This window comes from Lithobates pipiens, unplaced genomic scaffold (assembly GCF_037356315.1).
Source record: "Lithobates pipiens isolate NorthernLeopardFrog02 unplaced genomic scaffold, aLitPip1_a1.2 Scaffold_8, whole genome shotgun sequence".
Taxonomy (NCBI): Eukaryota; Metazoa; Chordata; class Amphibia; order Anura; family Ranidae; genus Lithobates; species Lithobates pipiens.
The window spans coordinates 439,596,231-439,668,319 of NW_027507903.1; positions in this window are offsets into that span (position 1 = coordinate 439,596,231).

The following is a 72,089-nucleotide window of genomic DNA, read 5'->3' on the forward strand; positions in this document are numbered from 1 at the left end:
CCGCGCCAGTGGCTGCTCATGCGCGACACATGCAGACTTCTGCGGCCATTTGAGGAGATCACCAAACTGGTCAGTCGCAGCCATGGCGCCATCAGTGACATGGTACCTTATGCCTTCTTTCTGGAGCGTGCATTGCGTCGTGTCATTGATCAGGCTGTGGAGGAGCAGGAGCGGGAAGATGAGGAAGTCGCAATGCTGGATGAATTCCCAGGGGGGGCTACTCTATCTGAGACAAGTCAACAACAGGAGTCTGATGAGGAGTCAGAGGAGGATGGTGCCGGGGCGGATGAGCAGGAGCAAGAAGAGCATGCTTTAAACCTTTCTGGGATCCCTGTTGTGCGAGGATGGGGAGAGGAGAATGAAGAGGACGACATTATCCTGGATGATGAGCAGGAGCCAGGCCACCACACCGCTTCCACTTTAGTGCAAATGGGGGCCTTCATGCTCCAGTGTTTTAATAGGGACCCCCGTATAAAAAGCATGAGGGTCAAGGACCAGTACTGGGTGGCAACGTACTTAGACCCCCGGTACAAACACAAAATGGCGGAAATGTTACCGCCGTCGCAGAGGGCTGTCAGAATGCAGCACTTCCAGGCCTTGCTTCGAGAAATGCTGCATTCTGCTTTTGCGTGCGCTGGCAGAGGAGCAATTCCCACTCCCAGAGAAGGATTTGCGGGTACCAATCCAACAGCGCCTGCAAGAAGAGGCCGGTTTGAAGATGTGTTGGTGACTTCGGATATGAGGTCATTCTTTCAGCCGACCCATCGACAGGTGTCATCCGGATCCAGCATCAGGGAACGCCTAGACCGTCAGGTGTCCGACTACATTGGGTTAACGGCCGATGTGGACGCTCTGAGGAGTGATGAACCCCTAGACTACTGGGTGGGCAGGCTTGACCTCTGGCCAGAGCTTGCCCAATTTGCAATCGAACTGTTGGCTTGCCCCTCATCCAGTGTCCTGTCCGAAAGGACGTTCAGCGCAGCAGGGGGGATTGTGACCGATAAGCGTACTCGCCTAGCTCACCACAGTGTTAACTACCTCACATTTCTAAAAATGAATGAGGCATGGATCTCGGAGGAATTCAACACATGTGATCAGTAGACCATGTATATGTCTATAAACAATTTTTGGAATCAAGCACACAGACCTTCTTAATTCATTTGGCTCACTTCCCTGACCCAAAAAAGCACACCGTACTATATGCCCCTACCCTCCTCTTTGAAGAGGTTGAGCGGTGTCATATTTCTACTGGGGCTGCTTATTATGAGGGGTTCCCACCATCCCTGTGCTGTGCTGACTTCCTCCTGGGTGTTCTTATTATGAGGGGCTCCCACCATCCCTGTGCTGTGCTGACTTCCTCCTGGGGGTTCTTATTATGAGGGGATCACACCATCCCTGTGCTGTGCTGACTTCCTCCTGGGGCTGCTTACGGTGCTGCTGTCAGCGCTGTATGTCACGGAGCTGCTGTCAGCGCTGTATGTCACGGAGCTGCTGTCAGCGCTGTATGTCACGGAGCTGCTGTCAGCGCTGTATGTCACGGAGCTGCTGTCAGCCCTGTATGTCACGGAGCTGCTGTCAGCGCTGTATGTCACGGAGCTGCTGTCAGCGCTGTATGTCACGGAGCTGCTGTCAGCGCTGTATGTCACGGAGCTGCTGTCAGCGCTGTATGTCACGGAGCTGCTGTCAGCGCTGTATGTCACGGAGCTGCTGTCAGCGCTGTATGTCACGGAGCTGCTGTCAGCGCTGTATGTCACGGTGCTGCTGTCAGCGCTGTATGTCACGGAGCTGCTGTCAGCGCTGTATGTCACGGAGCTGCTGTCAGCGCTGTATGTCACGGAGCTGCTGTCAGCGCTGTATGTCACGGAGCTGCTGTCAGCGCTGTATGTCACGGAGCTGCTGTCAGCGCTGTATGTCACGGTGCTGCTGTCAGCGCTGTATGTCACGGAGCTGCTGTCAGCGCTGTATGTCACGGAGCTGCTGTCAGCGCTGTATGTCACGGAGCTGCTGTCAGCGCTGTATGTCACGGAGCTGCTGTCAGCGCTGTATGTCACGGAGCTGCTGTCAGCGCTGTATGTCACGGTGCTGATGTCAGTGCTCTGTATTACGGTGCTGCTGTCAGTGCTCTGTATCTCCTGCACCCTCTTGTTTGCCTACCCTGGTCCCTGACCTTCCCTCTCCTCCATTGCCTTCATTAGCTCCATAGTCCTGAATTGTCAGAACAATTTCCCAAATAAAAAAAAAATGCTTGTAGTTATCGATCCCAAATTCACCTCATACATGTATTATGCTATTGTCCAGGTGGTGGGACTACGTGCTACCCCCTAATAATTACCCCGTGGCCGCAAATTCGACCTAAAGGTTTGCGAAATTCGCCTCCCATTGAAGTCAATGGAGCCCGCGGCGAACGGTCGTTTTCGCGAACGTTTGTGTCCGTTCGCGTTTCGCGTTCGCGAAACGTCCCGTCGGAAGTTCGTCCATCACTAATCCAGACTGGCCCTCCTGACATCGAGACTGCACCCCGACATCCAGACTGGCCCCCGACATCCAGACTACCCCCTCTGACATCCAGACTAGCCCCCCTCTGACATCCAGACTGGCCTCCGACATCCAGACTGGCCTCCGACATCCAGACTGCCCCCTCTGACATCCAGACTGGCCCCCCTCTGACATCCAGACTGGCCCCCCTCTGACATCCAGACTGGCCCCCGACATCCAGACTGGCCCCCCCTCTGACATCCAGACTGACCCCCGACATCCAGACTGGCCCCCAACATCCAGACTGCCCCCTCTGGCATCCAGACTGGCCCCCCACATCTAGACTGCCCCCCAACATCCATACTAGCCCCCCTCTGACTTTTAGACCACCGTTGCCACATGGAAATAGATTGAGCTGTGGCGCCGCCCACATTCCGCCCCTTTTTATTACAGTGCACAGACACTGGCAGCGGGGCGGGGGTGGGCAGCGCCGCAGCATCTCTATTGTAATCCAGCTTCTGGTCTTCTTTAAAATGGCGGCAGGCGGAGACATTCTCTCCGCCAGCCGCGTACCTCTAACGGCTAGCGGCGAAAAAACGTGAAAACCGAATTTCCCGGGACATTTCCCTGGACAAAATTTCATCAGGCAAAGGGTCCTAATCCCGGGAATGTCTCGGGAAATTCGGGGCAGTTGGCAACTATGTTCATAGGGTAGACTACATAGGGCAGAGCTAATGGGATTGGCAGTAGGAGGAGATGGAGGATAGTAAAACCCACTCAGACATTTTATAGCTTTACTTAAGGACATGTAGACCAGGACCACACCTCCATCCAGGTCTACCAACTGAGAGCCACATCTTAAGAGTGGATCTGTTCCAGCAGGTTTACCCTAAAGTGATATTAAAGTGGTTGTAAAGTCAGAAGGTTTTTCCTCCAGTTTGTTTGAGGTCATGTCCCTGTGTTCTTGATACTGGTAAGAAAAAAACAAATTGAAAAAACTGCCCTCCTGAACCTCATTCATCCACTTGAGGTATTGAAAGGTTTTAATCATGTCTCCCCCTTTTTTTTTTCTTTCCTCTATACTGTACCTATTGACATCCTGAAGTTGCTCTCAATATGTTTTAACCCCCAGACCTTTCATCATTTTTGTTACCCATCTCCGGGCTCGTTCTATCTTATCAATATCTTTTTGTAAGTGAGGTCTCCAGAACTGGACACAGTATTCTAAATGAGGTCTCACTAAAGATCTTTATAGGGGATTCAGGACCTCCTTCCTCCTGCTGGTAATCCTTCTAGTGATGTATCCTAGAATTGTAATTGCTTTTACCCACTGCCTGGTCACACTGTTTGTTCATTTTGCAATCTTCTGAAATAACTTGCTAACACTGTACCCCCAATGTTGTACTCTCTCAGTGGATAATTTTTCTTTTAAGTGGATCTGTCGTCAGTATCTGCAGTTTTTGGGCCATCTACCTCGAGAAACCCTTAGACGCATAGAAGATGAAGAAGGTAACGGTAAGCCCAATAAATTCAGCCGCTCCTTCGGGGGTCAGTGCTACATGTGGGGGCTCGTAGTCCGAGATTTGCCGTTACCCCTCGCAACGAAAAGAACTGTACACCTGGTGAATATAAGGGCGGAGGGTTATTTTTTTGTGGACTGCGCCATTTTGTGAAAAATTATAGGCATCCACTGTTGGCCCGTAAGCGTGGGAGGAGCCTGGAAAAAGCCCACGAGTTGCGTAGCCGGAGAAACAAGTGGGAGGAATCTCATCTGTTTAGTTTCCCTGCACGAGGCACCGTGTGAGTGTGTCACGGAAGAGGAAGAAGCAGGTTGTGAGTTTTGGATAGAGAAAGAAAAAACGAAAAACTCAGAGATGTGTCGAGTTCCAGGAATGTCGCCCGCCATGGGACCTATGGGTGTGAGACTCCCTGGAGCCGTGCTGACCGATACAGGGATTCGTCTGGCCCCTCAAGGGCGTTTCATCCTGTATGCATCAGGTGACGTCGAAGCCCTGGGGATGCTCTGTGCAAAATGTGAAGGACTGATTGTAAATCCTCGACCGTTTGTTCGCTGTACTGGCTGTGGGGAATACTTCTTCAAAGTGGAACAGTCTATCTACCACGTAGACCTGGCCACGGGCGTGGCTACCGAGGAGTCTGCTACCTATACTCCTTTGGTGAAGCCTTCCACAGCAGCAATGCCTGATGCCGCTAGTATCCCTGAGGGAGATGCCACCACTTCTACTACCGCTACTGTTGGAGAAACCACTCCAGAGCTGATGGACATAAATTCTTCCACCATCATCGATGTCACCATACCCGCTTTGGAGAAAGTGGAACGTGCAAAAACTTTCCGCAACCGCAGCGGAAGACCACTCCCAAGTGGAAGAAGGTTGCCCCGGAAAAGTCTAACAAAACAGTGAGTAAGACTGTGACTAATTACTTGCTGGCGGAAGATTTACGGGACTCCGAGTTAGACTCCCTGTCCGACACAGGGGATGACAATCTTTTTGAGACGTTGTCCCAGGAGTTGCTATGGGCTGGTGGGGTTGATGTGGCCGCTACCTTTACAGACATTTTGGGATGGCTAGCTCTTAATTCAGGGAGTGGAATGCCACGTGCGGAAACCCCGATCACCGTTAATGTGACTTTACCAAAACCCGTAAACCTGCCCACACTCCAGAGAAACTCTGCAACACTGGTGCATAGGTCCCTGAATTCATGTATACCCCCGGGGAGGGAAGTGCCCGAGCTTTACCCAGACTTGCTAGGTCTCTGCGGCTCTTAAACAAACGAGTAGCAACTGAATATGGGTTGGAGTTCCCACATGTGCCCAGAGAGATTATAGATGTGATGGAAGAGAATCGTGAAGCATGGTACGCAGATGACGTGTGGAGCTATCTGAAGGTTCCGAAGCCACTTCACAAGAAAGCGTTTTCCCCTGAGCTGTACGAAAGATTTGTTGGTTGTCTGTAGCACTGGAGCTACAGCCAACATATCTATGGGGACATATCTATGTCATCTGCAGACCAAATAAAGACAGTGCAGTTTACTTTGTTACAACTGTGGACGCGCAAGGAAAAGACCTGACTCTGCCGGATCCAAGGTTTTATTGGTGAAGAGAAATGACCTGAACTGTGTACTCCTCCTTTGGATTCTAAAGAGTTTTTTTTTTCTTTTTTTCAAAAAAAAAAAAAAAGCAAGGACTGTGGGGTATCTAGATAGGGTCAGCTCAAAAGAAGCGCCGTGTCAAGACTACCTAATTGGTCACAGTACCTGCTTTTAGGGGAAAAAGGACTTGCACTTCATTGACTCTGACCACTAGGTGGTGTGGGTTGGCACAAAAGTTTCCTGCTACTGCTTGCTAAAAAAAAATATAATAAGGAAAGTTTTAACAGTTTAGAAGAGAGGGTCTCATTGAGAATGGGATGAGCTCCTGCCTTCTAACAAGTTTAGAGTGTATTTTATTTTGTTTGTGTGTTTTCTCTTTTAGGATTCACCAAGACCGTCTATCAAAACTGCCAGAGAATGGGTGGTGTAGATAGGCAGGAATTGGGTGGTGTATGTGTACTGTACTTGTGTCAACGGTTTTATATAATGTAATGTTTAAACATGTTTTACATTCCTTTTCCCTTTCCCATTCCTAACCCTAAAGTTCAGGAACTCAAATGTTTCTAGCTTTAGGTGTTTTTTTAAAATATAGCTAGACAATGAGGACATCGTCTAAATCACCAGGGGAAGTATGTAGTGCTGGCTCCTGAAGAGCACACGCTATATGTTTTACAATTTAATGTTACCCTCAAAACCGCAGTTTGGTTTGGGTCTATTTGTTCTAAATTTTGACCTCAGCATCAGTCTGATTGGACTACAGGGAGTTCTGCCTGGCCATAGATGACGCTGTCACTTTTGGCAGGCATTGAAACACAGTCTAGTTGGGTGCATTAGGGTTACTTTCTTTCGGAGGCAGCCCAGTGGGATTGTCGCTCTTGCTGTGCTTTCTGGGAGGGGGTACTGAAGGTGCGGATGTCACGTGCTTCAGGATTCCAGTCCAGAAGTATGTTCTGACTGTATGGTCCTGGTCCTCCTGACCAGCCCCCAGGACATCCATGGCCTGGGGTGCGGATCCACCCATCTCGGTTAGTGGAGAGGTCCAGGAACTGTAAAGTTATCCAGGGGAGGACTCTTCAGGCGAAGGCCACGCAAGGGTTGGCTTCTCAACAAGAGCCTGGACAAGCTGAAGGACCAAAGTGAATCCAATCTCATGCGTTATCGCCGGACTGGCTGCAAGATACTGGTACCACATGAGTGTTCTACAAGCTTTCAAGTTTCCCTCATGTTTTCTATAACAAAGTCTGTGGCAGAGACTTATTCCTGACTCAAGAACCCTGTTGGCTGCTAGGCCTGGTGAGAGAAGGACTATCCAATTAGGGTGAGGATCCAGTTGTGAATGGCTGTTCTCTGGATTTATTCAAAGTGAGAGACTGTTTCATACTGAATTTGTCCATGAGAGTACCTGGACTTTTCACCTAAACCCACCGATCCTATGTTGAGAGAATGTGCTGTTAACTGTTTTTTTTCGCAAATAAAAATCCCTTTAAGTGGATCTGTCGTTAGTCTCTGCAGTTTTTGGGCCATCTACCTCAGGAAACCCCTAGAAGCATATGAGGTGAAGAAGGTAACGGTAAGCCCAATAAATTCAGCTGCTCCTTCGGGGGTCAGTGCTACACACACCTTTGTATCATTAGCAAAAAAGACATACTTTGCCCAACAAACCTTTAGTTATATCACTTACATAAAGGTTAAATAGAACAGGACCTAATACAGAGCCTTGTGGTACACCACTAGTGCCTGGTCTCTCTTCGGATTGAACCCCACTTACAAACACCCTCTGGGATCTATCTTTTAGCTAACTGCATATCCACTGAACCCGCCCAGGGTTAAATCATAGCTTGTACAACATTTGTATTAGATCATTATGTGGAACTGTATCAAATGCCTTGCTGAAATCGAGATATGTTATGTGCACAGTCCCACCCTGGTCCAAAACATTGGTAATATAGTCAGTTTTTTCTCACACTGGTGCAATTGAAATACAGCAATGTCTTAATAAAGAACTGAACAGGTAGACTGTGCACCCTGTTTGACTTTGGAGTAATAGTCACTCTTGGCTAGAGTCCTTCCTCGAACGTAGGGGGTATGGTCTCTATTATGAACTTCTACCAACTCTATGTTCATTGTACTGAATATCAACTTCCCCAGACAGCTCCAAATGCATAGCTGCTTGCTAGGACCCAAACTCACAACCCCCTATCCACCAATAGCCCATTCAAAAGGGGTCCAATCCACACAAATACCGTCAAATAAAAAGCATTTTACATTTAAAGATACAAACCTTCTCTCTTCTAACAACTTGATATATTATATTTAGTATACACTATTTTAATTACTATACTTGAAACACAAAACTACTTTTATTGATTGGGTTTGAAAATCATGCAGGTTTATTTAAAGAAATATGTGGAAGGCACATTAAGGAAATATTCATATATTTAGAAGTTATGTATGGCCACTCAGCATGTCATGAACAGTTCTTGCTTTACAAACTACAAAAAACTTTGTTTAGACTAAAGATCACTTGATAGGGGCATTAAACATTGATCACACATTTTTCATTAACAGGATTATTTACAAGCAGAACTGAAGTAGAACAAAATGCTTTAGGTTGCCTCTGATTTGTGCCTTTGCCACACACAGCATACCATCAGCTGCAGTTGAAAGCAGTGAAAAGGGGTGAAGCAGCATGGTGGTAAAGCCACTATAATACCTTACCAGAGAGAAAAAAGGGGGGCAGGGGGGTGGGACTTTACATGAAACATGTAGTAGCAATTGAATAAATAGGTGAATATGTAGAAAAGGTATTTATTAGTACATAACACAGATACACACACATAATATATATAAAGGTTGGATTTTGACTTCCACATGGTAAAGCATTATAATAATATGAATATCAAATTGCATTACATAATAAAATTCCAGAATCCACCAAAATTTTTATATAGACAAATAGTTGATTACAAGGTAATGCCTGCATGGCCTAAGGTCTCACTGTTCCCTGTCATATTTGATATAGGTATAAACATAAATACATAAAAATCTGATAACCACATGATTAGTACAAACCATGGCATCCGGTATGTCTACATGTTTCGTGGCTTGCGGCCCACGACAAACAACCCAAAAAAAGTCACATGACTGTGATTGCCCTGATTGCCAGATGGTCTTGGTGAATCCTAAAAGAGAAAACACGCCTCCATTCCTTCCCCATTGTGCATGCGTACGTGACATTGGTGGGTTGTCCTTTGTTGGCCCCTACATAGACAGCCTCCCTGGGTGGGCTAGGCACTCAGGACTTCTCATACCGCCGGACCCCATGCATCACCTTGGACTCAGGTCCTCTTCTCTTATCGGCACAAGGTACTTTGATTTCCAGCAGGGATGAGCTTGATGTTCGGGCCGAACATAAGTTCGACTCGAACATCGGGTGTTCATCCATTCCCCGAAGAGCTGTATGATGATTGATCAAAGCATGCACCTAACCTGCATTCTTTGGCCAATCCCAGCTCCCTCTGCTAAGAGAACCATAATTGGCCAAAGGCAGGGTTTTTTCAGCCAATCATGGTTTAGGGGGACTAAGTCCATGCCCCACACTATATAAGGCTGCCTACACGGTGGCCCTGTGTAGTATTGTTTGTGTGGACCAAGAGATAGCTTGATTTAGATTAAGCAGGAGGCAGGTTATTCAGTTAGTGGCAGTGTATTTGAAATATATATATTTAGCATAGACGATAAATTCAGTGTTTTTGTTCTATATCTCATGTGTGTATATATATATATATATACACACTCTACATCCAGTGTATCCTATATCTATAGTGCATTCTGTGGTACAATACAGTGCAGCCTTGTAAAGTTGCTACAGTGCAGGCGGTGTACACAGTATTTAATACAGTGTGTACAGTTTCTACTACACTTCTGGTGGTGTACACAGTATAAAATACAGTGCAGCCATAGTGAAGTTGCTAATACAGTGCAGGCCATGTACACAGTATCTAATACAGTGTGTGCAGTGTCTACTACACTTCTGGTGGTGTACTCAGTATAAAATACAGTGCTGGCGTAGTATAGTTGCTAATAGACATGTGCAGAGTGAAATATTTTGTTTCTGAATTTCGTTTTCGTCCGAAAAATAAATTTATTTAGTTACTCCTGAAATTCGTTTTTATTTATTTTGTTTTTCGTTCAAAAATTGCATTAGTCCGAAAATCCACAAGAATTACGGTCAAATCTGTCTTTGAAGACTTATGGTGTCTGTCAAATGTATAAAGAAGATTCAATGGAGCTGCTAAACTCTATATAGCCTATAGGCGGAGCATTTGACTCCAGAAACGTACGATTGCAGTGTCGTACAGTTTCAAAGCTCCGTCAAATATTATTATAAACGTGTGTGTTTTTCGTTGCTTTGTCGAATCTCCGTCATTCATGTTGAATGAATGGTCTAAGTCTCCCAGTGTCAAGTGTAAGATAGTGAGTGACTGATAATAACGAATATGGCGGCAACCCATTGTGAGAGCATCATGGAGGCATTGGAGGACGCTCCTGGGCCATCTACAAGTGTTTCTGTATATATATTATATACTTGTTCAAACAGAAACTAGTGGACTGGTGATAGCGATCACTGATCAGACAGGTAACAAGATTCTATAATAATAAATCCCCCCCACAACACAGGCAGCCTCTGAGGCTATTACAACAACACTAGCAGCAACACTACCCTGTTTCCCCTAAAATAAGACCTAGCATGATTGTCTGTGTTGGCTGCAATATAAACCCTACCACCCAAATAAGCCCTACTCTGTTTCCTCAAAAATAAGCCCTACCCTGAAAAGAAGACCTACAAGGACTTTAACTAGGGCTTATTTGGGGGGTAGGGCTTTTATTGCAGCTATCACCGACAATCACACTAGGTCTTATTTTAGGGGAAACAGGGTAGTATCATATAAGGAAAAAGCTAAGTTGAACTGTAGCTTGCTTCACTATTGTTCTGCTGCTGTGCTTATGCTTAATAAAAATTCGGGTTCTCTGACAAGTGACAATTCAAACGGACCAGCTAAGGCCGCGTACACACGAGAGGATTGTCCGTCCAACTAAGTCTGTCAGACAATCCGACAGACAGTCCGTCCTACTTTTGAATGAACGGACTTGACCACACACGATGAACAGACAGTCCGCTGAAAGCTTGCGCGATGACGTGTACAGCACGTACGACGGGACTAGAAATACGACGTCCAATACACTGCAATGCAACCTTCAGCCGTGTAAATCCTTTCTGAGCATGCGCCATACTTAGTCCGTCCAACTAGCCTACTCACGAGCGGACTGTCCGCTGAAAACAAAGTTGGACGGACTGTATTACGGAAATTCCGAAAGACTTAGTCCGCCAGACTATCCGCTGAAAAAGTCAGCTGAAGCCAACACACGAGCGGACTGTCCGCTGAAACACGTTTCAGCGGACTAAGTTGGACGGACAATCCTCTCGTGTGTACGCGGCCTAAGATTGACTGTCTTCTGAAATTATTCAGTGTGTGTGTCTCTCTCTGCTAGCAATCGTAAGTGAAAGTAAGTTGGCTGTACGAGTGTACTTAGTTCTAGCTATTTTACTGCTCCTCCTCTTTGGTTACAATCAGCCAATAACATTCATCATCATCATTATTTTTATTTTACTTCCCCCACCCAGTTCCAGAATCTTTTCTCTCTGTCTAATCTTTTCTCTCTATGTCGAATATTTTCTCTCTGTTGAATCCTTTCTCTATATAATCCTGGACTAATAGAGTTAAGGTTACCGTATATACTCGAGTATAAGCCGAGATTTTCAGCCTCTTTTTTGAGGCTGAAAGTGCCCCCCTCGGCTTATACTCGAGTCATCGCCGTCTGCCTGCCCGATCAGCGTGTCGAGCAGACAGACGGCGGCCATTCTACTATTCAAAAGCCGCGCCTCCCTGTCTGTGATAGGCGGAACACTCAATTTCCCAGCAGTCAGTGGTCCGCCTATCACGGACATCCGCTCATCCTCATACTACGGACAAGGATGAGAGGATGTCCGTGATAGGCGGAACACAGACTGCTGGGAAATTGAGTGTTCCGCCTATCACAGATGGAGGCGCGGCTTTTGAACAGTGGAATGGCCGCCGAGGCGCCGACGCCGTCTGTCAGACGAGAAGAGCGGCGATCCTGGCATGGCAGAAGCACACAGGCTCGGGACGCAGGCGGGACGCAGGCTCGGGACGCAGGCTCGGGACGCAGGTAGGCTGGACACACAAGGCTGCACACACAGGGATGGACGGACACACAGGGATGGACGGACACACAGGGATGGACGGACACACAGGGATGGACAGGCATGTCTCACCCTCGGCTTATACACGAGTCAATAAGTTTCCCAGTTTTTTTGTGGTAAATTGGGGGCCTCGGCTTATATTCGGGTCGGCCTATACTCGAGTATATACGGTAGGCACATTCGACCACAGGTTCAATAGACACAGATTGTTATTGTCAGAGTCACGTTGAATCTCCTATTCTATATCGAACTGTTGTAACAACGAAAATGAAAATAAAGCATTTATTTATGTCGGATCTTTCGTTTTTCCGATTCTGCACTTTAGTTATCGTTTGTCAAAACGAAAACGAAAATACCTGAAATTCGGACGAAAATGCATTCGGATGAAAACAAATGCACATGTCTAGTTGCTAATACAGTGCAGGCGTTGTTCACACTATCTAGTACAGTTTATAGAGTTTCTACTACACTTCTGGTGGTATACACAGTATCTAATACAGTGTAGTGCGCTGTTGCAAAACAAAATCTACATCATGTCTGGAAGCCCACTAAGGAGAGGCAGATGCTCACAGGCCACTAAAAGAGGGCAAGCAGCTTCTGTGTCTACAGTGAACAGTGCATGGTACATCCTCTGCTGGTGGCCGTGGGGCACGCTTGTCCTTTTTTTCTGCTGCTGGCGGTGTTATTGAGCCAGAACACGCAGAAGAGTTGGTGAAGTGGATAACAAAGTCGTCCTCATCCTCCTTATCCTCCTCATCCTCTGTCACCCAGGCTCAGAGTAGTTTGCCTTCCAATGCAGCTGCCAAAGCAGCCTATTCCACCGGCTCCTTGTCCCTAGTCACTCCTTCTGTAGCCCCACCATCATGCAGGGAGGAGTCCCCAGAACTATTCGACCACAGTGTTGAGTACATGTTGCTGGAGGATGCACAGCAATTTGCTGGCTCCAATGTTGGTTCCCAGGTTGAGGAAGAGAGTAACGTGAGCCTAGAGAGAGGGGGTGCCCAAGAAGGACAAGAAACTGGCATGTTCCCCCTGCTACAGCCGTCTGCCAAGTTTGCTCCAGTGATGAAGAGGGAGGGGATCATGAGGCCACTGACTCTACTTGGGGGCCTGAGAGGAGGAGGAAGCACAACTCCAACGAGGCAGCCTGGCCTCTAAGGGGCAGCTGAAGGGCAGCCACCCTATTGCATCACACCGCAGAGCTCTGCAGGTTCAGGTCGCTGCTGACCCACTGACTTTTAAAAGGTCCTTGGTGTGGGCATTTTTCAGCACATGTGCAGCAGATCGCACAGTTGCTGTTTGCAATCTGTGTCTGAAGCGGATCAAGCATGGCCAGAATAGCAGCCGCTTGGGCGCCACATGCTTGACCAGACATATGATGACCTGCCATGCAGTCCATTGGCTACAGCACTTGAAAGACCCACATCAAAGAAAAAGGCGGACTTCTCCTTGCTCCTCATCTGGGATCTCCAACCCCACTATAACTCCAGTCCTCTGAAAAACCTGCACTAAGAGGAATGAAGGTATAGCAATAGGTTCCCCAAGTACTTGCAGCCAATCTGCTAGCAGTACACCACCATCTGATTTTAGCAGGCAAATTTCCCTACCCCAGTTGCTGAACCGTAAAAAGAATTTCGGTCTAAGATATCCACAAGCTCAGCGTCTGAATGCTAGCTTGGCCAAATTGCTAGCACTTCTGCCTTTTCAGCTGATAGACTCTGCCCCTTTTCATGAATTTGTGGTATGTGCTGTACCTCAGTGGCAGGTTCCAAAATGCCATTTCTTTTCACGGAAGGCCATGTTTTGCCGTCGTTGGACAGGGTGGTCAGCAGTAAGGTGCATATTACCGCTGACTCATGGTCAAGCAGGCATGGGCAGGGATGTTACCTTTCCTTCACGGTGCACTGGGTAACTCTGCTAGCAGCTGAGAAGGATGCAGGACAGGGTTCAGTATTGTTGGAGCTTGATTCGTCACCACACCTCTAAAATGCTAGTGGTGAGTCTGCCACAGCTCTCTCCTCCACTCCCTCTTCTTCTTCCTCTTTGGCCTCTTCTGGAGATTTGTCCTCTGAACCAGCAGTGCTCCGTAAGCATACAAGGGGCTACGCAAGCAGTCAAGCAAAAAGATGCCATGCAGTGCTTGAGTTGGTCTGCTTAGGGGACAGGAGCCACACTGGGGCAGAGATTCTGTCAGCTCTGCAGGGGCAGGCTCAGAGGTGGTTGATGCCACGCCAGCTTCAGCCAGGAAGGGTTGTAATGGCACCAACCTTCTCTCTGCCCTTCGACAGGGGCACTTGGCCTATGTTCCATGTTTGCCACACGTCCTGAATTTGGTGGGGCGGCAGTTTTTGAGCAGGAACCCAGGCTTACAGGATCTCCCGAGGCAGGCCAGAAAGATCTGTGGTCATTTCTGCTGGTCATAAAATGCCAGTGCTCGCCTAGCTGATATTCAAAAAGAATGCAACCTGCCCACCAACCTCCTCATTAGTGACATGCCTACCAGGTGGAACTCAACGTTGGCAATGCTGCAGTGGCTGCACATGAATGAGTACCTGTGTGAGTATGGCACCAGGACAGGGTCTAGGGAGCTTGGCTTCTTTTCACCATGCTAGTGGCTACTGTTCAAGGATGCATGGACTATCCTGTCGCCATTTGAAGAGGCCACGAGGATAGTGAGCAGTGACAGTGCATGCATCAGTGACACTGTCCCTCTTGTCTTCCTGTTGGAGCATATGCTTTGTGGAATAACGGATAGGGCACTTGAAGCAGAACAGCGGGAGGAAGAGGAGGACTTCCTTACCCCTCAAGGCCCCCTTTATCCAGATAGTATTCCTGCGGTCCTGCCAAACACACAGTAAGAAGAGGAGGAGGAGGAGGATTGTGTCAGTATGGATGTAGAGGTTAACACTCAGCAGCGGTCTTCAAGGGATGGTTTTCATTCCCCAGAAACCCAAGTTGTACGTGGCTGGGAGGAGGTAGTTACGGATCATGTGATCCTTAGTGACCCAGAGGACTCAGAATCGAATGCCTATGAAAACTTACATTGCATGGCTTCCCTGATTCTGCAAATCCTGCAAAAGCAACCTGGGATTCGTGGTATCAAGGAGAGGGATCATTACTGGCTGGCAACCCTTCTTGATCCACATTACAAGGGTAAGGTTGCAGAACTCATCCTGCCTTTGCAGAGGGAGCAGAGGATGAAACATCTTCAGGAGGCCTTGAAGAATGGTTTGTGCAATGCACTTCCACATCCTGGGAGGTTACAATTTCCTGATGCTAGACAACGTGTTGCTGAGGCTTCATTCAGTCAGAGGAAGAGGGGTGGAGAAGGTGGCTGGCTGACCGATGCCTTTAAACATTTTTTCGGTCCTCAGTGCAAAGGTCTGATCAGTTCAAGCAACTATCGCCAGTGTCTGCATTACATGGTGCAGGAATATGTAGGGGCAAGAGCAGACTTGGAGACCTTTCCAACAGAGCATCCACTGGGTTACTGGATCTTGAGAATGGACAACTGGCCAGAACTTGCTCAATATGCAATTGAGCTTCTGGCCTGTCCTGCATCCAGCGTGCTTTCCGAATGCACATTTAGTGCTGCTGGAGGGTTTGTAACAGATCATAGAGTGCGCCTGTCCACAGGCTCTGTTGATAGGCTCACATTCATAAAAATTAATCAGTATCGGATCAGCAGCTATCAAGCACCTGATGCTGATGTAACTGATTGAATTATCTATGGATGTGGGATCCCTTGAAGACTGCCTACTATGCTGAGTGGCTATCCTATTCCTCCTCAATCTTGATGAGGCTAGCTTCCAACAATATTTTTGATTTAAGGCACTGTCGAGTACCTGGTGGAAATTGAGCTGGAGAGGGGGCTTCTCTTGCACCTCCTGTCCGACACCCCTGGTAGTGATGACAGGGAGTGAAGGACACAGAGTGGCACAAGGGCCGGTGTAGTGGATGGTGCTGGCTGGACCTTGACAGGAACCAGGTGGCTGAAGAGCGCTGGACAGGCTCTGAGAGCTGGAGCTCTGTATCGCTGGGTCAGCAGATGGAGGCGTAGCCGGGACATAAGCCAGGAGGCCATCAACAGTTGGACAGAGCAGGTACCGAGACCAGAGGCAGAGGCTGAGATGGGACACAGGCCGGGTTCGGCACAGTCAAAGTCAGAGTCAAACACAAGCCAGGATCAGGTAGGCAGGCGGAGGACAAGGAGAAGGTTCAGGTGAAGCCGGGTCGAGACACAGGAAGCTGGAACAGATCAGGAAAACAGCTGAAAGACCACTCAGCAATGTTTATGTGTCAGTGTTCAGTTTAAATAGGCTACTTGGCGCCTATATGTGCACGTGCGCGTGCATTGCCACGCACCGGTGTGCACCCGCGCATGTGCCAATACAAGTCCCTCTTTGCACACACACTGGTGTGCCCGTGCTTGTGCGCAGATGCGTGTTTGTTAGCCGGAGTTCTCTGGATGCCCATCTATAACCTCTTTTCAGAGTGAGCCTTGAAAAACGCCTGTATCAGTCTCTTGGCATGAAGATTGGTCTCTGGTTCCCAAGAGTTGTCTTCAGGCCCGTAGCCCTTCCACTTGATTAAAAACTGGATCATGTTCCTTCTGTTCCTACAATCCGCAATTGTCTTAACCTCGTATTCCTCGTTACCATCGATAATATTAGGTGTTGGCGGACCTGACTCACATCCAGGAAAAGGGTCTACCCTTGTGGTCTTTAGTAGGGAGACGTGGAAAACAGGGATGAATACTGTAAGTCTCTGAGAGTGAGAGTTCATAGGCAGCAGGATCGATCTGCCTTTTGACAGGAAAAGAGCCGATGTATCTAGGCCGAGTTAATTGGAAGGGCATGACAACCTTAAGTTGGTCGTGGACAACCAGATCTTGTCTCCTACTTGAAGTCTTAGGTCTCCTCTTCTTTTCCTGTCAAAAAACTTTTTATTGTCTAATTTGGAAATGGCCTCTTGCAATATTTTGTTGTTTGACTGGAGCATACTTATCCTATCCTGGACTGCAGGAACTGAGGAGTCAGGCACGACGTCAGGCAGGAAAGCTGGGAAGTACCCGTAATTTGCCAAAAAACGGGGCTTGTCCTGTGGCTGAATGAACAGCATCATTGTAGGCGAATTCTGCCAAGGGTAAAAGAGATACCCAGTCATCCTAGGCAAAGGACGAGAAACACCGAAGATTCTGTTCCAACGTCTGATTTGTGCGTTCGGTCTTGCCATTCGTCTGGGTGTGATAGGCTGATGAGAAACAAGTCTCGATCTTTAACATCTTGCACAGGTCTCTCCAGAACTCCGATGTAAATTGTACCCCTTGGTCAGAGGTTATACTGCTGGGTACTCAATGGAGTCTCACCACTTCCTTGATGAAAGCAGAAGCGGTCTCTGTTGCAGACGGGTTCCTAACATGGGGATGAAATGGGCCATCTTTGTTAATCTGTCCATGATCAGAAAGATTGTCCTGCCAAGGGGTGGTCATGACACAGGCTGAGGATCTTGGGGCGCAAGCTTGGGGGTACAAATACCTTTTTGGTTGTGCAAGAATACCCCCTCCTGTGCCTGGAAACAGACACCTGGTGGTAAAACATCCCTTGTGGATGTCTGCTTAAGTTGGGCGATTAGGTCTGCTTGTAGCAACAGAAAACTCTGGGCTGGCAGGATTGTGTCTGTCTATTGATGTCCTTCCTCTTCTGGATACATGCGCGATAATGCATCGGGTTTGCCATTCTTTGAACTCAGAAGGAGAAACGGGAAAAGAACAGTGCCCACCTGGCTTGACGTGGCCTCAATCGTCTGGCAGTTCTAAGATGCTTGAGGTTTTTGTGATCGGTAAAGATCAAAATGGTGTGCGCCATGCCTTCCAGTAAGTTACACCATTCTTCTAGGGCTATTTTTATGGCTAGTAATTCTCGGTCACTCACATTGTAGTTCTTCTCCGTGGGACTGAGTTTCCTCGAGGAGAAGGCAGTGAGATGCAACATGGACTCTGTTCCTCGACAGGATGGCTCCCATTCTGAAGCATCCACCTCAAGGACGTAAGGGGATGCGGAGTCTGGGTGCTGCAGAATGGGTGCTGAGGTGAACAGAGTCTTTAACTGGTCAAAAGCTGCTTGTGCTGCAGGTGTTCATGAAAAACTGGTGTTTTGTCTTGTAAGCTGGGTGATAGGAGAGATGATAGCAGAGAAGTTTTTAATAAATCTTTGATAGAAATTGGCAAATCCTATGAGTCTCTGTGTGCTCTTCCTGTTTGATATCAGTGGGCCATTTGAGGATAGATTAAACTTTTTGGGAATGCCTGTGGTGGAAATAATAATGCTGCATACACACGACTGGACTTTCCGGCAGACTACGTCCGACGGGCTTTCGTTGGAGTTCCAACAGACCTTCCGAACAAACGGACTTGCCCACACACGAACGGACTAAGTCCCTTTGAAAGTCCATTCGTTTTGAACGTGATGACATAAGATGGAACTAAAAAAGGAAGTTCGATAGCCAGTAGCCAATAGCTTCCCTTGTGTCGTATTTATTCGAGATTGAGCTGGAGAGAGGGCTTCTCTTGCACCTCCTGTCCAACACCTCTGGTAGTGATGACAGGGAGTGAAGGACAGAGAGTGGCACGGGGGCTGGAATATTGGACGGTGCTGGCTGGACCTTGGCAGGAACCAGGTGGCTGAGGAGAACTGGGCAGACTCTGAGAGCCGGAGCTCAGTATCGCTGAGTCAGCAGATGAAGGCGTAGCCGGGAATTAAGCCAGGAGGTCATCAACAGCCAGACAGAGCAGGTACCGAGATGAGTGGCAGAGACGGGACACAGGCTGGGTTCGGTAAACAGACGGCAGAAAGGTACAGAAACATAAGGTAGGCAGGCAGAGGTCAAGGAGAAGGTTCAGGTGAAGCCGGGTCGAGATACAGGAAGCTGGAACAGATCAGGTAAACAAGCACTAGCTGAAAGACCATTCAGCAATGTTCATGTGTCAGTGTTCAGTTTAAATAGGCTACTTGGCGCCCATACGTGCATGTGCGGATTGCCGCATGCGCGCATAGGCGGTGCACCTGTGCATGCATGCGCCAATACAAGTTCCCAGCTTGTGCGCAGATGCGCGCCTGTTAACTGGACTACAGGCACCAAAACCCAAGGCCCAATTTTTCAGAAAAGGGATCTGTGTGATTGGAGGGCTCTCTGAGAGAGGAGGGGTATGTACAGTGGTGTGAAAAAGTGTTTGCCCCCTTCCTCATTTCCTGTTCCTTTGCATGTTTGTCACACTTAAGTGTTTCGGAACATCAAACCAATTTAAACAATAGTCAAGGACAACACAAGTAAACACAAAATGCAATTAGTAAATGAAGGTGTTTATTATTAAAGGTGAAAAAAAATCCAAACCATCATGGCCCTGTGTGAAAAAGTGATTGCCCCCCTTGTTAAAACATACTATAACTGTGTTTGTCCACACCTGAGTTCAATTTCTCTAGCCACACCCAGGCCTGATTATTGCCACACCTGTTCACAATCAAGGCATCACTTAAATAGGAGCTGCTTGACACAGTAAGGTCCACCAGAAGATCCTTAAAAGCTACACATCATGCCGAGACCCAAAGAAATTCAGGAACAATTGAGAAAGAAAGTAATTGAGATCTATCAGTCTGGAAAGGGTTATAAAGCCATTTCCAAAGCTTTGGGAATCCAGCGAACCACAGTGAGAGCCATTATCCACAAATGAAACAGTGGTGAACCTTCCCAGGAGTGGCCGGCCGCCCAAAATTACCCCAAGAGCGCAGCGACGACTCATCCAAGAGGTCACAAAAGACCCCACAACAACGTCCAAGGAACTGCAGGCCTCACTTGCCTCAGTTAAGGTCAGCGCTCATGCCTCCACCATCAGGAAAAGACTGGGCAAAAATGGCCTGCATGGCAGAGTTCCAAGGAGAAAACCACTGCTGAGCAAAAAGAACATCAAAGCTCGTCTCAATTTCTCCACAACACATCTTGATGATCCCTTTTGGGACAACATTCTGTGGACCGATGAGACAAAAGTGGAACTCTTTGGAAGGTGTGTGTCCAAGTATATCTGGCGTAGAAGGAACACTGCATTTCATAAAAAGAACATTATACCAACAGTAAAATATGGTGGTGGTAGTGTGATGGTCTGGGGCTGTTTTGCTGCTTCAGGGCCTGGAAGACTTGCCGTGATAAAAGGAACTATGAATTCTGCTGTCTACCAAGAGATCCTGAAGGAGAATGTCCGACCATCTGTTCGTGTACTCAAGCTGAAACGAACTTGGGTTCTGCAGCAGGACAATGACCCTAAACACACCAGCAAGTCCACCACCGAATGGCTGAAGAAAAACAAAATGAAGACTTTGGAGTGGCCTAGCCAAAGTCCTGACCTGAATCCTATTGAGTTGTGGTATGACCTTAAAAAGGCCGTTCATGCTCGAAAACCCTCTAATGTAACTGAATTAGGACAATTCTGCAAAGATGAGTGGGCCAAAATTCCTCCAGGACGCTGTAAAAGCCACATTGCACGTTATCGCAAACGCTTGGTTGCAGTTGTTGCTGCTAAGGGTGGCCCAACCAGTTATTAGGTTTAGGGGGCAATCACTTTTTCACACAGGGCCATGATGGTTTGGATTTTTTTTCACCTTTAATAATAAACACCTTCATTTACAAATTGCATTTTGTGTTTACTTGTGTTGTCCTTGACTATTGTTTAAATTGGTTTGATGTTCCGAAACACTTAAGTGTGACAAACATGCAAAGGAACAGGAAATGAGGAAGGGGGCAAACACTTTTTCACACCACTGTATGACTGGGGGTTTAGAATTGGGCTCATGTGGTGAGGGGCCTCTGATGCAAGGGAGAGGCTTCAATGTAATGGGGGGACTTGTGTAAAACGGGCCTCCTAAGTATAGGGGTTCCTTTGATGTAAAGGGGGCTCTGTTGTGATAGGTAGACCTCTAACATGGGGGACCTCTGCTGTGATGGGGAGACACATGTAAAGGAGGCCTCTGATGTATAGGGGGGACTTTGATGTGATGGAAGGTTCCTGTATATAGGGCGGACTTTGATGTGATGGAAGGTTCCTGTGTATAGGGGCGACTTTGATGTGATGGAAGGTTCCTATGTAATGGGGGGCCTCTGGTGTGAATGAGGGAGACCTCTGACATGGGGGACCTCTGCTGTGATGGGGATGCACCCATGTGATGGGGAGACTCGTGTAAAGGGGGCCTCTGATGTATAGGGGTGACTCTGACGCGATAGAAAATTCTTGTATAGAAGGGGGGACTTTTGGTATTTGATACTGTTTCTTTATTGTTGTTATATCTACAGCTCGTTGATCAGATCCAATGATCCGTGAGCTTTACATCTGAATTTTTTTTTCAGGGGTTCCACAAAATCTCAAACTTCTTGCCAAGGGTTCCCCGGAGGCAAAAAGGTTGAGAAACACTGGGTTATAGTCTTGTGGTACCACCACCACCCAAGGCCCAATTTTTCTGCCCCTGTTTAACAGGGGCATGAAATTCCAAATCTTGATATAATATTTCACAGCAGGGCCTACTCCTGCACCCAACAAAAGTAACTGTGAGGGCTTTAGTGTTGTGGCACCACCACCACCAAAGGCCCAATTTTTCTGACCCTGTTTAAAATGGGCATGTAATTACAATTTATATTATAGTATTTCACAGCAGGGCCCGTTCCTGTGCTCACCAAGAGTAACTGTGAGGGCTTACAGTGTTCCGGTACCACCATCACCAAAGGCCCAATTTTTCTGCCTCCGTTCAACAGGGACATGTAATTAAAATTTTTGATATAGTATTTCACAGCAAGGCCTGTTCCTGCACTCAGCAAGAGTAATTGTGCGGGCTTACAGTGTTCTGGTGCCACCAACACCTAAGGCCCAATTTTATGCAGAGTATATAGGGCAGGCCACATAGTATATACCGTATTTATCGGCGTATAACACGCACCGGCGTATAACATGCACCCTAAGTTTAGGAGGGAATTTTAAGGAAAAAAACTTTTAGGAGGAAAGTTTAAGGAAAAAAACTTACATTTAAGTGCCCATCAATGCAGCCTTATCAGTGTCATTTGCACATGTCGGCCAGTGTATGACCTGGCCTGCCTATACCATCCCTCTCTTCTGCCTGGAGAATCCTGCTGAGCTACCACTCCTTCTAGCCCTTGTACACACGGTCGGACATTCCGACGGAAAATGTCTGATCGGACCGTGTTGTCGGATAATACGACCGTGTGTGGGCTCCATCTGACTGTTTCCGTTGGAGTATCCGACCGACAAAGTTTTAGAGCTGATCTATAAAATTTTCCGACAACATGATCCAATCGGACTTTGTCCAATCGTTTGTAGAAAATTCCGATCGGACAAAGTGCCATGCATGCTCAGATCAAATTCCTAGACTAAAGCTATTGGCTACTAGCCTGAATGTAGTCCCATCGTAACTAAATTACATCATCACGTTACGAACGATCAGATTTTCCGACAACTTTGTCAGACCATCTGTATACACCAGTTTCGGACAAAATCCGTCGGACAAAATCCAACGGATTTTGTTGTCGGAATGTCCGGCCGTGTGTACAAGGGTTAAGAGGAGAATTCCCCTCACTTTGGGAGATTTCCTATAGGTTCCAGTTATGTCTCTCAGAGAGGAAGTAAAGGGAAATATTCCCAAAGGTACACAAACAGTAAAAAAAATAAAAAAATAAAATAAATGACAAGAATTTAAACCCTTCTTAACTCTATTATAAACAGAAAAAAGTTTTTGATTTACATACAGTTCAGACTTCAGAAGTTCAGACTAAAATCTGTAAATCTATTCACTCTATACATACCTTTTCTGAAGCCTCTACGGTCCGATTCAATGCTGAGCTGTCAGCGGCAGATTCTCTGGGTAGGCGGGTGCAGAAAAGGCAGCCGACAATGGAAGCCCCATAGTAAGTCTATGGGTGAAGTAACATCCCAGGCATTTCACAGCCATTGTTGGCTCTCTCCTGCACAGTGCTTCTGCCACTAGAGACCGGACCAGAGCGGCTTCAGAAAAGTTATGTATAGCAATTTCTTCTTTACAGGGCTAGATAGGTTAGTCTTAAGCCCCGTACACACGAGAGAACTTATGTCCGACAGACTTCCGAAGGAGTTCTGCCGGAGTTCCGACAGAGTTCTGACTGACTTTTCGACTGAGCGGACTTGGCCACACACAATCACACTAAACTCAGACGGATTCGAACGTGATGACGTACGACTGGACTCGAATAAGGAAGTTCATAGCCAGTAGCCAATAGCTGCCCTAGCGTCGGTTTTAGTCCGTCGGAATAGCATACACACGAGCGAATTTTTCGGAGGGACCGGGTCCGGCGGAGTTCCGTCAGAAAAATTTGAAGCATGTTCCATATTCTAAAGTCCGTCAGACTTTGGCGAATCAAAAGTCCGTTGCAGCCCACACACGATCGAATAGTCTGACGGAATCATTCCGTCGGACTTTGGATGTTCAAAAGTCCGCTCGTGTGTACGCGGCATTAGATTGTTGCTGAAAGTGGATTTAGAAATTTAATTTTAGGTTGAATTTGCACTTTAATGACATTTTATGAGCCTTTTAGTTCTGCTAAAAGTAACATTCACCGGTTAATATGTTAACGTTTAATTTAATTTTCAGAGTATAAAAGCACTAGAACAACAGATGAAGGTGGTTTACTGGAGAGCAATATTTGACTGTATAATAATCCAATGGAAAAAAGCTACAAAGTATTATTTGACTTTCTGTTTTTGACATATAAAGATACAATACATATAATATATCAAGGTTACCCAAATGTCAAATATATCATTTTAATTTCGAGCTGTGAGGTATTTTGCACATATTCAGTGTAAATGTTATTAGATCTTGCAAATTATGTAACTTTTGTAACCTTTTCATTTTAGTTTCTTTTTGTGCCTGCGGTTCTTATTGGTCCCTGCACTTAGGACATACAGTAGCTCCTTGCCCTATTATGCTAAGGTAAAGAGCTATGAACTGTGCACTAATTATTTAGAACTGGATTTTTATTAATCTAAGACGAACTGATAAAATACAAAGTCTGATTGGTTACTAAACATGTAGCGATGGTGGACTATACTTGTAATATCATGTGTGTTCCTCGTCATTCTTTACCTATAGCAGGGATATGCAATTAGCGGACCTACAGCTGTTGCAAAACTACAAGTCCCCATCATGCCTCTGCCTCTGGGTGTCATGCTTGTGACTGTCAGTGTCTTGCAATGCCTCATGGGACCTGTAGCTCTGCAACAGCTGGAGGTCCACTAATTGCATATCCCTGACCTATAGGATATCCTTTTAATGCTGGGCGCCGGTGACTGTCATCATATTTGTGAGCCCAACCCAAGGATGGTAGGACTAGTAGTCTTTCTGACCAGCAATTTCATTGCATAACTGTACACTTGGACTACACATCCCAGAAATCCTTGCCACTATCCAGGCGACTTCTGGAAGAGACTATAAAGGAGACCGGAGATCCTTCCCACGCTCTCTCCTTCCTGGGCCTTGCGTTATGCAAACCTCCCTGTGACAGGTGAGAGCTTGCAGCCTACCATGCGGTGTTCAAGTGATTCCAGCCTCGGAGAGCCTAACCCTGCTTGCTGTTTGTCAGACATCCACATGCCACCAACTCAGCAGTTCGACACCACATTTGTCCACACTCCGCACCTGTGGGTCATCACTGGCGACTTCTTTGATGGATGTCTTGTCCCAAGTCGGTGTCCGCAAGGCATCTTGTTCGGTCCAGTCATAGGTGAGAGGGCAATTACCCATCTTATGCAATCTTTTACTGGTTACTTTATTGGAACTCTGTGTACAGACACCTTTACCTTGGAAACCCTTTACTGCACTTCTGTTTGAACATTGTACATCGACACCTCTACCTACAACCATTTCAAGGAAATACCATAAGCCTGGTTAAGCCAGTCAGTCTGTTAACACTTCACTGTGCCTTATTGGATATAATGTAATGAGCTCCAACTGCTTGTGAAGACTATCAGGCCTGCACCTCGGACAGTGCTGTTGTTACTATTTAAAGGGCCCTACACTATCCTTATTTTTCTGATCTCTCATTAGAATCTAAAGGCTGAATAGGCTGGCCTGGGGTTCCCCTTTAGAGTGTGACTACCTGCATTAAACATTTAACACTTATTGTCCTACATGTCTTGCTACAGGTGGTGTCCCATTGTACATAAATGTGTATTGTATCCTCATACTGGTAAACTGTTCTTAAGCTGTCTTTTGGGGAATTCCTCTACCTAGTCTGGGCAGTTATTTAGAACTCGCTTGATCTATTGCCCTCTTTTGTAAATTATTTCTATCTTGCTTACTCCAGTAAAAGCTGAGATAATATAAACATTTTGATTTGTGTGACATGTCATTTAAAGGTGCTTGTGCAAAGATGTCTGAACCCAGAGTGTCAGGTGGGTTAGAAGGTTCACAAGGTCATGGTGATGCAGATGAGCAGGTAAATCCAAGCAGTCCTCAAGGGGGGCCGTGCTGCAAACATATTTGCACTTTGAATGCCATCAATGTTCTTTGTACCAATGTTGTATATAAGCATGATTTTCTCTTTGGCATAGCGCAGCAGCATATTGAACTTGCTTGTTTTGTCTGTTAAGTCAATTATGACATAATAGAAGAGAGCCGACTTTGAACTTTTAATTTAACCTCCATCTAATTCTAATAGAATAAAAATTAACGGCAGTTTTGGATTTTATAACACATGGAAAGTTCGGTTTGGACTTGTCTCAACCAAAAGCAAATCCCTTTCCAGAGAGAGGAAAGGTCATGGCAAATTAAATTCTACTAGAATTTCTTGGACTTCAGAACTGTTAGTCATCTTGGAAGTATAACAATATTTTCTTTTTTATGTTGACAGACTTAACTGCAATTTAAGTAGACCAGTTGTGTCCAACTTAAAGGGTTACTAAACCCTATAATTTTTTTGTTTTGTTTTTTTCATAACAAACATGTCATACTTACCTCCTATGTGCAGTTGGTTTTGCACAGAGTGGCCCCAATCATCCTCTTCTGGGGTCCCTCAGCCGCGCTCGTGACTCCTCCTCTTCTCGAGTGCCCCGTCTGAGAAGTGATCTCTTTCGGGACACCCATGTGGGCATGCTCCCATGTCCTGCTGCTGCGTCTATTGACACAGACAGCAAGACTCGCCCCCCCCCCCCGAATTGGTTGATTGACAGCAGCAGGAGCTAATGGCTGCGCTGCTATCAATCTGTCCAATCTGGACATGAGACAGTGGCTAAAGCTGGTGTGCTTGTCTCTGGGGCAAGAAAGAATAGGTTCAGGTAAGTAAAATGGGGGGTCTGGGGGGCTGCTGCTTGACAGAAGGTTCTTCACCTTAACCACTTCAACCTCGGAAGGCTTTACCCCCTTCCCGATCAGAGCACTTTTTATAATTTGGCACTATGCTGCTTTAACTGGTAATTGCGCAGTCATGCAATGCTGTACCCAAACAACATTTTTGCATCCTTTTTTCCCACAAATAGAACTTTCTTTTGGTGGTATTTGATCACCATTTTTATTTTTTGCAACATAAAGGAAAAAAGATCGAAAATGTTGAAAAAAAAAAAAAGATATTTTCTACTATTTGCTATAAAAAAAATACTATAAACTCAATTTTAGTCAAAATTTAGGCCAAAAAGCATTCAGCCACATATCCCGGGTAAAAAAAAAAAAAAATTCAATAAGTGTATATTTATTTGTGCAAAAGTTATAGCGTCTACAAACTAGGGTACATTTTCTGGAATTTACGCAGCTTTTCGTTTACGACTGCTTATCTCATTTCTTGAGGTGCTAAAATGGCAGGGCAGTACAACCCCCCCCCCCAGATGACCCCAGTTTGGGACATGGACATATGTGAAATTGCACCCCAAAATACATTCTGCTGCTTCTCCATATATGTAGGACTTTTTGGCAGTCTAGTCATGTGTATACATTTTTGATTTCACTCCTCACTACCTATAACAGTTTCAGAGGTCATGAAATGGCCAGATAGCACAAAACACCCCCAAATGACCCAATTTTGGAATGTTGACACCCCAAGCTATTTGCTGAGAGGCATGTTGAGTCCATGGAAAATGTTATATTTTGCCACAAATTTTGGAAAAATTTCATTTTTTTTTTCAGAAAGTAGTCAATAAATGATATATTGCTCAAATATGCCAGGGGCATATGTGAAATTATACCCCAAAATACATTCTTCTGCTTCTCCTGAGTACACAATCTTACCAGCGCTCACTATGTAGTCTGGGCAGTTCTCCGGCTCCACGTGACTATCTTTTCCCTCGTAAACCATAAAACTATATGTATAGCCTGTGGCCCTGTCACAGAGTTTATGCATCTTGACTCCATATCTGGCATGCTTGCTGGGAAGATACCGTTTGAAAGAAAAGTGCCCATAAAACTTAATCAGAGCCTCATCATCGCAGACAACTTGATCGGGAGTAAAGAAGGCTGAAAAATGTTGGTCGAAGTGATTTACAAGGGGCGGAATTTTGTGGAGCCGAACGTATTCAGGGTCACCGTGAGAACAACAGAGTTCATTGTCATAAAAATGCATGAATCGCAAGATCTGCTCGTATCGTGCCCTGGCCATGGAGGCAGGGAACACGAACATATGGTGGATTGGGTCAGTGGACCAATATGACTGCAACACACTCTTTTTACTTATGCCCATGAGAAGGGATAGGCCCAGAAAGGTCCTAAATTCCGAAACCGTAATTGTTTTCCAATCTCTGGCAAGGGTCAAATGGGGGTTTGCAGCGACAAATTGACCAGCATACAAATTGTTTTGGTCCACAATAGATCTATAGAGATTTTCCATGAAAGCCAGCGAATAAAAATCGAGTGACGTAAACTCAACTGTTTCCACCTGAATTCCACGTTGGCCAGTGAATGGGGGAAGTACGGGTGCTGCAGAAGTGGTAGGCTCCCAATTAGGATTGCAAATGCAGCAGGAAGGGCACTATGGGCTCGACAGGCCTGTCTTTGTCTTCTTGGTGGCTGCGGGACTCTACTTGTGCTAGCCACCTCACCAGCTTGAACTGCACTTATGAGACTCGCCACGTCACCACGTGATACTGCAGTGCTGATATGACTATGATCAGGGTGTACTAGGCCACTGGCGCTTGCTAGTTCACCAGAAGGATGAGTAGCACTATTACTAGCTCTCGGCTCCATACTAGAGCACTGCGGTTCTTGCATCTTAACAACAGCAGAAGAATGGGGTCGGTAAACCTGACCTTGGCAGGTGTAAGGAGATTCCATAATACATTGCATTATTGATTGTTGATTCTGATTATTGCTTTCACCCTGAAGATATAAGTTCAGGATTGCTTATCTGCTTAGTGATTGAAAGAGACTTTTCTTGATACAATTTAGAGAATCTATCTCATGACAGTATTGCTCAATAACTGAATTATCTCATTGCCATGTCTATCTATTTCTGTTAAATGTCTTCATCTCAGGAAGCATCTGTTTGTGGTTTTCATCTCTGTACACTGTTACTGGGTATGAAAAGGCTAGATTTGGTTTTTAGGAAGTTGTGGCTGGCACATCATGGTCAGCAGTCGGTAACAGAAAGTAAGGAATTATTGAACTGGAATAAGCTTTGAAATACAGAGGTTAAGATTGAGGTCACAAGACATTAACGAATAATATGCTAATGAACATTTATGTGTATCATTTTGATTGGCCCCCAAAATTGGGGCAGAGTCTTGTAAAAATAGTATAAAACAACGAATCCAGTATTAAAGAATTGTAACCATTTCAGCATACCAATTGTGTCTGTATGAGTCATTGGTTATCCGCCGGCGAGGACCTCCACTGAGCCATCTCCAAGAGCCTAGGCCACAAAGAGAAGACGGGCAACCTAACAGTTTTGGTACCAGGAGAGTGGGGTCTGGCGTTTGTTTGAACAGGTAAGACACATTCTGCTCCTTTTTACCTATTTTTGGTAACTGGTGTTGGTGCTTGCCTTGTTCAAATAACCTTGTATATCCACCCACTTACATAACTGTGCCTTCGCAACGGGCTAGGCTGGCCCCTTGGAAGGTTAGAGGGGCTCGCAGGTATTTTGGGTTTTTTGAGTAGTCTGACTAGGCTGGTCTGACTGTATTGAGTAGAGGTATATATATAATAAGTGTGTTTAAAACTCGGGAAGTATAGGATACGCCCGTAGTATAAGGAGTGGCTGAGTGGACGCCCAATCTTTTTGGGGAAATATTGGAAAGTGCACTTATAATAACATGTTGATATAATGTAACTTTATTTGGCCATTGTATATATATATAGGATTTTGCTTGTTTTTTCTTTTAGGTACCACCGTAAGTATTTAGGGTGTATAGAGAATTAGAGATAAGTGTATGGTATATATATGTATGACAACTGAATGTAAAGTACTGTATTGATTTGAAAGGTTTTATTAAGGCATTACACATATATGCACTAAATGAACAACATAAATCAGGAACCCGATTGTAGTGAGATAGCGCCCGCCTGCCCACATTGCACCTTTGGGTTACTGTTCCTTAGTGTTGACAGGACGTGGATCCTGCTTACCACTAGACCAACTGGGTTCTCATACCGACTTGGTGCAAGGGGAGTATATCCAACCACGAGGAGGGGTTTCCTATACCGAGTACTGAGGGTTAACCTTCATAGCTATATCAGCCCCACAGCAATAACAGACGAGGGGACTTATTCCCAAGTCAGGGAACAGATTATAGCACAAACAGGTTGCTTTCATCTCTGTCCCTGTACTAGACACACCCTACCAAGGTTATTGGATGGGGAATTCTGCAGCAACCCAGACCACGGCCAACCCATCCCCCTATGAGTATGTTAAAAACACACTACCGGGGCCACAGGTAGAACCTTTTTGGACACAGGTCAGAGAACGGTGCCAACAGCTAGGAATACATGACCCAGGACCACTAGGTCCCTGTTCAGAGGATGTATGGAAAGAGGTGAGCAAGGTGTGTCAGGTGCACAAGCACTCTTATCCACCTGGGAAATGGGAAGACACCCAGTACATGAAAGATTGTTACAAAACATGGAATAAATGCTTAGCCAAGTACAAAACAAAGTATGTAACTAAAGTCCCCACAGTAAAGCCTGTAAACTCACCCGCCCTATCTCAGCAACCTGAGGCACCACCACCCCCCCCTTATGTGATGGTTAAACAGGAAGATGGAACATTGGGTCCATGTCTTCAGCTGTATCCATCTTTAGACCCAGCAGTGTTGGCCACCATAGTGTATGGGGCAGCTGATCAGGCACAAGTTACACGATGGGAAAACGAAAGTAGAAGCAGGAAAGAGGAAGTCCGGGCAGAAGGTATACAAAGAAGGGAAGAAGAGAGGATTAGAAAAATGGAAAGAGAATTAGAAGAGAAGTTAAAAGAACTTAGAGAAAGAAAGGAGGAATTAGAGCAGAAAATGTCTAGAAGGGAGGAAGAGCTAGAAGAGTACAAAAGAGAGCTGGATAAGAGGGAAGGTGAGATGAGAGAATATTCTGCGATAACTAAGGAAGAAAGGGATGGAAAGACCCTGAAAGAGGGGGAAGAGGAAGAAGTCGGGAAGTTAAGCCCCAGGGAAAAGGAATGGGAGGAGAAACAGAAAGAATTTAATAAGAGACAGCAGGAAGAGGAAGAAAGGATACAGAGGAAAAGGGAAGATTTAGAGGCATACGAAAGGAAACTAGAGAAAGAGGCAAGAAGGATTGAGGAGGCCAAGGGAAAGATAATTTCACAGCCATCCACCACACTCAGAAGCCAAACGAAACCGGCCATAAGCCAGAAACCCCCACAGGAGGAAAGGGAGCAGGGTGAAAAAGAAATAGACATGGAACAGGAAAGTCTGGGTGCCACCTTTAAAGCACCACTTATGCATATAGGGGAGACGGAAGTCCATATTCCCCTACCTTTAGGCACACTGTCAAAAATAAAGGAATTATGCCCCAGCCCAAAGAAAAGCCCTAGGGAGGCTGGCGCTTTCCTTGCAAAATACAGTGCAGGGACAAGCTTGGATAAGGAAGATATAAAAGGGATCCTTAGTATAATTGACCCTGACAGTCCAGAAGGGCATCCCGTAGAGGCCTTATGGACAGCCCACATAAAGGAAGATAAAGATTGGGTATCTTTTTGGAAAAGCATGGGGAATCACTGGTCTACTATATACAAGGGTTCATCCGCACTCCAGGAACTTATCCTAGCAAAACAAGGACCAAAGGAAAAATTCTATGAATTTTGTACCCGGGTATATGGCTTGTGGAAAGCAGTAGATAACGCCACCCCCCAATTGTTCACCACCACCATTATGGCTGGTGGCGATACGAAGGTGACACAGCTGCTTAAATTCACTAATCCAAAGTGGGCAGAACAAGCCCCAGATGAATTTATGAAGGATACTAGATCACGAGAAACATCAGGGGTATTTGAGCAGAAGGGTGGCATTTTTCCCTCCCTGACACCAACCCAGACTCCGCCCACCCACATAATGACAATGCAACCTTATCCACCAATGCAATCTTATCCCCCAGATCAGGCTTACCCACCAGACAAGGGATGCTTTAACTGTGGGGAACTGGGACACTGGAAGTCCCAATGTCCCTACAGAATTAGAACAAACGCTCAGAGAGGAAGAGGTAGGAATCTAAACACCACCCCACATCGCCTTCAGGATATCAGGTATCCTCACCCACCACAACCCCAATACCAGCCTCAGCCTCATAGACCACCCCCACGCATCCCGATGCAGTGGCCATCCGCTCGGCGGACCCCACAATAGGGATGCCAAGAGAATGTCCCGTCCCTCAGCCTTGTGTGTTATAATCCATCGTGGAAAAGTCTTCCGCAGGTACTATTGCGGGTAGACAATCACCTGATATGTCTATTATTAGATTCAGGGGCTACATTCAGTAGTTTGAATGATGCCATATATGACACACCGCACTGTACTGAGGGAAACTCTATTGGTATAAATGGGACATCAATTACCCACCCCATCACTCCACCATTGCCCGTGGCTACTCCAGAAGGGCAGGAACTATGTACCCAGAGTTTTGCTGTCCTTGTGGATTGTCCAGTATCTTTAATGGGGAGGGACCTACTCTCAAAACTGAATATCACCATTAAATTTGACAGAGGGGGCTCCCTCACTGCCAGCTCACCATTCTGCGATTTACATGCTCCAAAAAGACACACTTACAGGGGACTCTTTGCATCATTACCACCCACTCTAGAAACACATGCCATATGGGCAGAAAACAAAGGGAGTGTGGGTTTTATTAACTGTACACCTTACACACCACAAATGCGTCCAGACGCCAAAGTACAATATCATAAGCAATACCCCCTGCCACTCGAAAAAATTGAAGGCATCACACCATTAATCGATGATTACATAGCAAAAGGGATTCTGAAACACATTATAAGCCCCTGGAATACACCAATCTACCCTGTGAAAAAGGCAAATGGGGAGTGGAGGCTTGTACAGGACCTAAGGGCCGTCAACAAGCAGGTTATACCTCTGCCACCTTTGGTGGCAGATATTTCTTTCATCTTTTTGAAAATACCTGCTGATTCCCTTTGCTACACAGTAGTGGACCTGGCAAATGCATTTTTTAGCATCCCGATCGATGAAAGGGTATTGCCCATGTTCTCATTTTCATGGGGGAAAAAGCAGCAGTTGACCTGGTCAAGATTACCGCAGGGGTATGTGGACAGTCCGGCAGCCTTCTCCATGGTCCTTAATGAGACAATTAAGTCATGGACTGCTGAGCGCGGGTCGGTACTAATACAGTATGTGGACGACTTGCTCCTGTGCAGTCGATCTGCTGAAGATTGTGCGGTCGATTCCACATCTCTGTTACATCACCTGGCCAGGTCTGGCCACCTAGCATCGCGGAAGAAGATACAATGGTGTCAAAGTCAGGTAGAATACCTGGGATGCATTCTGAAGGAGGGAACCAGGCTAGTATCCCCCAAACGTGCCGCAGCCCTGCAGGCTCTCAGTCCTCCGAGAGACAAAGCAACCTTGCTGTCATTCTTGGGCGCAATCGTATATTGCCGCCAATGGATCCCAGATTGTTCATATTATGATGGCATTCTGAGGGAGGCTACCTTGTCCACCGCCCCAAAGACAATAGATTGGACAACAGAAAGGCTCCATGCTTTTCAGGCCTTGTTAAAAAGTCTGACTCAGGCCCCCGCCCTGGGATTGGTGGAATATGGCAAACCTTTTCAATTATACTGTGTGGTGTCGGGAAATTCTTTTGCTGCAGTTTTAACACAGCAACATGGAACCGGGTACCGACCAGTCTCCTATCTCTCAAAAAAGTTGCCTACCCAAGTACAAGGGATGCCATCTTGTTTACAAAACCTTGCTGCTTGTGCAATGGCAGTTCAAGAAGCTAACAAATCAGTATTAGGCCATGAGCTGACTCTCTACACTACTCATTCAGTGACTCACCTCCTGCAAAACATGAACACGCAGCATATGACAGCACAAAGGCTTAGTGGGTATGAGATCACACTTCTAAATACTGATAACCTCACCCTCAAACACGCACCACCAAGTAATCCCACTGTCCGCCTTTTGCATTCTTTGCTCAGGCTGCCACGAGACCCTGATCAGAAACACAATTGTGTTGAACAGGTTGCAGCAATAACCAGCCCTCGCCCAGATCTCACTGATATTCCCCTACCAGGAGTACAGGACGTCTTCGTAGACGGCAGCTGCTCCCACCCCTCTGATGCAACATTCCTGACAGGGTACGCCATTGTCCAACTCCCTGATGTGGTGTTGGAAGCAAAAGCTTTACCACCCTCCTCGGCACAGGTAGCAGAATTGGAGGCGCTCACAAGAGCTTGCATACTTTTCTCAGATCAGGAGGTAAACATCTACACAGATAGTAGGTACGCTTTTGGGGTCACGCATGACTATGGCGTAATATGGGCAAATAGAGGATTTAAAACTGCTGACAACAAGCCAATTGCTAACTCTACGCAAATTAAAGCACTCTTGCAAGCGATTCTTCTCCCAAAGCGGATAGCGGTCATCAAGGTAAAGGCACATTCATCAAATAACAGCAGAATTTCCAAAGGAAACGCGCTGGCAGACAGAGAAGCAAAAAAGGCCGCTGCCCTATACATTGGTCAGCCAGCCCCCACAACAATGTTCTTCAAAGAACATTTTACATCACCCAACTTTAAAACCATTGTGGCACAAATACAGGGATTAGCTACAAAGGAGGATGTTTCTTTTTGGGTCAAGGATGGCTTGACCAAGGACCAAGAAGGTCTTTGGTCAAAAGAGGGGAAGATATTGGGCATACCAGAATCAAGCAGTGTTCTCATACTTTCCTATCTCCATGGTCCAGGACATATAGGTACCACCGCCCTAACAAACATATACACAAAGTCTTTCTGTACAAACAACTTAAATAAACAGGCAAAACTCCTCACCAGCAGTTGTATGACCTGTGCACAAAACAATGTCCAAGGGAAACATCATGGATTACATGGCCACCTGCCCCCACCCCTAGGTCCCCTAACAGATTTACAAATAGACTTTACACACATGCCCAAACAAAAAGGCAATTTGAAAACCCTTTGCGTGATCGTATGCAAATGGTCAGGCTGGGTTGAAGGTATTCCGTGTACAGGTGAGACTGCTAAAATTGCTGCCAAATGCATACTGAACCATTGGGTTTGTAGGTTTGGAATACCAACGGCCATATGGTCAGACAGAGGACCTGCCTTCAGCTCCTCTGTTACACAGACTTTAGCTAAGCTACTAGGCTTACAGTGGAAACTGCACATCCCTTACCACCCACAAAGTGCAGGGGTAGGTAGTGGAAAGAATGAACAGGAACATTAAAGACAAGTTAAAAAAGGCTACGGGGGGCACCATGAAAGGATGGTTGGATTACCTTCCTTCTGTCCTATTTCAGATCAGAACAACACCACATGCCAGAACAAAACTCTCGCCCTTTGAGATTTTGATGGGAGTTCCTGCAAACATAGAGCTGCCCCTCTTAGATCAAAACACTGACATTAACATCTATTCCCAACAGGAAATGTACGTGAAAAATCTGGTAAGTATGCTACAGGAAATGAACGAACAAGTCTCTGTCACCTTTTCTCCTATTTCCACAGAGCCGACACACCCCTTCATCCCAGGAGATCAAGTGCTAGTCAAGCAACTGGCCCACAAAAAGAGGATCGGACCAATCTACTCTGGACCTTGGAAGATAGAGAAGGTTTCCAGAACTGCTGTACTGACCGATCTAGGAAACACCTGGATCCACGCCAGCCGGCTAAAGAAGTGTCCACAGCAACCCCAGACCCCAGACCCGCCTCCAGCACCCCAGGACTCCTCTGACCAGGAACAGCAACCAGATTTGAAGGACGTTCAAGAAGGCATAAAGCAAATCTCTCTGAACAACAAGACAAATCCCTCACCCACAGGAAGAAAAGAGTAGCAGAACTTTGTACACAGTACCTGACAAAAATGATTTCCACTTTTGTGTCAGGAAAAACATTATGCTTCTGGACATGTCTGATTCTGATAGTATTCATACCTGTTTGGTTAATAGCAAATTGTGTGTACCATCCAGAAGATTCAGGGCTACTAGAAGGCATATGTGGGAAAGCACAGACAGCCAATGCCCCCCCTAGTTTAAAATATAAAAGAAGTATACACCCCACTGAACCCCCTTCAGGTTTCACCGACAGAATGTTGTTGTTGAAGTTTAAGTACAGTTATGCACAAAAGTCTGGTTTTGAGAAATGTTGGATATGCAGCAAACTCCACCCTAGTACAGCCAGAATCCCATTAATGGCCATTCCCTTAAACATCACTCCTTTCCTGAATGGAACACCCCCTATTGTTCTTGCCAATGTCATAAGGAAAAGTCCCAAAAAGCCCCTCAGTTTTCAAATCGTGGGTAGAAGCCATGCTCCAGATTGGTGTTTCATAATGGGAAACATTTCCAGGGGAGCTGAGGTGTGCAAATGGTCGAAACTTAATGTCTCCATGGCTTCCCTTACCGATAACTCATTTTTTCACACCACAGACCCTGTGATTAATGCTACCATCTATGACCTTTTTAATTCTAGCTCCCACTCCCCGGTCACACAGTTATTAGCTCTGCTGATGGCATCTGGACATTCAAAAGGCGCAAGGACCATTGTTAGTCAACGACCCTTAGCACTAGGCAACACAACCTACATCTGTTGTGGCAAGCTCTGTTACCCATGGATTCCTGAGGAACCCCAAGGGTGGTGTTATCTTGCTAAAATAGTCCCTATAATGGGAGTAGTGGGGGATAATGGACAAGGACACCTACTTAAAGCTAGTACCCACCCAAGATACCCTCTAAAACACCATGTGAAAAGAGAAATGTTCCTAGAAAAAGATATGACCTGGGCCTGGTTTCCTTCCTGGACAGGATGGGGAATAGATTTGATGAAGAAACTAAACAACTACACTTCAATCATAGATGAGATCTTGGAAAAGGACTCTGATGACATCACAAAACTAAACCTAGAAACCAGAGCAATTAGAAAACAACTAGAGCTACATGACCTGGCTATAGAAAGCATGAGTGCAGCCCTCACTGGCCTCTGTGAAATTACTGAGGACTATGAATGTTGCACCTGGATACATAACACGAGTATCGAGATCCCTGATTACTATGACATAATTGCACAACACAGAAAAGAGGTAAACAAGCTACAACAGGATGCAAGGGACATTGGGAAAACATGGGACCCTTTCTCTACAGGGTTCAGTTTAGGAGGTCTCACTTCATGGTTGAAGAACACTGCAATGACTATTTTCACCATACTGCTTTTCATATTGTTCTTGTATGCATGCTTCATGTTACTCAAATGCCTCTGCAGGAAGGGTAGCGAAGCACATTCCGAAACCATGAAGCTGACTTCCATTTCCAGAGATCCCACGGTATGGTACGAGAATCAGGAACATGAGGCCGGAGGATATGAATCCTTGAGGCGTGACGAAAAGGTAGAGAATGACCATTTCGATGATATCGAATGGTCAAAGGGAGGATTGTAAGGAGATTCCATAATACATTGCATTATTGATTGTTGATTCTGATTATTGCTTTCACCCTGAAGATATAAGTTCAGGATTGCTTATCTGCTTAGTGATTGAAAGAGACTTTTCTTGATACAATTTAGAGAATCTATCTCATGACAGTATTGCTCAATAACTGAATTATCTCATTGCCATGTCTATCTATTTCTGTTAAATGTCTTCATCTCAGGAAGCATCTGTTTGTGGTTTTCATCTCTGTACACTGTTACTGGGTATGAAAAGGCTAGATTTGGTTTTTAGGAAGTTGTGGCTGGCACATCATGGTCAGCAGTCGGTAACAGAAAGTAAGGAATTATTGAACTGGAATAAGCTTTGAAATACAGAGGTTAAGATTGAGGTCACAAGACATTAACGAATAATATGCTAATGAACATTTATGTGTATCATTTTGATTGGCCCCCAAAATTGGGGCAGAGTCTTGTAAAAATAGTATAAAACAACGAATCCAGTATTAAAGAATTGTAACCATTTCAGCATACCAATTGTGTCTGTATGAGTCATTGGTTATCCGCCGGCGAGGACCTCCACTGAGCCATCTCCAAGAGCCTAGGCCACAAAGAGAAGACGGGCAACCTAACAGCAGGGACCACTACTCCGTCGTCAGAGCTAAGTGTCAGGGTGCCGCTGCTGTCTACGGGTTTGAACACTGAGCCTGAATCTGACAGATGGGTGACTTCCTCTTCACTCTCCTCTGTCATACTCCTCTGTAGGCATCTTCACTAGTGTAGCTTTCGATTGGACATTTTGGCCTCTAAATTTACTGGTACTAGTACTACTGGAACTAGTGAGACAGGAAAAAAGAGCACTTGACTGTCAGCAACTGCTTCAAACGCTACCAAAAAAACTGTTAGCATTCGTAGGGATCAGGCCTGACTCTGCAAAAACTGCAATTATGTGTGTTGTGTTTTTGTAAGTGACTGTGATCAATTGATACTACACTTGGGTGGGCTGGGCTGGGCGGAGGGGTTAAACGCAGTTGCTAGCAGGTATCTGGGCTGATCCCGCTAACGCTGCGTTATTGGGAACACTAAACTACTGGAGATGCTAGTATAGATCTGATCAGACCAGGTGGTAGCGGGCAATCAGGCGGTAAAATCTTTACTGGGTAATATACGGCAGGTGCCCTGAAGGTATAAAAAACGAACTAACTAACCAGCTTCACCCGTAACACTAATACGGTGATCACTGGTGACAGGGGGCAAAAGAGTTAACTAGGGGGCAGTACACGGGTTAAAACTTTTATTAGGCAGTATATGGGCGTAACTCATGCTATAAAAGCCTGATGGTGAAACTAATCAACTAACTGGCTAACCCGTGACACGAATACGGCGATCAGAAATAAGATCTATTGGTGACACTTGTGACAGGGGGTGAAAGGGTTAACTGGGGGCGATCAAGGAGTTAAACCTTTATTAGGGGGTACCCTAGACCTACCTGGGCCTATTAATAACTGCTTTAACACTTATTACAGACACAAATGATCAACTAACTGGCTAACCCGTGACACGAATACGGCGATCAGAAATAAGATCTATTGGTGACACTTGTGACAGGGGGTGAAAGGGTTAACTGGGGGCGATCAAGGAGTTAAACCTTTATTAGGGGGTACCCTAGACCTACCTGGGCCTATTAATAACTGCTTTAACACTTATTACAGACACAAATGACACCAATGCAGTGATAAGTGATCTGACAACTGCAATTGGTGACACAGTGACAGGGAGTGAAGGGGTTAACTGTGGGTGGTAATCAGGGGATGACTGGGGTGGTGACAAGTGTACCTATTTGTACTGGTGTTAGTGTAGTGTTGTGCAACTCATGTTTAAACTTCTCTCCTCTCTCTGGAACCGAAAAGAATTCCAGAGAGGGAGATGACATCACTTCCCCTGCCTGTAAGGGTAAAGTATTTCATTCGCCAGAACCGATCAGCAGGTCCAGGCCAGAAATCATTGGCCTGGCCTGGATCAAAGGACTGATCGGTTCTGTAATGAATCTGACCGCTGCAGGCACAGGTGGTGCGTGCGCCCCCTGCCTATGGGAGCGAGGGATGTACAGGTATCGCCATTTGCCCTCCAATGCCATTCTGCTGATGTATATCGGCGTGCAGCGGTCGGTAAGTGGTTAATGCATAGGATGCATTGAGGTGAAAAAACACGAGGGTATACAACTCCTTTAACTGAGTTCATGCATTACTTTTGTATTCGCAAGTCGAGGGCCATCTAAATTAAGCATTTTTTTACAATTTCTAGTTCAATTCTAACAAATACACTCACTGGCCACTTTATTAGGTACACCTTGCTAGTATCGGGTTGGACCCCCTTTTGCCTTCAGAACTGCCTTAATCCTTCGTTACATAGATTCAACAAGGTTTCATAAAGGGATGGACATGGTCAGCAACAATACTTGGCAAAGCATGCCAAGGAAGGAAATATCCTCCACACTATTACACCACCAGACTGAGCTATTGATACAAGGCAGGATGGATCCATGCTTTTATATTGTTTATGCCAAATTCTGAACCTACCATATGAATGTCGCAGCTGAAATCGAGACTCATTAGACCCAACAACGTTTTTCCAAACTTCTATTGTGCAATTTTGTTGAGCCTGTATAAATTGTAGCCTCAGTTTAGCTGACAGGAGTGGCACCCTGTGTGGGTGTTTGCTGCTGTAGCCCATCTGCTTCCAGATTTGATGTGTTGTGCATACTTTGCTTGTAACAAGTGTTTATTTGAGTTACTGTTGCCTTTCCATTATCTCAAACCAGTCTCTCCATTCTCCTCTGACATCAGCAAGGCATTTTGTCCAGACAACTACCAGTCACTGGATATTTTCTCTTTTTCAGACCATTCTCTGTAAACCTTAGAGATGCTTCTGTGTGAAAATCCCAGTAGATCAGCAGTTTTTGAAACACTTATGCCACGTACACACGATCAGACTATCCGGCAGACTTAGTCTGGCGGACAAACCGCCGGAAAGTCCGCTGGACTTTCCGAACGAGCAGACCTGCCCACACACAACCAGACTTTTCCGCCGGACTATGGCGGGAGTCCGCCTTACTTTTGAAATGAACGGACTTGCCCACACATGGAGGAAAGTCCTTTCATTTTGAACGTGGCTCTAGGTAGACGGGACTAGCGAAGGAAGTCAATGTTGTCGCCTTCATTGTTTGCCCTGTCACCTGGTATGGACTTAAAGGGGAAGCCCTACGCCGAAAAAAACAGCGTGGGGGTCCCCCCCAAGGTCCATATAAGACCCTTATCCTGTGCCCCCCCCACTCCAAAGCACCTTGTCCCCATGTTGATGAGGACAAGGGCCTCTTCCCGACAACCCTGGCCATTGGTTGTCGGGGTCTGTGGGCGGGGGGCTTATCGGAATCCGGGAGCCCCTTTAATAAGGGGGCCCCCAGATACCGGCCTCCCACCCTATGTGAATGAGTATTGGGTACAATGTACCCCTACCCATTCACCTGGTGAAAAAAAAAAAAAAAACACCACACAAGGGTTTAAAATAATTTATTGCACAGGGTCTTCTTCCGTCTTGGGGGGGTCCTCTCGGCAGACTCCTCCGCTATCTTCTGCTAGCTCTTTTACTAGTAGAGGAGCCCAGCTTTCTTCTTCATCGCCACCGGGGGGTCTTCTTCCGACTTCGGGGGTCTTGTCCCCCTCTTCGGGGGTCTTGTCCCCCTATTCGGTTCTTCTTGCCGGGCCTCCGCTTTCTTCTTCCAACTCTTTTACTAGCGGTGGCCCGGTCTTCTGTTGCCGCCGCCTCTTCTTCCGACTTTGGGGGTCTTGTCCCCCTCTTCGGTTCTTCTTGCCGGGCCTCAAACCTATACAATATATAAAAACAATGAAAAGTATACAAGTCTAATATAATTTCCAAATTTATACACTGTATATAAACCATATAATAACTTATATAAGTGAATTGACCAGATAATAAAAGCAAATGATCGCTGCAGCCCATCCCAAGGGGGTACACAAAACAGAGCGGTGTGGCCAGTGATCCCCCACTGAGGATGGGAGAGACAGGGCAGGCACACAGAGCAAGCCCACTGCGGACCCACTTTCGCTGACACCTGTGCATTGAGTCGTCAGGACGCAGCAAACAGTATGTCACCACCAAGCAGGCCTGCGCATGCGCCAACCGAATCACACACGTGCAGACCACTGATTGGTCAGCGGGGACACCAGAACACCAACAGCATGGACAAGGGTCCCCCATAGCCATGTCAGTGGCCCTGCTACAGAAGCAAAGGGACAACAAACAGGCCGGCAGCCACAAAAAAACTACTACATCTAGTATTTTGTATGACCTCTATGATTTGTAAGGACAGCACCAAGTCCTCTAGGCATGGAATAAAAAAGTTGGACAACATAGATGTTGCACTATCTTTTTCCATTCTTCAAGAGTCACCTCTTTTAGAGCCTGGATACTGGATGGAGAGTGATGCTCAACTTGTCTCTTCAGAACTCCCCAAAAGTGTTCAATTGGGTTCAGTTCAGGAGACATACTTGGCCACTGAATCACTTTCACCCTGTTCTTTTTCAGAAATGCAAAACTGGCCTTAGATGTATGTTTTTGATCATTGTCATGTTGGAAAAGTGCACAGTGGCCGAGGACACGGAGTGATGGTAGCATCTTCTCTTTCAATATAGAGCAGTACATCTGTGAATTCATGATACCATCAATGAAATGCAGCTCCCTGACACCAGCAGCACTCATGCAACCCCACAGAAGGACATTGCCACCACCATGTTTCACTGTAGGCACCATGCATTTTTCTTTGTACTCCTCACCTTTGTGACACCATACACTTTTGATGCCATCAGTTCCAAAAAGATTTATCTTGGTCTCATCACTCCAGAGTACAGAGTACCAGTAGTCTTCTTCTTTTTCAACATGGGCCCTGCAAATTCTAGGCAGGCTTTTTTGTGCATGGGCTTTAGGAGAGGCCTCCTTCGAGGACGACACCCATGCATGCCATTCCTCTGCAGTGTACGCCGTATTGTGTCCCAGGAAATAATGACCCCAGTTTGGCTTTCTACTTGTATGGCGATTTTCTTCAACCCTTCTCATAAGAAGACGCTCCTGTCAAGGTGGTAACTTCAGTGGATGGCCTGGACGTCTCTGTGAGATGGTTGCATTTCCATCTTTGTTACATTTTTGTATCACTTTTGCTACAGTATTCTGACTGACAAGTAAAGCTTTGCTGATCTTCTTGTAGCCTTCACCTTTCTTGCGCAAATAAATTATTTTCTTTCTCAGGACTTGTGACATTTCTCTTCCATGTGGTGCCATTGCTAAAAACATGAAATGGGAAGGGGATTTCTTTGTTAGGTAATGCCCTTTTATAATCAACTGTATGCTGGACTTCTGTTTAATATATAATGTATTTTAATTCTTGTTATTTGGGATTTTGTTGTCTAAAATTTAGCTTTGCTCCTAAGACTTTCATTTGGGTGTATTCATTTTTGCAACATGGTCTTGAATGAATTTGTTGGGAGAATGGAAAATTATATTAAATACTTACCGTAATTTTCCTTTCCTGACGCCAATACATGGCAGCATACGTGTGATATAGCACTGACCCTATATCCACCCACAGGACCTGTTTCGCTCTATAAAAGTCTGACTAAGAGCTCTCTCCCCCATTCTCCATATAAAGCACAAAGATCAGAGGGAGGGTTCGTATGCTGCCATGTATTGGCGTCAGGAAAGGAAAATTACGGTAAGTATTTTATACAATTTTCCATTTTCCTGAATGAATGAATGAATGAAATACTTGTATAGCGCACAATGCGAACTGAATCGCCTGATGCCAAACATGGCGGCATTCATTAGATACATAATAAGCTTTTGAGATGGAGGGTTTAATGCTACAAACTTAGTCTTTATTTGACAATAGACATAAAAGCTTGGATGGTCTTCCCCCAAAACTCTACTGTAGTAAGAGCTGCTGAATCCACCCTGTAGTGTTTTAAGAACGTATGTTATGATGACCAGCTAGCCTCTTTGCAGACTGTCTCCAGAGACAATCCTGCCTGTGCCACCCAAGAAGAAGACATAGCCCTGGTTGAGTCAGCTCTAACCACCTCTGGAGGATACTTCCTGGACGCTCTATATGCCCGATGAATAGTTTTTACTATCCAAGATGGTTCTGGCCGAGGCCTCTTTCCCTTTTGTCACAAGGTGTGAATGTAGAAGTAGCCTGGAGATAGGCTTTGAGGACTTTTGGAAAGTCCAACTCATGCAGATCAGCTTCTGATTCCACTGGGAAGGCTGGAATCACCCATTCACTGGAGAGATGTATAATCAATGCCACTTTTGGGACAAAATAATCCAATGGTCTCAGCACAACCCTGTCTGGGAAGAACATGGAATAAGGTTCTGCTGCCCCAATTCTTGAAGTTCCGACACCCTTCTCCCTGAAGTTATGGCTAATAGGAAAGCCGTTTTAAGGTGATAAGCCATAATTAACAAACTCTCTTCCACTGCATCAGGAGGCCTTGTTGGAAAACTGAGTTTCCAGTGAGCCCAGGGGATCATTAGGATACATGAAGCCATTTTCCCGAGAAGACTCATGCACTGGGATGCTGACATCACTGGTGCAGCCAATGGCTATTGGAACTTCTCCCTGATTTTGGGGAGCTACTGAGGTGGCAAAGAAACTGTGGCCTCCTGGGTATTGAATTGGGCCCCCAGGTAGACCAGAGTCAGCTCGAGCTGACTCTGGTAATGCCTGTCCCTCAACGCAAATCTGAGGAAATGCTGGTATGACTGAAGGATCGGGACATGCTGGTAGGCATATTGAAAGTCCACTGAAATCCTCAAGTCTCCTGGTTGAATAACCTAGATTATGGTATGGAGAGACTCCATCTTCAGTCTATCCGGATAAATTGATTCAGCCTCTTGATGTAGTTCTACAGGCTGCCGTTTGAAACAGCCAATAATGACCTTGCGCCACTGTGGACTGAATTCGCTGTTTTTTGGTGGTCTTGCTGAAACTGGGTCACTTTGAGCCAGCTGGCTCCAACAGCCTCTTGGGTGGGCCTGGCATTAAAAGGGCTTCTAGGTATCTGAGGGAGATACAGGGGTCTTAGCTCTCTGCGATCTTATGAAGGTTGACTGTGTACCCCTCCAGCGTCTTCTGAAGTCCTTGGATGGGCAAAAGCCTCTGAAATCTCAGTACCTGTTTGGCGCTCCTCTTGATGGTTGCCCCCTCTGGCGTCTGGACCTTCGATCTTGGGGCAGAAGACCTGATTTTCTTCCTCTAACCATGGAGAGGGCAGTCTCCAGTTTTTTGGCCAAACAGCACTCTTTTGGCTGTGACTGAGCTGAGCATGGCTCTGAAGGACCATCAAATGATGTTTACAGCTGCCTCACCTGCGAAGTCCGCTGAGAGTTTTATCTCATCAACAGCCTTGATGATTTTTTTTTTTGCTAGCTGGTTTTTGATCGCATACTCCAAGTTCTGCACCCACACTCGCATAGCACTTGCTACAGGTGTTAAAGCAGCGACGGGTTTACAAGCACCATCTCCCGTGAGGTAAAATTTTCTTAAGTCTATGTTAATTCGTCAACCAAGGATATTGTGAAAGGAGGAAGAGTCTTCCATCGGAAGTGTCACATTCTTGGCCAGTCTGGTGACTATTGGGGACTATTGGTTGAGGAGGATTTTCTCTCCCCCTTTTCCCATTCCTTCTGAAACAGGCCTCTGATTGCTGTCATAAGCGGAAAGTTAGCTACCTGTTTCTTTAGGTTCCTCCTATGGAACCCAAAGGCTTGTTCACACTTGCGATAGGCTTTGCTATTGAACTGAAAAGTGATCTGTGCTTAGGCCACTTTTCAGAGGTATTTGATATTATCATGTAGAGGGGACAAGTGTTCCTGCTATGCGATTTTCAAAGAATGATTTGTATGCAATGCTGCAATTTACATGGGGGCGGCCCATTCACTTGGCTGCCCTACGTGTGCAAAAAGAAGACCCTGCTCCTATTTAGGGGTGACCAGCTTCACACAATGTTTTTTAAAAGGCGTGTTCTCCCATGTGACAGTCACAGCAGAATCGCATTTGGGGTGCCCTGAAAGGACAAAGGCACCTAAAGCGTGTTGTGCAGCGATTGCCACACAATTTATAATCTGATTGTATGGTGTGTGATAATAGGTTTTCTCCTTCTTTGGGGAGGTTCCAGATCCTTCCATTCCAGTGCAGCTTATACTGCCTTAATGAATGGTGGTATTAGTGCAAAATCAAAGCTTGAACCTTCAGAATTCTCTGCCGAGGAGGAGGTGATATTTTCTCCCTCTGCCTGGAAGGTTGGCTGTAATAATGGGTCTGGGGAATCAGCCTGCCTAATCTGCTGAGTTTGAGTCACCCCTGAAGTGCCTGGTACCCCTCTAGTTAGAGAGGGCTGAATGGCTTGGTTTACTCTTTGTTCGCCCGCTTCTGTCCCTGGTTGCCCAAGACGACTGGAAAATTCTGACAGGGAGTTGGGAACTACTTTCTTGAGCAAGGTTGACACCTGCTGACTCTCATACTCCTGGTCTCTCGCAAGCTGCGTGAAGCAGTTACTGCAAAGTAGCTTTCCAGGCATAGAAGTCAATTCCCCATGAGCAACATTTGCCTTTTGGGCACTGAGCCCTCCGAGGAGAAGCTGTGTGTGTTCTCTTAAGCATACATTTGCGCACTTTGTAATGGGGTCTGCCAGGACTGGCGGAGTCACTTTCTGCCCTGGAAAAATCCTGACGATCCAGAGGGCCTTTGGACCTCTGAGAATTGGAGTGTGAGCGGCTGGGACTGCATTAAGCAGGAAGACACACTCATCAGGGCAGAACGCACTCTTTTTCCTGCATCTTTTTACTTACCCATACCTGGTATTGCGGTGGTCTTTGTTATGTGGTGTTAGACTCATGCTGGCAGAAGAACCGACAGGTGCAAGGGGGACTGCATGGCAACAGAGAGAAATAAGGGAAACGAGAGAGATAAAAAAATACATATATACCCCCCTTTTTTTTGACAAAGAGTAACACATTTAAATAAAAGAAATCTGGGCAACCCCCCCCCCCCCATCCCCTAGTTATACATTGTTCCTTGCCCCTCCACCCTTCTATCCCCATTACTAGGATAACAAGACTTAGGCCGCGTACACACGCGCGGACTGTTCACCCAACCTTGTCCGCTGAACAGTGTTTGGGCGGACAGTCCGCTCGTGTGTGGGGCTTCAGCGGACAGTTTCAGCGGACAGTTGGCCGAACAAGGTCTTACGGAAATTCCGAAAAACTGTCCGCTGAAACAAGGTTTCAGCGGACTGTTCGCTCGTGTGTAGGCTTGTTCGGCCAACTAAGTCTCGCGCATGCTCAGAAAGGATTTCCACGTCGGAAGGTTGCATTGCAGTGTATAGGACGTCGTATTTTTCGTCCCGTCGTACGTGCCGTTCACGTCATCGCGCACGGTTTCAGCAAACTGTTCGTCCGTCGTGTGTGGCCATGTCCGTCCATGCTAAGTTTGAGCGGACTGTTCGCTCAAACTGTTGGACGGACAAAGTTGGGCCAACAGTCCGCGCGTGTGTACGCGGCCTTACCTGTCATTGACTGTTCCTCAGATTGAGATGCTGCCTCTCTAGATGCCTGAATAGCAAAGACATCCATTATCTGGCCATTTGTGCTCTGTAAATAGAGCACCTGAGAGAGAGAGCCCTCTCTCACCTCTGTTCTAATAAAAAAAGGGCTAATACAATTGGAGGGAAACCAACGCCCAAACACAGAAAAGGACACTTTTAAGCTTGCTACACATCATACAATCCTCTGCAGATTTTTTCCCTCAGATTTACCAAAACTACACAATATGAGTTCAAATCTTAAGAGTCTCAATTTGTATGCAATCAGGCAGGCCCCTGCAAATCTAAAGGAAATCAGACAACAAAAGCTGCACAGTGTACATGGGGTCTTTAGAGATATGAGGGCAATAAAAAGAAAAAAAGTTTTTTTATAGAAATTGACAGACCTGAGGAGAGAAGACATCAAAGAGTTCCATAGGAGAGAAGACATCATGCAATCCCAGCTGCTGGATCCTAACTCCAAAGCAGGCATGCCACAAGAAGATTGTTGTCTCTAATTAGAGAACACCTCCACCCCAAAAGACAACCAGAAGGGTCCCCCACTTTGTTGGTGCGTTTAGGTTTAGCAGGCTAAGATATGGGACTGCGTATTGGAAGAGGCTGAACCCAGACAGACTCCGATTTAGTTGGCAGGTAAGAGCTTTATTCTGAATGTAACGGTCTGTAGGTGTTGATCTTTTGAGGACAAAAAAGAGAATGGGGAACGTAGCTCTCAGTCAGACTTTTATAGTGCTAAACAGATCCTGTGGGTGGATATAGGGGCGGAGCTATATCATATGTACGCTGCCATATTTGGTGTCAGGAAAAATACTTTTTTGTGTGTGCAAATTAACAAATCATGGTTGCAATCAATGGACATTTGTGTGCGTATTTTGTAGTATAGTTTCCCATAGAAAATGTTGATTCTGAAAGGAAAGTAAGGCCGCGTACACACGCGGGGACTGTTCGCTGAAACTTTGTTCGTCAAACAGTTGCCGCAACAGTCCGCTCAAAATTTGCATGAGCGGACTTGCCCACACACGGCACTTTTTGAGCGGACTGTTTCAGCGAACTGTTTGCCAAACAGTTCGCTCAACTTTTGAAATGAACGGACTCGCCCACGTAAGGCGGAGGCAAGTCCGCCCATTTCGAGCGCGTGTACAGGTAGGCGGGGCCCGCGAAGGAGACGTTGCGGGCACCGCCGCCTGGAATAGACTTACAGGGGAACCCCAACGCCGAAAAAAATCGGCGTGGGGGTCCCCCCAAAGTCCACAACAGACCCTTGTCCGAGCACGCTACCCGGCCGGCCAGGAAAGGGGGGCGAGCGAGCGCGCCCCCCCTCCTGAGCCGTACCAGGCCGCGTGCCCTCAACATGGGGGGTGCCTTGGGGAAGGGGGGGCCGCGCGGCCCCCCCACCCCAAAGCACCTTGTCCCCATGTTGATGAGGACAAGGGCCTCTTCCCGACAACCCTGGCCGTTGGTTGTCGGGGTCTGCGGGCGGGGGGCTTATCGGAATCCGGGAGCCCCCTTTAATAAGGGGGCCCCCGGATACCGGCCCCCCACCCTATGTGAATGAGTATGGGGTACAATGTACCCCTACCCATTCACCTGTGAAAAAAAGTACAAAAAAAAACACAACACAGGGTTAAAATATTTTATTGCACAGCTCCGGGGGTCTTCCGTCTTCGGGGGTCTTCTCCGGACTCCTCCGCTATCTTCTTGTAGCTCTTTTGCTAGCGGAGGAGTCCGGCTTTCTTCCTCCCCGCCGCCGGCCTCTTCTTCCGACTTCGGGGGTCTTGTCCCCCTCTTCGGTTCTTCTGCCGGGCCACCGCGCCTTCTTCTAGCTCTTTTAGAGGCAGTGGCCCGGTCTTCTGTCGCCGCCTTCCGTTCTTCTTCTTCTTCTTCTTCTTCTTCTTCTCCAGGAGATGTTGACACGTCGCTCTCTCCGGCCGGAATGCCAGAGCCGCGCTGTGCTGCCACTTATATAGTGCCAATGGGGCGGTGTCACATGGTATATGTCACATGGGTTGGTCACATGGGTTGATGTCACATGGTGACCCCGCCCCCTTACGATGTCATAGTCCCCATGTGACATCAACCCATGTGACCAACCCATGTGACATATACCATGTGACACCGCCCCATTGTCACTATATAAGTGGCAGCGCAGGGCGGCTCTGGCATTCCGGCCGGAGAGAGCGTCGTGTCAACATCTCCTGGAGAAGAAGAAGAAGAAGAAGAAGAAGAACGGAAGGCGGCGACGGCGACAGCGGCGACAGAAGACCGGGCCACCGCCTGCAAAAGAGCTATAAGAAGGCGCGGTGGCCCGGCAGAAGAACCGAAGAGGGGGACAAGACCCCCGAAGTCGGGAGAAGAGGCCGGCGGCGGGGAGGAAGAAAGCCGGACTCCTCCGCTAGCAAAAGAGCTACAAGAAGATAGCGGAGGAGTCCGGAGAAGACCCCCGAAGACGGAAGACCCCCGGAGCTGTGCAATAAAATATTTTAACCCTGTGTTGTGTTTTTTTTTGTACTTTTTTTCACAGGTGAATGGGTAGGGGTACATTTTACCCCATACTCATTCACATAGGGTGGGGGGCCGTTATCCGGGGGCCCCCTTATTAAAGGGGGCTCCCGGATTCCGATAAGCCCCCCGCCCGCAGACCCCGACAACCAACGGCCAGGGTTGTCGGGAAGAGGCCCTTGTCCTCATCAACATGGGGACAAGGTGCTTTGGGACAAGGCACCCCCCATGTTGAGGGCACGCGGCCTGGTACGGCTCAGGAGGGGGGGCGCGCTCGCTCGCCCCCCTTTCCTGGCCAGCCGGGTAGTATGCTCGGACAAGGGTCTGTTGTGGACTTTGGGGGGACCCCCACGCAGATTTTTTTCGGCGTTGGGGTTCCCCTTTAAGTCCATTCCAGGCGGCGGAGCCCGCGACGTCTCCGTCGCGGGCCCCGCCTACCTTCACACGCGCTCGAAATGAGCAGACTTTCCTCCGAGCGGGAACAGTTTGCTCATTTCGAAAGTAGCCTACACACGGGCGGACTGTTCGCTCAAACAAAGTTTCAGCGGACAGTTTTTCGGAATTTCCGAAAGACTTTGTCCGTCAAACTGTCCGCTGAAACTGTCCGCTGAAAGCCCACACACGGGCGGACTGTCCGCTGAAACACTGTTCAGCGGACAAAGTTGAGCGAACAGTCCGCCCGTGTGTACGCGGCCTAAGGGTTTACTGACAAATCTGTTGGGGTGTACTCATGTATGCTGAGCACTATATATATATATATATATATATATATATATATATATGTAGGAAGGCCAGTATGGTGGCCTGAATTTATGGGAGGAGCCCGGGGGGTATTTAACCAGCCCGTTCGCCTGTGGTAGTTGTCGGTTTCCGGTGCGCAATACCACGTCACTAGGCCGACAGCTCGTGTTGATCACCATTGATTACCATTCGGATAGACGTCTCTCTTCTAGGAAGTCTCGTGGTTCTCGTGTTCCGTCCGGTTTTGTACAACCTCGCTGGCTCGACTGACACAGGTAGGGGTCTCGATTGACCTTCCTTTCTACTTTTGTTTGAGTGTCGTTAAAACCTGAAAAATATTGTATCGTTCGTTATGATACCGGGTTGTTATCACTCAAACGCACCATGTTCGCAAACGCCCTTCATTTCACGGGCGTCGTTCGGTAGATATTGCTTGTAAATGCACTATTTAGTAACTGGTTGTATAATCTTGTTAATCATGTTCAGCAGTCAAATCGTTGCCAGTCGTATCTCACGGCACAACGACTCGTACCTCTGCCACAAGCTGGCTCACGTAGGTCATTCCTTCATTTCACCTGTCACTTACTGCGCTCCGATTCGAATCCAGTCGCATCCGCTAAATGCGCCGATTCGTCCCGGTGTGCCCCTAGTTGCTCGGCCTCATTTCGGTACATGCTCCAGAGCCCGCTCGTTCCTAACCGTCCGGGTCTCTGTCATGGGAATCATTTCACGTCACCTACTACGTTCGAATCGATACCAGTCGCGTTTTTAAAAATCGCACAGGTTCGATCGACATATCCCAGTTATCTTGGCCTCATTTCGGTACATGCTCCAGAGCCCGTTCGTTACCAATCAACCCGGGTCTCTGTCATGGGAGTCATTTCACGTCACCTATTACGTTCGAATCTATGCCAGTCGCTTTGTCAAAACGCACAGGTTCGATCGACGTGTCCCAGTTACGTTGGCCTCATTTCAGTACATGCGCTAGAGCCCGTTCGTTGACGGTCGCAGGTCGCGTCCTCTCCGAGTCGCAGCTCTATCATGGGAAACATTTCATCCTCATCTAGTACGCCCAGTTCGAATCCGGTCGCATCCACATGCATCGATTCGTCCGGACGGTCCCAGTTTTTTGGGGTTTTTCCGGCCTCATTTCAGTGCATGCTCCAGAAGACCGGGTCGGTTCCAGCCTCAGTCTGTGGCCGGCCGTCCCAGGCCTCTGTCATGACAGTAGTTCTTCAGTTCATTTCACTGTCACGTTCCGCGTTCCGGTTCGAATCCAGTCGCACGGTCACATGCACCGATTCGTTCCGGTTCGCCCCAGGTTATTTCCCACATTTCAGTACGTGCTCCAGAGTCCGTTCTGTTGTCAGTCGCACTTGCGACACGACCAGTTGTGCCTCTGTCACGGCGATCATGCTTCATTTCACGGTCACTTATAGCGCTCCGACTCGAATCCAGTAGCATCCACGATGCATCGATTCGGTTCGGCGTGCCCCAGAGGGAACAGCCACATTTCATTCGTTTTCTCCACAGGTTGCCTGGCATATGGACACAGTTACAGCACTTACTTATACTCCCGCATTGGACATGAGTCGTCCCACGCTTCGTCCTTTACGCAATAAAAACTTCAGATTGGGACCAAAAAAAAAAAAACGGCCAAAGGAAAAAACAGGGAAAATGAGGGAAATAGAGGCGTGATGATTTAGAAATTGTGGCAAAGAAATATCTACTCACCGGTGCACTTCGGTTGTATTAGCCAGCCGCTTACATCGCTTGTCAGTTTACTTGTTAGGCTCCTCAACAATTGTCATCTGTTGTTTCTCTCTACAGGTCAGTCAAGTTTAGTAAGTCCACCCTGCACCAGCTTGGACGTTATCTCCCAGGTAAAAAAAAAAAAAAAAAGAAGAGGGGTAGGAGTGGAAAAGGCGACAGCGAACCGGACTGGTACACATATATATGTACGCTAAGGCACGCGTCAATATATATATATATGTGTATACGCGTTCGCTTCCGCCTTAGTACCCAGCAACAGGTGGGTTCGCTTGGAAAATAGAGAAACAGTCTTGACTTTGTCGTCCTCTATAGGTTCCGGTCGTCCATCTGTCTTCCCCAAAGAGATAGGACATCACTCCTAGGGCGCGATCCACCAGGAGCCATGTCCCAACTCGGCAGCGAAGACCTTACTGCCCCCTTGTCGCCTCGCCCGCCTTCAGTGAGCGACAGCGTACAGTCTTTCAGGGGCTGGACTATCCCTAGGCTGACAGCGGAGCTCAGACACAGGGGCATTCCCTTCCCAGCCACAGCTAGGAAGGCAGAGCTTTTTAGGCTCCTCTCTACCCCCCCAGCTACCGCCGGGCCTAGTACCCCGCCTCAGGCTACTCTTCAGTCCATCTCAACAGCTATAGGCCAGCTGCATGCTATGGTGTCGTCCCTATCCAGCTCGGTCACGGATGTCCAAACCAGAGTGACCCTCTTAGAAACACACCCAGCCACAGCCACCCCTGTTCCGGCCTCAGTCCCGTCTCCACTACCAACAGGTATCGAAGGAACATGTCCCGTGGTCTGTCCAGCACATCTGGTGCCGGCCAGCATTAGGAAGGACATCTTGGACGGCAAGGATGTTAACCTTGCCTCCCTGCTTATTTCAGTACACGACCTGGCAGAGAACAAGGCTTACACCTGGGGGGATGTATCCGTAGTCCTCAAAGCTAAGGACCCCAGGCTGAATCGTAAACTTTCCATCCCAGAGTTTACCCTAGCCTTTGGGATGCTGAGAGACGTCGTTTGCTCAGCTTCCCCTGCCAGGAGGGAAGAACTAGATTTGTATCTCCACACGGTGGTGGACCTAGGGTACAAGTATGGTGGCTTTGCATTTTACGATTACCATCGTTCCTTCTCAGCTAAGGCAGCCGCCAAACTGGCACAGTTCCAGTCACCCACAGACTGGAGCCTTATGGATACTGAACTATTCTGCCGGCATTTTGCCGGCCTTCGTTCACCCCTGTGTGCCATCTGCCAGTCCTCCACCCATACCGCTCCCTGGTGCGCCAACATACCGGTTAGTCGCCCGGTAGAGTTCCCCTCCACCTCTGCCGCAGCCCTAGGCCCATCAGGCCCTGCACCTAAGAACCAAGTGGATAAGTTTGGACGCACGGTCCGAACCGTAGGGGGTGCGGCCATCTGCAATAACTACAACTATGGTTCTTGCAATTACAGCCAATGCCGCCTACTGCACATCTGTGTTATATGTCACAGAGCGCACCCCAGAAATTTGTGCGAGGTCAAAGCGCACAAAGGCTCATGACTAAGTCGTATAGACGTCCTATGCCTGGGCTTCTATCTCAATACGCACCCCACTCCTTCACTAGCCACCTTCCTCATCGGTGGCTTCACGACAGGTTTCCACACCGGCCTCATCTCCCTACCCCACCAAACCCACGAGTGCAGAAACCTCCGCTCAGCAGCCTCTGACGAACAGGCCATTGACCTACTGCTGCAGAACGAGGTGGAACGAGGCTTCGTCATAGGCCCCTTCACTCAGCCCCCCTTCAATATGTGGAGAGTTAGCCCTATTGGGCTTGTCAAGGGCAAGTTTTCCAATAAAAATCGTTTAGTGTACGACCTGTCTGCGCCTCGTTCTTCTCACATTCCCAGCTTAAACTCCTTGATTCCTTCCGAAGAGTTCTCCTTAAAATACTCCTCCGTGGACATGGCAATTCAGGCCATCCTTAAAGTAGGCACAGGTGCGTGGCTGGCCAAAGCGGACATATCCGACGCCTTTAAACTGTTGCCTATCCACCCGTCCCTCTGGTGCTGGCACGGGATTAAGTGGAAGGATCAATATTACTTCGCCACGAAGTTGACGTTCGGTTCCAAAAGCAGCCCGTGGCTGTTCGACATATTCGCTCAGTCTCTCGAGTGGATTCTCCTGCACAAGGTCGGCTGTCAGCAAGTTATCCACTACCTAGATGACTTCTTGTTGATTGAACGGCCAGGCACACCTCCTAGGGATCTCGACAAATTAAGGACCGTCTTTGGGAACCTCAATGTTCCCATCGCTGAACATAAGGTGGACGGGCCCGCACATTCAGTCACCTTCCTCGGAGTCAATCTAGACACCAGCTCCATGAAGGCCAGCCTGCCCCTTGACAAACTAACCCGCATCAGGGCGGCGCTCCACGAGTTCACCCGGACCAGGGGATGTACAAGGAGACAGCTGCAGTCGCTGTTGGGCATGCTCAACTATGCCATGCGCATTATTCCACAAGGCCGCTCCTTTGTCTCACGCCTGTTGGTCTACCTTTCTCAGGCACAAGACCCGGATCAAATCCTCTGCCTAGATACCGCAGCTTTAGCAGACCTGGCAATGTGGGACGAGTTCCTGTCCGCCTGGAATGGCATCTCTCTCTTCATCCCGTGCATCTCACCTCTCTCACCACAGGTAGTCACAGATGCCGCGGCCTCTACAGGGTTTGCAGCAATTTTTGGCCACCATTGGTTCGCCGGACCCTGGCCTTCTCAAATACTTAGGATCCCGGGGTTTAGTCAATCCTCATCACTCTTCGAGCTCTACCCCATGGTAGCAGCCGCCCAGCTCTGGGACCCTACCTGGTCAGGACAAACGGTAGGCTTCACCACCGACAATCAGGCCACAGCCGAAATTGTCAATAAAGGCAGGTCTAAATCTCCCTCTGTGATGTCCTTCCTACGCAGGCTGGTGCAGCTGTCCCTACAGCACCAGTTTAACGTTGTCTGCATGTTTATCCCAGGGAAATATAACCTTGCAGCTGACGCCCTGTCCCGCTTTAATTTCCGGTCCTTCTTTCAACAGGTTCCCAGTGCAGATACCGCGTCAGCTCCTATCCCGCATTGGTCGCAGTTGACCCTGGACTAGAGCCGCATCTACTGGGAGCCACGCAGCTCATCAACCGTTCTCTATCGGACAATACTCTGAAAGCCTACCGGGTAGCCTGGAAGGCCTTCAATACATTTCTGGTTGCCTCCACAGTAGGCACCCCCACAGATGCTAGGCACATACTAGCCTTCACCTCGTACTGCCACAACCAACTGGCCTTGTCTTTTAACACCATCCGCTTATACTTAGCTGGCGTACAGCACTTCCTCTCAATTCAGGATCCTACCAAACCCTCTATTTTTTCGTCCCACGCAGTCCGAGCCATCCTACGTGGCATCCAGAAGCAACAGCCGCCAGTGAAAGTCAAACGGCTCCCCATCACCAGTTCCATCTTCAGGGACATGTCCACCATACTCACCAGCTACCCCTTTGGTGTTCTCCCCAGTCTGGTCATACAGGCAGCCATTTACCTAGCCTTCTATGGCTTCCTTCGGCCCGGTGAGTTCACTCATAACAGCCCACACAGCCCAGTCCTTCGCAGACGTCATCTGCTCCGTCACCAGGACCACTTCATCCTCCACCTCCCGGTAACCAAGACCCAGCAGACAGGCACCGGCGTAGATATCCACCTCTACAAAACCAACAACGCCTGGTGCCCGGTCGCTGTGCTTACACAGTTACTCTCTCGGCTACCCGAGCTCCCGGACTCTAGCCCTCTTTTGCCCTTCCCGGTCAAACCATTAACTAACCACCAATTCATTAAACATGTCAGGATTCTCCTCTGCAACTTGCTCCTCAATCCCAGTGAGTATTCCGGCCACTCCTTCCGCATCGGAGCAGCTTCATCCGCATCCCGGCACAGGGTCCCGGACCACGTCATCAAAAGGTTGGGCAGGTGGAAGTCGGCCTGCTTCACTCGGTTCATCCCTAACCCACAGGTAGAGATGTCTCGGGCATTCACTCAACTGGCTCAATAAAGATTAACCAGGAAACAATAAAACTCTCTTATCCCTACCTGAGTGTTTTGCCCCATTATTTTGGTATACCGTCCATTAGACCAGGGCACACTTTCAGGTCCATTTCATATAAGGTGTCTCATGATAAGTTTGTATTGTTCGGATACGTATCGGCCATAGGGCTCCAGCCATAAGTAGGAAGGCCAGTATGGTGGCCTGAATTTATGGGAGGAGCCCGGGGGGTATTTCACCAGCCCGTTCGCCTGTGGTAGTTGTCGGTTTCCGGTGCGCAATACCCTCCCTCCCATCCCCTTTTTTAGGGCATTTATCAAAAACATTTCTCTTCAATCACATTCATTCTAATTACTGGGTATGCCCCCTTATTTTGGTATACCGTCCATTAGACCAGGGCACACTTTCAGGTCCATTTCATATAAGGTGTCTCATGATAAGTTTGTATTGTTTGGATACGTATCGGCCATAGGGCTCCAGCCATAAATATATATATATATATATATATATATATATATATATATATATATATATATATATTTTTTTTAGGTGGAACCTGCATTCTGCCACTGTGTCCCTTTCTCTGTGTATGGAAGTAAGAGCAGAGCCACAGACTGATTACAGATTTAAACAAAATCCGTAAGCAAAGGTGAGGCTTTCCAGAGCAACTACGGAGAGTGAGACTAAAACCGCGTGCACACAGGCGGACTGTATGGCCTACTTAGTCCGTCGAAACACATTTCAGCGGACAGTCCGCTCGTGTGTGGGCTTCAGCTGACTTTTTCAGCGTGCAGTCTGGCGTACTAAGTATTTCGGAATTTCCATAATATTGTCCGTCATACTTTGGTTTCAGCGGACAATCCGCTCGTGAGTAGGCTAGTTCGACGGACTAAGAATGGCGCATGCTCAGAAAGGATTTACACGGCGGAAGGTTGCATTGCTGTGTATTGGACTTCCTATTTCTAGTCCCGTCGTACGTGCTGTACACGTCGTCGCGCAAGCTTTCGACGGACTGTTTGTGCATCTGTGTGTGGTCAAGTCCGTTCATTCGAAAGTATGACGGACTGTCCGTCGGATTGTATGACGGACTAAGTAGGCCATACAACCCGCCCGTGTGTACGCGGCTTAAGGCTGGTCATACATGTTCATCATTCTTGTACAATTTTCCTTTAGATTTACCAAAAACCATATAAAATGACATCAAAACGAAACACCTTTCAATTGTATACAATTATGCGGGCCCTTGCACTATATAGTTTAAGGTGAATCTAAAGGAAAGTTGTACAAGAAAATTGAACATGTATGGCCAGCCTTAGAGGTGCTGCACTTGTAGAGAGAATATAGTTTTGCTTCTAGGTATGTGCAATTTGTTTCGGTCCAAATGTAAATTTGGACACATTTTTGGTTATTCTGTGCATCTGAATACCTGAATGAAATAGTAACGAATTTCATTGAAATTTGTTGAAATTTGTTTTGTTTATTTGTTTTCTAATGAATTACAAATTTTCAGAACAATTCGAATTTGGATTTGGTTGAACAATTATCAACCAATTCAAATTCTATGTGAAGAATAGCTAGTTGTTGAGCAGTGGGCCACCACGTCCTTAATAACTTTTGACTCATCAACTGTTAGCGGGCTTCCCTGCTGAGAGCTGAAATGTAAACAAAAGAATGCCGGCAATAGAAAACTCCCTCCCCCCAATCCATACCAGGCCCCTATCCAAGCATGCGGCCCACAGGTCAGGAAAGCTGGGGGAGGAATGAGCCCCCCCTTCTGAACCTTACCAGGCCACTTCCCCACATCCCTGGGCCGTGATTGTGGGGATCTGCAGGCACAGGGCTTATCAGAACCTGGGAGCCCCCTTTAACACGGGGGCCCCCAGATCCCAGCCCCCCCTCATGTGAAGGAGTATGGGTTGCTCATAGTACCCCTACCTATTTATCAAAAAATTGTAAAAAGTAAATAAAGACAGTACATGAGTTTTTGACAACTTTAAAAAAACAATGTTCCCCCCATGTAGATTCATTGACAATTGTGCTGCCCACCACACCCGCAAGACCAAAAAAGTTCCTAAACCCCAAACTCGCTCATCCATGTCTTTATAGACCTTGCTTTATGCACTGGTGCACAGTCATGTTGGAACAGGAAAGGACCATCCCCAAACTGTTCCCACAAATTTGGAACTATGAAATTGTACAAAATGTCTAGGTATGCTGATGACTTAAGAATTCCCTCCACTGTAACTAAGGGGCCAAGCCCAACCCCAGCCCCAAATACAACCCCACACCATAATCCCCCCTCCACCAAATGATTTTGAGGGGTGGCCCAATATTTTTGGCAATATATTGTGAATGAGTGAGTTTGGAGTGGAAGAACTTGACTAGCCTGCACAGAGTCCTGACCTCAAACCGATAGAACACCTTTGGCATAAATTAGAGTGGGGACTGTGAGACAGGTCTTCTCATCCAACATCAGCGCCTAACCTCAAAAAAATGCGCTTCTGGGAGAATGGTCAAACATTCCCATATACTCTTAAACCTTGTGGATGGCCATCCCTGAAGAGTTGAAGCTGTTGTAGCTGCAAAGGGTGGGCCAACTCAATATTGAACCTTACAGACTAAGACTGGAATGACCTTAAAATTTATGTGCATGTAAAGGCAGGCATCCCAATACTTTTGGCAATATAGTGTAATTCAGGCAATGTTACTATTGACTGCTAACAATATTAAAGTGGAAGTAAACCCTCCCATCATTTTCAGCCAAGGAAGCTGCCATCTTTGCCTCTGTTTAATCTACAACTGCCATGATGCTGCACATGTGATTAGTTATGACACCAGCCATTGGATGGTTTGACAGTTTGGTTGAGAGCACAACCAATGAGTGCGTTACATTTCCGGCATGTGCCGGAAATCAAACTATTTTCTGGATGGGTTTACTTCCGCTTTAATTCAAATAAAATAATTTACTGTATACTTTCATAAAAAAAGCTCATGGTGCACAAAAGAAGCTTTCATGCAGGGTCAATTGGACAGCTTTGAAATAGACCACAGAAAACTGCAGTAAATATGTATAGTACATATACTAGCTTTTCTGTCTAAACTCTTTTAGCCTTACTAAAGCCTGGTACGCACATTACGTTTCTTTCATTCAACCCATTCAAACAGAGAGGTCATCGTACTAACTATATGATGTAAGTGCGGCGATCTCCCCCACTGAGCTATTCGCAGCCGATCGTCAATGGCTTTCCAGCATGCTCGTTGGCTGTGGGACTGGCTTCTGTTGGGCGAAGAGCTATACACAGCTGTACACACGGGCCAAAAGTCATCCGATTCCTGCTGAACCGACCATTTTTGGCCTGTGTGTACCCAGCATAAGTAACAAAAAGTATTAAGCTAGTGCAATTAGACGTATTGTAGCTTCAAGCATTTCAGGGCAAGTATCGGAGAAGAACTGCTGTCAAAGAAAGAGGGACATTTGTGAGCTTTAGTGCTTAAGTTCCTAGGTATGTCTTAAAAAGCAGTTATCTTGATGGATGTGCCTATTTCACAAGTTATTTTCTAAATGCTGTAAGTGGAACATGCAATTTTACTTATTACTGGAAGACAATAGGAGAAGCCATAATTCATCCAAGCAGGTGTGATTCTCAAACTATAGGTGGCCACAATTCCATAAACATGCCAGTCACCCTGAGGCTTGCAGCACATGGATCAATGATCAAAGCCTGACTACTTGTGACTTAATGCGGTCCGTGATGTCAACTATACACTGTACAACAACATCATCCTGGCAGTGGTCAACAAGTTTCTGCGGAGGACAAGGTATGCTCTGAGAAAAAGGACGATCAATTATTGCACACAATAGTAACTCAAAATATGCTACAACTTGTAATGAAAATTTCTTTAAAACATGTTTTGTTTTTTGTTTTTTTATGAAACCTTTCCTTCATGTGTATCTCTAACTTTGGTGCAATTTACGTTGTAGTGCCCTCCACTATCAGTTTACCTGTTCTGGATTCAGTGAGTTATTGTGGAACGACTATGCATATTGTTGGTGCTGCAGAGCCACTTGTCAAACAATGGTTTGGCCTTCTTCATATGTTGTACTAACAGAAACAGTATGCAAATATAAAGAATTACATAATAACAGTGCTCAAGTCCTGTGGGAACGCATGGGAACGGAGTTCCTGTACTTTTTCCACAACAGGAACTCAGTTCCCATTAGCAGCCACGTCCTGCATATGCCTGAGTAACTGGTTGCTAGGCTGAGCAGCACCTCTGAGAGAGAGCAGCTAGCCACAGACACCACACCAGACAGAGCCACACTTACTGCTGGTAAGGATCCGGCCTGTGCCCACTGCCCAGTCAGTGCCAGACAGTTCCAGGGCCACTGCCGACTACTCCCGCAGATGCTGTAGCACATTGCCAGCAGTGCAGCCCAACTCTGAGCTGCCAGACTTCTCCACTTCAACTTCTCCTCTCCTGAGCTGAGCCTCCGAGTCCTCCCACCCACGAGGTCCGCCGCTAGTTTGCCACCCGCCAGAGTCATTGACAAATTTCCAGGTTAGTGTGTTACACACACTTTGTTAGTTACAGTGAGCATGCTCCCCCTCCATTCTGCTGCCGTGCCCCCCACTCCCCCTCCATTCTGCTGCTGTCTCCCGCTCCCCCTCTGTTCTGCTGCTGTCCCCCACTCCCCCTCCTTTCTGCTGCTGTCCCCCTCCAGTTTTCCTCTGTGTCCCCCTCCAGTTTTCCTCTGTGTCCCCCTCCAGTTTTCCTCTGTGTCCCCCTCCAGTTTTCCTCTGTGTCCCCCTCCGTTCTGCTGTCCCCCTCCGTTCTGCTGCTGTCCCCCTCCAGTTTTCCTCCATGTCCCCCTCCATTCTTGTGGTTATTATTCTGTTAGTTTGAAAGTTAACTTATTTTGTTTTTGTAAACTGGCACTTTACACTTTACAGTACAGTACTGTATATTGTACTGTACTGTACTGTATATTGTGGCTGCGATCAGGCTGACAGGAGTGGCTCAATGCAGCTCTAAGCATGTATCTACAAATCCAGTGGTTGCCTGTGGTTAGGAATAGATGTCTGCCATGGACGCAATCTATTTGGGTCAGGGGGCATACATCTGTCCCTAACTGCAGGTAACTGCTGAATTTCAGCACATGTAAGCCACATTTGGCCTGGTGAGAATATACATGCAACTGTAAGGGAAAGGTTCATATTGCTGCTTTGACTGCTGTTCCTATACTGAGAAGATAGAGGGACAGCTAACATCAGGAACTTCTGGTCACAGAACAAGGGGAGGAGGTTCTGTCTTCTTGGCGATAGTAAGGAAGTTCATCTGCCTGGCAACCTGGCCCCTTATGTCTCATGAGTCTCATTCGGCAAGACTCCTTGAAGATTTGGTTTGGAAATGGAGAGGGCTCTCATAAGAATATGATAATAATTATAGTTGGTGGTCTAATGTCCATCCATTTCCAAGTGATCACCTTTGTAGCTTGATAGAAACATCTCGATATTGCTATTCGCATGTCTCCAGATCCCACACTCTGCTCCATATATCCCAAAACACACATCATCGGACTCGAGCATAAGATTGTTCCAAAGATTAGATTTATCTTCTACAATACCTGCTCCCAATACCTATGTAATTTGGGACACCCCCAGAGCATATGAATCATGTCCCTGACTGGACCCCGACATCTGGGACAAAATGCATCTGGACGACCCCAAATAATGACATTCTTTTTGGTATATAATATGCTCTATAAACAAGGTAGAATTGCATGAGCTTCTGGGCTGAAGAAAGGGATAACTGGTCTATCAAAGTCAGTATGCTATTCCATTGCACATCTGTTAACTTCCCAACATCTACTCTACTTGACAAATGGGCGTCCTTTTCCAATACTTTTAAATGTATGTTTTGATATACATTCGAAATTAACCCCTTTAGGGAAACGGTCTCCACTAAAGATTTCAGTAAGGGGACACTACTGCATTCAAATATTCCCTCCTTAACCACTTAAGCCCCGGACCAATTTGCAGCCAAAGGACCAGGCCCCTTTTTGTGATTCTGCACTGCGTTAACTGACAATTGCGTGGTCGTGCGACGTGGCTCTCAAACAAAATTTTTCCCACAAATGTAGCTTTCTTTTGGTGGTATTTGATCACCTCTGCAGTTTTTATTTTTTGCGCCATAAACAAAAATAAAGCGACAATCTTGAAAAAAAATGCAATATTTTTTTACTTTTTGCTATAATAAATATCCCCAAAGAATATATAAAACTTTTTTTTTTTCCTCAGTTTAGGCCGATACATATTCTTCTACATATTTTTGGTAAAAAAAAATCCCAATTAGGGATTATTGATTGGTTTGTGCAAACGTTATAGCGTTTACAAAATAGGGGATAGTTTTATAGCATTTTTATTAATATTTTTTTTTACTAGTGATGGCAGCGATCAGCGATTTTTATTGTGACTGCGACATTATGGCGGACACATCGGACATTTTTGACACATTTTTGGGACCATTGTCATTTATACAGCAATCAGTGTTATTTAAATGCCCTGATTCCTGTGTAAAAGACACTGGCAGTGAAGGAGTTAACCACTGGGGGGCGGGGAGGGGTTAAGTGTGTGTGTGGGTTTTTTTTAACTGTAGGGGCGTGGCTTGGCGTCTGAGGTCACTGATCGTCTTTCCCTATAACAGGGAACAGACGATCAGTGACAGGCCCAGTAGGAAGCACGGGGAGAGGTTTGTTTACACAGACCTCTCCTCGCTCTTCAGCTCTGTGACCCGATTGCGGGACACCAGCGGCGATCGGGTCCGCTGGTCCCGCGGCCACGGTCATGGAGCTCAGGACCGGCTGGGCACTTAAAAGAGCAACGTTCAAGTACGTGGTTGTGCCCAGCCATGCCATTCTGCCGACGTATATGTGCAGGAGGCGGTCCTTAAGCGGTTAAACTGTATTGTTAATATGTGCCTTAACTGTAGGTACTGATAGAAGCTCCTGTTTGAAAATCCAAATTCCTCCTTCAACTCCTGGAACATCTTCAGTACCCCTACAGTATATAGTTGCGATAATCTTAATACCCCTTTCCGTTTCCAACTTCTTAAGTTCAGGCAACTTCCCATTATCCCAAATAGGTGTATACTCAGTAAATCCTGGATACTGTAATGCCGTGTACAAACCATCAGAATTTCGGCCAGTAAAAGACCGACGAGAGCTTTTCATCGTAAAATGCGACCGTGTGTATGCTCCATCGGAATTTAGCTGGCCGAATGCCCGCCAGCAAAAATTTGAGAGCATGTTCTCAATTTTTCCGATGATTTCTATCAGAAATTCCAATCGTATGTATGCAATTCCGACGCGCAAACATTCACGCATGCTCAGATTCAACTACGAGATGGAAGCTATTGGCTTTTGAACTTCCTTTTTATAGTCCTGTCGTATGTGTTGAACGCCACCGCATTCTTGAAGGACGGAATTTGGTGTGACCGTGTGTATGCAAGATAGCTTGATCGAAATCCCGTCAGAATTCCGTTGGGAAAACCATCAGAGCTTTTTCTGACCAAAATTCTGATCGTGTGTACATAATACTAGTCGTGCCATACTCCTTACCTTGAACAACAACTTTTCAGTTGGATATTGGTCCCTTCCTCCCAATGAGTCTGCTTCCAATGCCTTTGGCCCTTATGTCGTATGAGTCTCTTTCGGTAAGACTCCCTGCAGACTTGGTTTGAAGATGGAGAGGTCTCTCATAAGTATATGATAATAACTCAGGGCCAAGATGAGTGGGTACTGGAAAAAGCAGTGAACTGGAGGGATAGTTAATGGGGACTTGATCCTGCCGTCACTGAAAAATGACTGCAGAATTGGACATACAGGTTAGTGGAAGAATTAATTTGAGGAACATCTTTGAGTAGGGCATCTTTCTCTGCACTGAGCACCACCAGTGCAGATCTTGCAACACTGAAAGATAACAAACTGTTAATATATTATATCATTAAAAAAAAAAAACTGGATGAATGAACATTAAATAGCTCAGAATGAATGAATTAATGAAACAAAAACCACAGCTAACAACATGCCATGCATTTTTAGTGCCCAGCAAACCATATACTAAATGTACCAGTAAGCAATTAGTTTGATTTATCTGGACTGATAAATCTCATTAGAATGGTATTTTCATGTCCAGGATCTTTCAGGTCTTAACCCTTTAACTCTCAATGACAATTCACATTGTGTACTTAGCTGTACCCTCTCTTGGGTGACCAATGATGTATCCAACACAATAAAATAAGGAAATCAAAGGGTTGAAACAAGCCTAGACAAAATAGACAAGGGGTCCATTTAGAAATTTGACATCTCCACAAAGAACAGTTGTCACCTTGCCAAACCCCAGATAGCAATAAAAAAGTTAATAAATTATTGAGAAAATAATAAGTAAAAATACCTATTCAAACCACGCACAATTATAATGTACACTTACCAGCATAAGTGCACACAGATATACATCAGATACCTTTACTAGTTAGAATTTTAAGAATACATTTGGGTCATACCTTTAGTGTAATGCTAAAGAGATGACAATTGTAAATATTGTCTAAATATAAGAGTCATGTGCATGCTTACTTGAATCTTGGTATGCTTTGTGTTATTCTTTCAGATCTATGCAGTAGTGTAGCATAAAATTTTGCCTCTCTGCAGGAGTTTCCTGTAATAAGGACCGGTCACCGCTGCTCTCTCTTCTTGTGCAGGGAGACTGGTCTTGTCTCCGCCCCTCTTGTAGTTTTCTTTAGGCAGTCTATAGTGGGCAGAGCTGTTGGGCCCCTCCCATGTATGGGAGTTTGTACAGGTTATGAATAGCATAATGATGACGCCACTGCTACTTTCATGGGTTTGTAAAAGCATATGATGCCACACAAAGTGGATATATTTCCTTTGTGGCTGTTGAGGAATATATTTCTGCCTCGTGTTCAGGTTTATTCATTTTGCATATCTACAAATTTTCACTGTTTTGCAAGAAAAGGTGTAGTTTAAATGTTACACTTAAGTGTGAGTTTTTTTAAATTGTGTTGTTTTTTCTGTGTTCTTATAATGATTTTAGAGAACATTTGTTGAAAATATACAGCATTTAATTTATAAATATATATAAAATGTGTATGAAAAAACAAAACTGGGTAGACAATGCCCAACAGCAAATAGAGTTTATGTCTAATGTCAAGGACTGGACACTTTGTAGAGGTTTGGTTAAAGCAGAGTTCCATCCAAAAGTGGAACTTCCACTTTAAGTACTCCTTGCACCCTTACATGCCACATTTGGCATGTGTTTTTTTTTGAGTGGGAGTGGGTGCTTAGTTTTGAAGGGGACTTCCTGTCCCACTTCCTGGTTCCGCCTATGGGCCGCCTAGGCAACTCCTCCTCTCCCCCTAGGTGGCTCCTCTCTCTCTGCAATCTTCTGGGACACGTGACAGGTCCTAGGAGATTGCCTGTCCACTGGGAGAGCGCAGCACGACTCACTCATGCGCAGTGTGCGCCCGGCCTCAAAGCTGCAAGCTGTCATGGCCGGGTGCCCACATTATCAATGGAAGCACCGAGGAGAGGAGGGAGAGAGTAGCGGGGCTCGGTGCGGCCACATCGCTGGAACGTGGAACAGGTAAGTGTCTGTTTATTAAAAATCAGCAGCTAAACTTTTTGTAGAATAAACAAAAAAAGCCTTGAACCCAGCTTTAAGTCATAGCCTTTGATTCTTGTGACTATTTTACTTCAGGTATGAAGAATGAACTTTAGGCAGAAGAACTTGAAATATATTCCTCAATAGCCACAAAAAATATAAATCCACTTTGTTTGCAGCAAATATCTTTGCAAACCTAGATATGACCTTGTACAGGAGGAGGGAGGAGACAAGACTGGTCACCGTGCACAAAGCGAGAAAACAGCAGTAACCGGACTTTATTATGGGAATCTCCTGCACAGAGGCAGTTTGGTAGTTCTGAGTAATTTTCTAGAAAAAAATTATGATTTTACTAGGGTTGCACCGATACTGGTATCAGTATCAGTGCCAATACCAAATATTTTCACAAGAATCGGTACTCGTGCAAATGCACCGATACCTGAAACCAATACTTTTAGGTTCAGTTCTTTGAGCTGTCAGTGGGTCTCCCCTGTTGACAGCTGAAATGTTAAAGAAGTCCGGTATTTGGAGCTATCAAAAAAAAAAAAAGCTGCCGGCAATGTTAACAACATTGCTCAACCGCTGAAACACTAAAATTAAAAGACACATTGTTTCTTTTTGTATCTTTCTGTTTCTTCATCTGCAGATTAAAGGGATGAACAAATGTTCCTCTGTTTGATCCCTTATTAACCCTTAATTTACTCTAATCGGCCTTAATCAACTCCCTATTCTCCTCCATTTAATTATTATTTTCCTGCTTTTTTTTTGTTCACGTCTATTTTAAAAACAATAAACAATGAAAACTTTTTTTGTTTGCTTGGTTAGTGAATATTTACATATTAACATATATTTACACATTTCACATTTAAAAAGCGCAAAATTAAAATAAAAATGATTTAATTTGTAAATAACTTTTCAATGCTTTGTACCATTGCTGGCAGCTGAAGTGAAAACAAAACAGTTGTGGTAGGTATCGGTAAATGGTATTGGCGAGTACTAAAAAAAAGTATCGTACTCATACTCATAAAAAAAAATGGTATCGGTGCATCCCTAATTTTTACATGTAGGAGCGAAGTGCCAGAATTGGCCCAGAAGGGAAGTGATTAAATCAGGTTTGGGCTCCACCCACAGACTGGTCACATTAATCACCTTGCAGGTGGACAGAAAGACAAGGAGAATGCCACAGCCAAAACCAAAATACTGGAATGAGGAGCATGACTAGTGTAGTCTAGATATCCCCAACCTTCTTTAACTGTCCTTGAATACTACCCCATCCCCTTTTCTTTTACCCCCATCAAATGATGAGACCACACATGAGTTTGGAGTATAAATGGCCATAGCAGCCTTTTTTTTAACCAAATATTAAATATTTTCCAATTTTACCATATAACCTTTGTAACGACAACTTTTTAAAATCACAGTTTGTTGGTCTATGACGGCACCCCAAACTTAACACTTTCCACCAGTACATTGCGGGACCTTTACCAGGCCTCCATCCGTATCACCAGCTCGGAGACAGCCCTCTTCCCGCAGTGCAACCATTACCGTATTCCAGCAGACACTGTTCCACTGGAATACACCAGAGGGGCACATACCACCGATGACCCCCCCACCACTTCCATGTATGATTTTGCCACCATCAAAGACAAAAGACACCGCCACAGCCTGCAAGGATAACACCTTACCCTTAAGGGCCCCTCCACACTTGCAGGGCCCGCTGAATCCCATCCTGAAGACCCAGCGCACACAGATCAAAACCCACAGCTGAGAGGTGAATCCCCTCGCCCCGCAGGTACATACCCACATTATGTGGATGGGGGGGAAAAACACCGCGCTATATTAGAATAAGGGTGGGAAAACAGCTGCTAACACTTCGAACAAACAAAGCCCAAAGAAAAATAAACAACAAAATAGTGTAGCGCTAATTTAAATAATGATATCTTCACAAAGGAAAATATCCAAGAATAAGCAATCGTAAGTGCTAAAAAAATAAAATAAAATCATCTAGAATGTGATTAATACACATAAACTGAAAAACACGTGCAATACAATGTCCAGGTGGGGACAATCAAAAGTAAAAAGCAGAAAATAGAGTCCTCTATAGTGTAACTAATACACGTGAAATAAGGTAAAGGACATTCTTCAAACGAAGTGGACGTTTCACTGATCAGATGTAGCAGGGTTTATCAACTTGTCTGAAGTAGTCTAGAAAGTAGATGGAATACTCTTATCAGATGAGGTGGACTCCCAGTCTTACGACAGTAGAGTCAGGAACGCTTGGGGTCTACACATGAGACCAGATGGTAGATTGGAAGTGGTCGAAGCGGATTCACAGGAGACTCCAAATGGTGGAATAGCCGTGGCGAGCGACTTTCAGGAGGTCCCTCAGGAGGTCCGGATCAGGCGTGGCTCATTTGAATTGCGGACCCCAAAAGTGAAGGGGGTTTGACAAGGATGGAAATAAAGAAAAAAGAAAGCTCCAAATGGTGCAGGTCAAAAAAATTTTTTTTTTACCATAAGGTATTTATTAAAAAGTCATAAAAAAGGACATAAATTATGACAGGTGATCACAGAAACGGAAGAATGAATAAAAGCAATGTGGGGTGCTAGAAGCGAGCCATTTGGAGTCTCCTGTGAATCCGCTTCGACCACTTCCAATCTACCATCTGGTCTCATGTGTAGACCCCAAGCGTTCCTGACTCTACTGTCGTAAAAGACTGGGGAGTCCACCTCATCTGGTAAGAGTATTCCATCTACTTTCTAGACTACTTCAGACAAGTTGATACACCCTGCTACATCTGATCAGTGAAACGTCCAATTCGTTTGAAGAATGTCCTTTAAATTAGCGCTACACTATTTTGTTGTTTACATACCCACATTAGGCTCCAACTCCATGTGTATAACTGACCAAATCCCCTTGCATGAGAAACTTTCCCCACCACCTTGTTCACCTTATGCAAGCTTTTTTAAACCTTGCCACTGATCACGCCATTTGCCTTGTAGTCCACGCAACAACGTCGGACCACACCAGCAGCCCAACAGGGAAGGCGTGTTAAAATTCCAACTTAACAGCCGAAATTAGCTCCCTGATGGAGCTGACCCCGAAATCTTTCCCTCCCACATGGAGAACCAGAACGTTCAGCGGCCGATCGAGCCGAGCGTAATGTTGTACTTCCGGCACCACCCTGCTACAAACCATCCCAGGGATCCCCAGCCAGCGGATACACGCCTCCCTCCGAGAGATACCCAGCCGCCTGCCATCTGATCTATCGTCTGCTCACCTGGCCCCCCAAAAAAACATAGGGATGCCCCAGTATACAGACAAGGCATATGTGCAGTGCATCTGAAAGGACAGAACGAACAAACAAGGGTAGCACCAATAGACATAGGAATGCCCCAATATCCAGACAAGGCGTATGTGCACTTCATCTGAAAAGACAGAATGAACAAAACAAGGGCAACACCAACACATAGCACATACCACAACTAAGGCAAAGCTAACTAGTAAATAGCTACCTCCAACCCCGTACCCCGCCCACTCTCAATTGTGTAACAATTTTTTAGGCGAATGCAAGTGCGGAATTGCCTAGATTCCTACTGTATAATCCTCATTACCACTGCCTCATCCAACCCACCCCTGGCAGCCTCTGTGGCCGCCCCAACAGTCCAATCCCGCCGCCTGAAGGCACTTCCGAGAAAAATACCACGACTGGAACGTGGATAAATAGGATCCATCCCTGCATAACAAGAACAGCCTACCCCCCTGCAAAATGAACTCACAAGTAGTCCCTCACCACCCTCCTGGGGCAAACCCGGGAACCAGGCAGTGTCAACAGCTGCGCACTCACCCCCTTTCTCCTCGGGGAACAAAATCCTGCCATGGTTTTATTTAATTTATTTATTAATATATAACAAGGGCCCCCCCATGTACCACCTCCTCCGCCAACTTCTCCAAAACCACCCCCAGATTTGTTTGGAGCAGACTGCAAGTTCCACACCATAAACGGTACCTCCGCCAGGGAACACGGTATCCTAAAACCCTCCACAAACCCAGCAGCCAACAGCCTAGCTGTCCCCCGATCAGGGTACTTATTTAGGAAAAGGCTACATTCCCCCCCACCTTTGTCATGCATACATACATCCCTCTTGTTCGCAAACCCCCCGGTGAACCCCCACATCCGGCCCACTCCTGCTTACGATGGCTGGTACCCCCAAACTTATTGTAGCCCTCATAGTATTACCGAGGCGGTTTCCCCCCAGCCCCCCCTGGGGCCCGTGCCGAAAACCTCAAGCGCCTCCAGAGGCTAACGTCTTGTTATCCCACCGGAGAGACGGACAAACCGCCCTACTCTACCTAAATTGCTCATAATACTGCAGCCAAGCGGTCCCCCCTAAACCTTGTGTGTCTCCCCAATAGCAATGTGCCTGTTTTTCTTCTCACCTTTTACGCTTGCCCTGATAGCAAATGCCTGCAGCCAATTCACAACGTTCGCAGGCTCCGCCGATACTTCCTCTTCTCCTCCTCCTCTTTCTCTGAGTCATCGGGCTTGACCCTATCCAGTGTAACTTTTCCAAGGGGCAGCAAAGAGAAGAACTCCACATACTCACCCCTACCGATCTTGACCCGACCTCCTGCTGTAAAAGAGCCCCCAACAGCCCCTCAAAGCATATAGAGACTTACACATTCAGTGGCCTCTGCAATTCTCACCACATCCGCCCTACCCAAGACCACCTGCTCCCCTCATTTTGCACCAGCCATCCCCACACCAGAATGCTTGGCAGGGGGCCTCGCCAAGGCCGAAGGGGCCCCCTGCCTGTTCTTTACACCTGTTACCTATGGTGACCTGCAAACCCACCAACAACTCCTGCAGTTGCCCCGCTGTCCTAGAGGTGACAGGCGAATTGCCCAATGCCCCCGGGACAATCTGTATGTGCACGGAGCATAATTCCCCTGTCCCTGTGGACCTCCTTCCGCCCACCTCTAGCAACTGACAAAGTGCATCATTAAAATTAACGTGAGACAAAGTGCTAACTTACCAAGCTGGCATGGCCTCACAGCCGCTGCTCCTGCCACTCCTGGCGCGAGATACTGAGGCTCCTCTTCCTCCGAACCCAACCGTTCCTCCTCCGAGCTCACCTCATGCGCTGGATTCATAGGTGTAAGCAGCCCCCCAGGCGAAGCAAGCCTGGAGGCCGTAGATCCCAGCCACACTGTGGACCTCTCCCTCGCGGTGGATCCCTCCTCAGCTGCAGATGCCCCACCCTTGCCGATCCCCCGGTGGGCTGCACACTCTGTTCTCCTCCGTCCCTTACTGTAGTGGCACTGAACACTGCTGGGGGGAGGGAATCTGGGGCGAGAAAAGCTCTGGCGACCGGGACCTCCGAGCGCAGAATAACACCTCAGCCTGTGGCGCTGACCCCTCCACTCGATCCTCCATAAGGGCGGACAGCTAGCTGTTAAGCCACTCTGGTCCCCTGCTTGCCGCGTGCCAGGATCAAATCGCCATGACAGAGGAGCAGCTTGTGTAAAACGGCCTCCTTCTGTCTCTTTCACCGACTGCTCCCGGAAGTCCTCTCCCACTCAGATTCCTTTACTTCCTAAATCCTTCCCCTAAGACCTCTCACACTTTTAACACCATGTTGTCTTCCTTTCCACATAGTCATGCCCGGCCCTGAACTATTTTGCTTCTCTTTTTTCCATCCCGGGCCTCACTGGAGCGCTAGACACTCCTGATGTGGAAACAGATATTTGGGTGTTGATTTTCAAAAACTGGAGAGTGCAAAATCTGGTGCAGCTCTGCATAGAAACCAGTCAGCTTCCAGTTTTTTTTTTGTCAAAGCTTAATTGAACAAGTTGAAGTTGATTGGCTGCCATGCACAGCTGCACCACATTTTGCACTCTCCAGTTCTTTTTAATTAACCCAATTTACTCTCCAATGAACTAGTTCTGTTTACTCCACGTTTCGTTGATTGAACCCAGAATATTGGAAAGCTTGGATGCTAATGGGGATAACAATCCATATGCTTGATGGACCAGACTGTTATCTAAAGAAAATTACAGGTGGCTCCACACAGAGACAGAACGGAGATCTTTCAATGTAAACAGACAGATCTCCGTGCTGTCAGGTGTGAGGAGAGTGATCGGTTGTTCATACTAAGTATGAACAAAAAATCACTCTCCTCACTCAGGCAGTCCCATCCCCCCACAGTTAGAATCATTTAAGTCATGGCTAAGTCTTGAAATTTCGGGAGTTGCTTGTTTGCCAAGTTTGTAGCAGTCGGGCCTAAATCTGTGAGTAGCAAGGGGAGCAAGTGCCTCCAGTGAGGATGTAAGTGAACTGTTGCAGACAGAAGTGGCCCTGTCAGGGCAGGACAGTAGTGAAATTTTGTTGTAGAGGTGGGCAGTACCATAATAGAGAAAAGAGGGGTTAAAGTGGTAATGGTTTCTTTGGGTAATCATTTTCTGCTTGGAGGGATAGGCTGTTAAAGACAAGGATATCATAAAACTGATAAGGTTGTAATCAGAGAGAAGAAAGAAAGCACTGGAGATGTTACCAGTGGTGCGAAAGTTGGAGAATGCAAGATCAAGGGTGTTACAAGAGTGAGTAGGAGTGTGTGTTCATTGCATTTGGTCAAAAGATGAGGTTACATTGAGAAGTT